The 72,089-nt window shown below is 36.7% G+C and overlaps 2 protein-coding genes and 1 pseudogene across 2 annotated transcripts; 2 read left to right on the top strand and 1 right to left on the bottom strand.

Annotated features, from left to right (window-relative positions):
* Positions 1-14,455: 14,455 nt before the first annotated feature.
* LOC125343201 (E3 ubiquitin-protein ligase RLIM-like) lies at positions 14,456-27,253 on the top strand. The gene is made up of 3 exons (XM_048335468.1): positions 14,456-14,684; positions 21,005-21,061; positions 25,236-27,253. The coding sequence occupies exons 1-3, from the start codon at positions 14,456-14,458 to the stop codon at positions 27,251-27,253; spliced, it is 2,304 nt and encodes a 767-aa protein (XP_048191425.1).
* Positions 27,254-45,670: 18,417 nt separating this feature from the next.
* On the top strand, positions 45,671-46,451 carry LOC125343200 (ferritin heavy polypeptide-like 17). The gene is made up of 2 exons (XM_048335467.1): positions 45,671-45,777; positions 45,860-46,451. The coding sequence occupies exons 1-2, from the start codon at positions 45,671-45,673 to the stop codon at positions 46,449-46,451; spliced, it is 699 nt and encodes a 232-aa protein (XP_048191424.1).
* A 13,561-nt stretch (positions 46,452-60,012) lies between these two features.
* LOC125344456 lies at positions 60,013-60,105 on the bottom strand (annotated as a pseudogene).
* Positions 60,106-72,089: the final 11,984 nt, after the last annotated feature.

Raw genomic sequence — 72,089 nt, 5'->3', positions numbered from 1 at the left:
GAACTAGAGTTGTGGCTCAAAGCAATAGAAGACTAGCCTTGAGCACAAAAGCTCAGGGACAGCAACCAAGCCCTGAGTTCAAGCTCAAGACCCACAAAAAAGGGGGAGGCATATTTCAGAATTGGAAAGACACATAGACACAGAAGATAGAAACCCATGAAACCAAGGCCATAGCTGGGAATATGGCCTAGTGGCAAGAATGTGTACAAGAATGTGTACATGAAGCCCTGGGTTCGATGCCCCAGCACCACATATATAGAAAATGGCCAGAAGTGGCGCTGTGGCTTAAGTGGCAGAGTGCTACCCTTGAGCAAAAAGAAGCCAGGGACAGTGGTGCTCAGGCCCTGAGTCTAAGCCAAGGACTGGCAAAAAAAAAAGTAAAGAAACCAGGGCCATATGAAGACAGAAACTGAAATTCAACCTATGTTGCCATAAGCAAAGAATGGAATGCTAAACATTTCTGGAAACCAGTGGAGGGTAATTTAGGGACATATAGGGGTTTCTCAAAGCCCCTAGAAGGAAACAACTTTGCTCATACCTTACCTTTTGGATTTGTGATATCATGAACTATGAGGAGTAAATTGCTCACATTTCAGCCAATGCAGTTTTTCGGTTATATAAATTTCCCATATATGAATATAAATCTGAGAGAAACTTTTTTATATTTATAGTATTTTGAAAAGTAAATTGCACTTAACCACTTTAAACTTCACAGCAAATTCATTTTAGAGACAGACTGCAAACTACATATCAATAGTTTCCTTATAACAAGTTAATAAAGCAGAACTTGACACAAGTAATTTTTGTAAGAGAAAATATATTTTAAAAGAGTAAAATGGATGAACACACATTTTATTCTGAATAAATAAGAATTCCTTCCAACTGCTTTCTTATGACTCCTCAAGGATTATAAAATAATTTCAATATGATGATCAAGAAATAGATACAAATGAATCTCAGTTCATAGTATGTAGGACTCAAGTATGGGAAAAAGTCTAGTCCTACCATAAACACAAGAGGGACATACAAGTTATTAAAAAATGAATTGTAAATGGCACTGAAATGTGAAGGCATATTGTTTTAAGGAATAACAATCATCTTCCTAATTTTCCATCTGGCAATATAGGATGATTCCATTCATAATGCAGCCTAGAGGTTTTTGGCAATATTGTTCTATAAAAGAAAGTCCAATTGGCATCAGAATTTTTCATTACGTGCCCTCTCCCTGCACTTGTTTTGATCTGACAAACTTAATATTATTTGATAGGATAAAAGCAGACCATTTTCTGTGAGTTGACCTCTTCAAGAGCACTCATCCTTTTTGTAAGAAATTTCTATCCCTTTCTAGTACTTCTGTTTTCTTTGCATAGGTAACAGAATAAAATTGAGGACATTATAAGGTCTGAGATCCTTAGAGGAAACAATTTAACTTATTCTTTAGCATCCTAAAAGGTAAACAGAGCTAAATAAATTCAAGACATTTTAATAAAAATCAAAATAACTATGGAGATGAATGTCAGGAAATGTAAAGAAGAGTTTTTTCCTTTGTTGTTGTTTTGCCTTTTCATTCTTCTTGTTTATTTACTATCTTGTTTATTTGTCTTGTTTAATTACTCTGATTTATTTATGTATCTTTGGGAGATTAAGTGGGCACAGAAATGGAAAGACAAAGGGTGAACAAATGGAGCAGTGGTACTCACTAGACACTATGTTGAACATGAACTATATAGCTTGTGGGGGAAGATAGGAGGGAAAAACTGGGAGAGAGCAAGGGAAGTGGTGACATTGCCCCAAGACAAATGTAGTCATTACCTAAATTAGGTAAGTGTTCATGATCTTTATAATAACAATTAAAATAATAATAAATAAATGTAACTACCATTTAAAAAGAATTCATTGTTGTGCATTGTGTTTAATAGACACAACTGTATATTAGTTACCAAATCATGATGTAAAGAAATGTGACAATATTCAGGTATGTGTTTTCTGAATGTTTCAAATTTAAACCTATAAGCACTGTCAACACCCACAGGAGAAAATAAAATTACCTGTGCAAAAGTGAAAAAAATAAAAAGAATTCAACCATATTCTAGTCATTTTAATGACATCTGCAAGGCTGTATTTCCATTAATTCTCACAATATTTAATAGTGTTTTATATGCAGGCCATAAATTGTCATCAAAGAGGCACTTTTATTCACCTTTACAGGAAATGGAAACAGAAATGTAAATTCATCAAAATTAAATGGTTATTTAATAAGTAAGCTTTGATTCCAATTCAGACCTGCTTGAATAACCTTTTGCTCCACAAATGTATATTTAAGTGAAACCTCTTCAGTATCATTTGGGAACATTGTAGAAATACAGGCTACCATGCCCCATCCCTACTGAATCTGAATCTATATTGAAAAGTCACCTGGGTGATTTTTTTTTCCTTCAGTAGGCATTGAGGCTGGAACAGCAGGGTCAAGGGCACTGTAACTAAATTTCTGCTCAAGACTAGAGTTCTACCACTTTGAGCCACACCTCCACTTTCAGGGTTTTTTGTTTTTGTTTTTGTTTGTTTGTTTGTTTGTTTTTGCCAGTCCTGGGGGCTTGGACTCAGGGCCTGAGCACTGCCCCTGGCTTCTTTTTGCTCAAGGCTAGCACTCTGCCACTTGAGCCACAGCGCCACTTCTGGCCGTTTTTTATATATGTGGTTCTGGGGAATTGAACCCAGGGCTTCATGTATACAGGGCAAGCACTCTTGCCACTAGGCCATATCCCAGCCCGACTTTCAGTTTTTGATGGTCTCTGGGATTTGTTTGCCTTGGGTGGCTTCAAGCTGGGATCCTCAGATCTCAGCCCCCTCAGTAGATAGTATTACAGATATAAGTCACCAGCACCCAGCAACCTGCCTGATTTTTAAGCACACTGAAGTTTGAGAAACTGTGGTCTAAAGGTTTAGAGTGATTGTTCTCTTTTAGAGCTCAGTGATTTATGTAGGATCCCATGCTTATCCACTGTGATACATTCTAAGGCACCTCCACACATACATGTGTCCTTCTGTAGCACCAACCCCCCAACACATACGCAGCTGTCTCTCAGCACCCACAATTGACTGGTTTCAAGATTCCCTGCAGTTATCCAAATCTTCTACTGTTTATGTCTCCTATAGTATAGTAAAGCTGGTACAGTATCTGTATGTAACCTACATAATTCTATTTACTTTTTAATCATCTTTAGTTGAAATATCTAGTTATCAAACAAAATGAAAATAATTGTTACAGTGTAGTATTTAGAAAATAAACAAATATATTGAAATTATATTCAGAACAGATATAGTTTTTGTCTAAATTCTTTAAATCCTTAGTTGGCTGAATCCACAGATATGGAAGTCACAGATGTTGGTGGATAAGTGTAGAATGTTTATTCATTTATATATATATATATATACAATAAAGATTTATTTAAATATATTTTTATAACAGTCATAGTAAGAGCTTACCAATAATACAATAAAACAAAATAATTATATACACTGTAGTAAAATTTATGTGAATATAGTCTCTCAAAATTTCATGTTGTGCTCTACTCAACCTTCTTATGTGATGGTGGATGTGAGATCATAAAATGCCTGCATTTAGAAAGAATGGGGTAAGTGATATAGGACTTGTGTTATAGCATTAGGCAATAAATCAAACAAGTATTAGGTGACTGACAGGAAGGTAGTATATATGATATGGTACACTGGACAAAGGAATGACTCAAGTCCTAGGCAGAACTGGGCAGTATGAAATTGTATCACACTTCTCAGAACAGCATGAAAGTCAAATCGTATGAATTATTTATTTCTGGAACTTTATATCTAACATTTGCAAGCTGCAATTATGACATATAAAAGAAATTTCAGAAAACAAACACTGATAAGGAAGAAGGGAATTATTAATTAACAAAAACTCTCCCCTTTGACCAAACTCTTTGGAGCCTTCTTTCTATTTTTTTTTTTGCCCTTTATGTTTTCCTTTGGCTCATTTACTCCAATTTTAGCAGGAATCTTTGTTGAATCCCTTAAGGAAAAGAATCCAATTACCTTTTATAACTATTCAAATTCCTACCCCACTACTCTTGGTATCTGACCATCTTTCATACCTTAAGAAATTCTTTATCTAGATGTCCTATATCTCATTGCTGTGGCCTGCTTTTGACAACATTATGATAAATACTTTGGTTTACCACAATGTCATAAAACATGTTGGTCCAGAATTTCTTCTTACATGTCATGAATAATTCTTTTTTTCAAAATTCAAGAAATATAAATTAACTAGTACCTTAAATATCATATTGTGCCTAAAATATGATTTTAAAGCAAGAATCATACCTTTTTATATCACCAGTTTGGTTTTAAATTAAGACAGGAAATATCTGCTAATATGTGACCACTATGCTTCCACTTTTCATCGTAATAAAATATCCAGAGAACTCTATTTGTATAATTTTACACTTAAGTCACTGCCTATAGAAACTGGTAAAGAGGAGCACAGGATTTCTAAAGGAGTCATTGATGAAGTCTTTACTTAAAGAAATAATAGTAAAATTACAGTTATCTTACTCTTCTTTCTCCTTTCACATGTCCCCCCTCCCCCCTCTCTTCCTCTGCATCTTACTTCCCTTAAATACTAAAATCTTTAAGATACTTCCTTAACAAAATAGACCTGGAGTTCCTGCAATATTGCCTAATGTCTCATTCATCCTTCATAGGATTGATTGAGAAAAAAAACTCATAGAGTTTGAAAGTTATCAAACTCATAAAATAATAAAGAGCTAACAGTCTTAATCCGTTTATTATAACTAATGCACTATAATAAATTCTCTAAGACAAAGGAAATATATTGGGCCAAGCATAGGTAGGTGACTCACACCTACAATCCAAGCTACTTAAGAGGCTGAGATTTGAGGATCAAGGTTCAAAGCTAGCCAGGCAGGAAAGTCTGAGACTTTTATCTCCAATTAACTATCAAAAAAGAAAAGGAAAAGGCAGAAATGGAGTTGTGACTCAAAGTGTTAGAACTGTAGTCTTGAGCAAAACAAGCCCAGGGCAGAGCCCAAGCTCTGAGTTCAAGCCTTAATATCAGAAAAAAATTATATATATGTAATGAAGATAGATAGAAAAATGCTTACAGTAGAAATGTTTCTGGACACTTTAGCATTTTACTTATTTAAGCCTTGTGTCAATTGGTAAAATTTACTTTATATAGTATTTTGCTGTTATTTGAATAATATTAGAATTTCTTGTAAACAAGATGAAAGGCTTCAATTTTCTTATTAACTAGATTTTTTAAATCAGCTTCCCTTTTTCTTTAGAATGCTCACTTGTTTGGTCTAAATGACAACAGATTATTAACATAATTTGTAGCTTATTTTGCCATTTCTTGTTGCTAGTCCAAAACTAATGATGGAGGGGACAGTCTTTATCACTTTCATCTTTAAAATTAAAACCTTAAGCAATTTAGTGTAAATTTAATGTACCTGTGTTGTTTAAATGTTTTTCTGAGCCTGGGGGTTGAGTTCAAGGAAAAAATAATTGATGTTTCAAAACAATTATTTCTCAAACCCAATTCTAATCTCTTATGTAACTTTGTGTAGCAGTTGAGTGATGGCTGCTAGCTGTTAAGATGTTTGTGTAGTGCAGACTGATTATTTATTTCATGTGTTTGCCTGGTTAACTCCTTTATGGATGAAATGCTATGCAGAAGCAAATGACTGCCCAGTTTATTTAAAATGTGACAACTGTGTACAGCGAAAGTACATAACATATGATGAATACATACTTTTATTTGTTCCCTTCTGACCTTCAAAATGATAAATCTACTCATCATCATTATAATTGTAATCAATTCACCACACACACACACACACACACACCACCACCACCACCACCACCACCACCACCAGAAGTGGAGCTGTGGCTTAAGTGGTAAAGTGCTTTCCTTGAGCAAAAATGGAAGGACTTGGGAAAAAATCATACTAAGTAAAGTGAGCCAGACCCAAAGAAACATAGACTCTATTGTTTCCCTCATTGGTGGTAATTAGTACACATCTAGGATAGTCCTAGCAGAAGATAACAATAGCTCAATAGCTATGTACGTATAAACACATATGATGATGCTAAGCAAAATGAACTCCAAGTTATGGAAATAAGTGGTTAACCATTGTTGTTATTTTCAATGTACCATCTGAAATTATGCCACTTTCTTTTGTCATTTTTCCCCAGGATTTTACCCCTGATGTTATTGATTTTGGTACCCTGGGTATTGTATTATAGTTATTGGAAAAGGGGAAGGGAAGGAGAACATCAAAATAGAGCGACAAAGGGTAAAAGGAGAGCCAATGCAACAGCAATACTTAGAAAACTATAGGCTGTAATCCACCTGTACAACTCATGGGGGGGGGGAGAAATGGGGGGAAGGAAGGAGAAAAATGAGAGAGGAGGTAACAAGTTTGATAAGAAATGTACTAACTGCTTAACATATGAAACTGTAACGGCTCTGTACATCACTTTGACAATAAATATTTTTTTAAAGCTAAGAACTGGCACATGGACAGGCGTGCATACACACATATGCACGCATGCACGTTTGTGCGTGCGCACACACACATTTTCTTGGTGTTAGGAAAAACATGAAAACTCAACATTCAGTATGGTTATATTCTTAATTGTGAAACTGAAACAAAGACTTTGAGGTCTCAAATATTGTCTTGCAAATAATAATTTATCAAGACAATGGATTAGCAGCATTCAGAGATCCAAGGCATAATCATTTTAATTTAGTAATTACAATAAGAGTCCCAAGGTTGTCATGAGATTGCCCTGGTTCACTCCTGACTTCTTGATATGTCTTCTATGGTGTCATTTCCACATACTGGCTTTCAATTAATTTCTGACAAGAGATTCTTTTCTAGCTTGCCTCTGGCATTCAGAACTACTCTCTGACCCTTCGGTTTCTCTTTTCAGTCAGTATTGCTGGCGCTCTAGCTCCACTCCAATTTTCCTGTTTTCCTCATCATGGCCAATTCATCACCCTGATTCATGTCCCACTGTGAGAAAAGCTTTTTTCTATCGAAGCAGTTTGCTTTCTTTTGTTACTCTTGTGAGAGGTTTTTGTTCTGGGAAGTTCCTGTTTGACCAGGTGGTTTGGCCCTTGTTAATTACATGTTCATTACCTCCTTTCCAAGCTGCCATTTTAAGACATCCTTGGATTTTAGTTACATTCTGTTAATTAAATCACATTGTTTTGCAGATTGTGGACCTGAGCTCAGCCAATGCAAGCAGAGCAATAGGGCCTGCTGCATTAAGTATAAATAGGGAGTAGCCTCCCTACAAGTGTGTTTGCTTGCCAGATTTTTGGCTGATGATGCACCCATCTGCAAATGTAAACTTTGCCTTGCTGAGTTCCTTTTGAGTTCTTATTCCTACATGATACCCCCAACATTCCAAGCCATTTCTAACACTACTGCCAAAGTACTTTTGGGCAACTGAATGAATAAAACTTTATAGAATGTTTTCAACCCTCCCAAACATTGTACTTTATGAAACTGAAGTCTGTAGAGATTAAATGGTTGGATAATTATTGGCAGGCCTCATCTTGAATTTCTTAATTCTCAACCCAACCGTGTGTGTATGCACGCACCCCTGTCCTGTGGCTTGAACTTAGGGCCTGGATGCTGTCTCTGAGCTTTGATTCTCAAGGCTAACATTCTAGCACTTGAGCTATATACAGCTGTACTACCAGCTTTTTTGGTGATTAATTGGAGATATGAGTTTCATGGACTTTCTTGCCCAGGATGACTTTGAAGCTCTGAATAGCTAGGGTTATAGTCATGAGCCACCATTTCCCAGTTGAAAACAAGACTTATTAAGTAGACAGTATCATTATACTGTCTTAATGTGTAGGGCCTCAAAATCTCAGAAAAGTCTACTATTACTGGTAGTCAGAAATTACATTGAGCATGGTATTTATTAATTCAACAAACATACATATATGCACACACTTGCTAACATACATCCCTTTATACCAATTAAAACTTTGCTAAACTTAGATACCTTAAATTTCTCACCAGGGAACTAATTGGTCACATAACATTATCTCACTCTTTATTAAGGTATCAGAGAAAGTCACTTGAGTTCCCACCAGGGCCATCTTCTTTCTTAATATAAACCAAATGTTCTGTGCAACTTTACTTCAGGATATTTTCACTTCAGTTGTAAATTAAATGAGTATTGCTAGGCCTAAGTATCAAAAGATATTGATTATATGTTAAACAAATACAAAAGACAAGAATAATTTGAAAGATCGCATGGTAAAGGGAAGAAATGCATTAAAATTATATGCCATGACCACATTTCATTCATAATCAAATAAAAACTCCAACTTAATGATACTCAATGGCAATGCTTAACAGTTTTAAACCAAGAGTGACAGAAAAGAAAACTTGTCTTCTTTTATGAAATCCAACACTCATTAAATACCTAAAATTTATCAACATGATAGCTTTACAGAATGGAAAATAACAAGTTTTACATGTCACACTTACTAAAATTCTTTTTGACAGCTTGTTAGATTATTTATCATATCACTCTCCTGTTGGAACCATAAGACCCTTGACTTTTTGTGACCAAAACTCTTCACAAGCTTCTATTATAAAGGAGAACATGTTGACTTACAGATCTATAAACCTAAGGCACATCTACCTAAAAGTACCTTTCTCTGCTTTCTAACTCTGCATTTGTTTTCTTCTCCCTGTGATGTTTTCCCTTGTTATCAGGTAAACAAGATGGATACAGGCATCTTTGGGTTATATACCATTACCAACCACAACGAAAAATATTTGTAATTTTCTCATTTAATAATTCCATCTATCAACCTCAGATTAAAGGCCTCAATTAGACTGCTTCAAATCACATGTTGTCATACTCAAGCTGAATACCATTAGCCAGCAATTTGAGACACCAATGTGGACATGATGACTGGATTCATATCTCTTTGTTTAGCCATGACAGTGAATTCGTTTGCACCTAAACAAGCTAGACTAAGACTAGAGGGGATTTTTTTCCCTTTGGAAAGTTAACATGCTATTTTAAGTATGCCAAGTATATGCTAAGCAGGCAAAAATAAAATTTACTGCTTGCTTTTATAAATATAATGAAATATCCTAATTCATATCTTATCCCTAGCAGGAATAAAAATCAAAATGTAACTTGTGCACTGTTTAAATTATTTCTCTAACAATTAATTTCACATCATTTTTAGTTCATCCTCCAAGTTATAGATAGCTATCCAAAAATCCCAAATCATATCAAGTCTGTTTTTCTTACATGTTTTTCTCTCCATAAGTACATGCTCAAGTGCTACTTTCTGCTTCCAGACAATCATAAATATACTTAAAGATTTATATTTAATTGTAATGTCTTCATAACTTTTCTCAACTCCCATTAACTGTCCAGTACCTCTCAGTTTTCTGTATTTGTACTTACACACAACATTACAAATGTTTTGTTTTGTTTTAGAGATAGAGTTTCAGATCATGGCTCCATGCTTGCTAGGCAAATAGATGCTCTAATGCTCCAGCTAAACCTCCAGCCATATTTTCTCTGTTGAGTTTTGAGATAGGACCTCATCCCCTTCTCCTTCTCCCTCTCCCTCTCTCCTCCTCCTCATCTCTCCTTCTCCTTCTCCTTCTCCCCCTCACCCCCTTCTCTCTCTGCCCAGGCTGGACTATATAGTCTTCCTATAGTCTTCCTATTCATGCTTCCCTTAGTGGCTAGGATAACAGACATGTTCTGCTGACGATTGCTGTTGTTTGAGATGTTTTAGATGAGGTGTTGTGAACATTTTGCACAGACTAACCTGGGAACACAATACACCCAATCTCTTCATCCTGAGTAGCTAGGATTACAGGTATAAGCAACCAAAATGGGCTAGAAATATGATTTTATAGCATGCAATAAATTTAGATATTTATATGTTAATCTTTTCTTGACATAAAATGGAAATTAGGAGTGCAGGCTATTGTAACATTTGAAAAGATCGCTAATATCCAGGGCAGTAACTGAGTCCATTTATGTGGGATAGAGTATATAAATAATTTTTTTGTGCCAGTCCTGGGGCTTGGGCTCAGGGCCTGAGCACTGTCCCTGGATTCATTTTTCTCAAGGCTAGCACTCTGCCACTTGAGCTACAGTTCCACTTCTGCCCTTTTCTATATATATATATGGTGCTGAGGAATCAACCCCAGGGCTTTATGTATACATGGCAATCACCTTACCACTAGGCCATAGTCCCAGCCCCTTAAATATTTGTTTTTTAAATTTAATTTTATTGTCAAGGTGACATACAGAGGGGTTATATGTAAAGCAGTGAGTACATTTCTTGTCAAACTTGTCACCCCCCCCATTTTTCTCCCACCTTCCTTCTCCCCAATACTTCCCCTGCCCTGAGTTACACAGTTAATTTCCAACATACTGTCCTGTGAGTATCACTGTAAATATTTATTTTTTTGCTAATCCAAGGGCTTGATCCCAGGGCCTAGGCACTTTTCCTGAGATATTTTACTCAAGGCTAGTGCTCTCCCATTGATTTGGGGGTAGTTACTCAGAGGTAATAATTTCACGAGTTTTCCTGTCCTGGGTGGCTTCAAACTGTGATTCTCAGATCTCAGCCTCCTGAGTAGCTTGGATTACCGACCTGAGCCACCAGCATCCAGCTGAATATTTTATTAATAAGTCAAACTGGGTCATGAGTTCTACACTTTGTAACCAGATGTTTTGACTATAGAAACAATTTAAATGAAGGACTCCAAAACAAGTAAGTGAGTTTCTTAATATAAAGCCAGAAAAATCTTAGATTATTTTAGAAGGCATTAAGAGTAAGCATTAAGTTTTACCCAAATCACAGTGGATACACAAAGATACATAGAACAAAATAAGAAAAATCACACTTATTACTGTGAAAAAAATAAATTCAAAATAAATGATGTGCTGGATGCTGGTGGCTCATGCCTATAATTCTAGCTACTCAGGAGACTGAGATCTGAGGATTGTGGTTTGAATCCAGCCTAGGCAGGAGTGTCTGTTAGACTCTCATCCCCAATTGACTACCAAAAAAAGCTAGAAGAGAAGATGTGGCTCAAGTGATACAGTGTTAGCCTTGAGCAAAAGAAGCTTAATGACTGTGCCCAAGCCCTGAATTCTATCTCTAGACCTGGCTAAATAAACTATTAAGCAAACAGTATGTTAAAGACTGAGTCTCATTTACCCTAGCCTAGCCTTGAACTTTACCAGTGATGCTGCTAAAAAATAACATAATAGCCACCAGTCCTAGCTCAGCTGTGGATCTGTCTTTAAAGTGCCTGTGATATTCTTGGTCATTTTGTTTCAAAATTTATTACATTTGAAAAAAAGTAAACATCAGACTGCATGCCTTTGTGATAGATAACCTTTTACTCCTGGGTTATCACCAGCAAACATAGTATAGGTTGTGTATGTGTGTGTGAGAGAGGGGGGGAGGGAGAGAGAGATTGAGAGAGAGAGAGAGACTAAGGCTCAAAAGAAGGCCTTCAGCTTGGCCATTGCCATGTGTTTTATCTCTGTATGGTACAGCTCCCCCTAAGCCTTAACAGTTTTTAGATTAGCTTGAAATCCTTTTTACAAACTTTAAGAGACTATAAAGCAAAGTGAAGCCATTAAAAGTAAAAATGAAAGGATCCAACTCAAGAGATTTAGAACTGTCTTTGGTGTCTTATCAACTGTTTAGATGTTTTAGTATACATCAACTGTATGAGGAATTCATGAGAAGTCAGAAGTTTCTGTGAGAAACTTCAGCAGTGAAACCCTTTTGAACAATTAACATACACTTAAAACACAAATGACCAGAATGTAAGAGGGTCCTGTTGGGGTATAGGTATTGCTAGCAAAAGGGGAAGGTCATGGAAAGGGTAAGGGAGGATGAATGTAGTCAAAATACTTGAAAACAAAAAAAGTTGATACTAGTTTAATTAGCTAGGAGGGTGATTAAGTTGGTTGTATGGATATATGGACAAGTCAAGATGCAACTTTTTTTTAACAGCTTGATTCATGTTTTTTCCATGTTCCTATTTTGTTATTTACAGTTCAAATGCCATAGAAACAAGAAAGTTAATGAACTATAAAGAGTTTTTAAACGGTATAATATATTCTTAAAACCTTATAAACTAGGGAGGAGCAAATGTCCTCTGTATTGGTCACAATGGCTGGATCTATTTTAAAATCAATGATAAAGTTAAATCAACTATGGAAGCTCTGAAAACTGCTTTAGCTATATTCACTGAAAGAAAGAAAGGGCCTTTGTCTAGGTTACTAACATTTGTATTCATTGCCTAGTAAGGGGCCTCATATATGTGAAGTTTGAATACATGCCTGTTGAATAGACTACTACGGGACACACATAGTTTCCTAGTAAAGTTCTTTTTCTTCATTTAACACTAGGGAAAACAAATACATGAATCTTCTGAAATAAATGGCTACTAATAAATAAGTTGGACTTTTTTTTCTAAATGCAGGTGCTGATGGCTTGAACTCAGGCCTGGGGGCTGTCCCTGAGCTTTTTTGGTCAAGGTTGGTGCTTCAGGTACAGCTCCACTTCTGGCTTTTTGGTATAGCTAATTGGAGGTAAGAGTCTCATAGACCTTCCTATCTGGACTGGCTTGGAACTGCAATCCTCAGATCTCAGCCTCCTGAGTGGCTAGGATTGTAGGTGTGAGCCATCAATGTCTGGCAGGACTTCTATTTTTACCATTTTGGTTACAGAAATGTTATAGAAAGAGCTTTATTAAATAAGTTTAAAAACTAAACAAAGAATAACACAAGCTAAAGGAGAATACCCATAGGGGAGGAACCCAAAGTATAACTTCTCTGAACACTTAAAGTACTAATTATCAAAACAAATTCCAGGAAATGGAAACAAGGGTGTTTTTGTTATTGTTCTTGTTGGTGGTGGGAGTGTTTGTTTTTGCTTTTGGGTCTTGTTTTTATTTCAGGCAGGGCAAAGAGGGGGCACAGAAAGGGAGGAAGGGTGAACAAAGGCAATCATACTATTCAGTAAACACGATGTGGAAAATGATCTATTTATGGGCAGAGATGGGAAGGGGAAACTGAGGGAAAACAAAAATGTCCAAAAATGTACTCATTACCTGATTTATGCAGTAGTAACTCTTCTGTACAACACCTTAGTAACAAAATTATATTAAAAAAAATTTTAAGTTACAGAAGAAATAAAGTAGGGTTTTTGTTTGGTTTGGCTTGGTTTTGGAGGTTGTTCTTTGGGGTTTTCCTTTAGTGAAAATTATAGGGAAATTTATTAGGTTAAGAATGCTCTTCCAATATACTGAAAGCTGCAATTCTTTTTTAAAGCAACAATTCACTGCTAACAAAAGGTGGGGGGCTGGAGGGGAGGAGAAAAGTTTGCCTAAAAAATAAAACACTTTTTTTTTGTTTCATTACTGGGACTTGAATTCAGGGCCTGACTGCTCTGAGTTTTGTTTTGTTTTTAAACTAAAGGCGGACATTCTAGCAAATGAACCGTAGCTCCACGTCTGCCTTTTTTGTGTGCCGGTCTTGGGGCTTGAACTCAGGGCATGGGCTCTGTCCCTGAACCTCTTTGTGCTCAAGGCGAGCCCTCTACCACTTAAACCACAGCACAACTTTCGTTTTTTTTCTTACTAGCTTATCATAGATAAGTCTTACGGACTTTCCTGCCCAGGCTGGTTTTGAACCATGATCCTCAAGAGGTCGGTCTGCTTAGTAACTAGGACTACAAGCTTCAGCCACTGGCTTCCAGCTCTACTTCTAACTTTGTACTGGTTAATTGGATCTAAGAGTCTCACGTATTTGTCTGCCTCCAACTGGCTTTCACCTTGGTCCTCAGATCTCAGCCTCACCAGAGCCTAGTTGTAAAGCAAATCAAAACAAAACAAAAAGAAGTTTTGGCATACCTAAAGATGGAGAAATGCAGCATTTTCTAGAATGACTTCGAAATGGACGGCAATCTACATGAAACTTATTTCCCTCGGGATGTGTAATTTATTTTGCAAATAACTGAACCATGAGACTAGATTCACGTAGAATGAAGGTGAACAGCACAATGGTTAGCATTTCGTAAATGCAGTAATGTCTAGAAATAAATGATATAACTAAGCAGAGTTTAGTCTCTTAGCAACGGGTGGAGGGGGGGAGAGGAAAATGGCCACCTAGGCAGCCACTTACAGAGAGCTACGTCAGAGTCACGTGGAGGCTGAGAGCCAATCAGATAAGAGGACTGGAAGAGAGCACGCCTATTAAAGAGAAATCAACGGACCTACTTGGATTGGTGCCGAGTGACCCTGAAAAACATAATGCCATTTCTTTGTAACTGTAACTGTTAATCTTCCACTTGTTTGGCAAGATGGAAGCGTCCGACTCTAGCGATAACGAAAATGATCCTTTGGTCAAACACAGACGCCAAAGGGAGAGGCTGGCTAGAGAAGAAGCTTTCTATCGCTTCGTGAACAGCTTGAGTAACGATGACTACAAACTTATGAGAGATAACCATTTGCTCGGTGCCATTGGTGAAAAAACGGAAGAAGAACTGCACAGAAGTCTACAACGCATTAAAAACGCAACACAAATGCCAGGTAAGGATCGGGACAGAGAACGCATTCTTCTTGCGCCTCTTCTGTTCGCATTTCGCGTGCTTGGTGGGAAAAATAGTGCGCCCAGCACTCCTATCGACCGTTGGTTTTACTGAGTGGTAATGGGGTTTGATGAATAATGGACTTCTTAACAATGAATACCAGGCATATATTATACAGTTTGGTCCAAAGTAACTTGTTGCGAAGTAACTGGTCCTAAGAATTACCATTTTGCAGTAGTTTTTAAGTTTATTCCTTTAATACCAGCGTTTGTGAGACTGAGGCAGGATGGTACTGTTGTGGATTTGCCTTAACTACATAAGGATTTTCAGGCTACCAGGACGCTAAGTTCTGAGACCCTGCATAACAAAATAAATAGATAAAAATAAGAAATAAGGGGCTGGGGATATGGCCTAGTGGCAAGAGTGCCTGCCTCGGATACACGAAGCCCTAGGTTCGATTCCCCAGCACCACATATACAGAAAAAACGCCAGAAGCGGTGCTGTGGCTCACGTGGCAGAGTGCTAGCCTTTAGCGGGAAGAAGCCAGGGACAGTGCTCAGGCCCTGAGTCCAAGGCCCAGGACTGGCCAAAAAAAAAAAATAAAAATAAATAAATAAATAAATAAATTGTTATTTATTTGCTCTTTGTTGGGAATATCTAGGTAATCTTTTTTTCTCCTGATTCACATTTACATAGCTTTTCCGGGGAGAAGCAAGAAATAGCCAGAATAGCCTTTTTAATTTTTATGTGGTTTTCTTTTGCTTTTCATTTTTCTTTCATTTTCTTTCTGGTAGTACTGGGGTTTCTACTTAAGGCTCATATTTGCTAGACAGGCTGGGTATCAGTGACTTAACACTTGTAATCCTAGTTATTCAGGAGGCTGAGATCTGAGGATCATGGTTCAAAGCCAACCCAGACAGAAATGTCCCCATGAGACTCTTGTCTCCCATTAACCACTGAAAAACCAGAAGTGGCGCTATGGCTCAAGTGGTAGAGTGCTAGCCTTGAGCAAAAGAGCTCAGGGACAGCACCCAGGCTCTTAGTTCAAGCCTCAAAGCCAACCTTCCCACACCCCCACAAAAAAAACAAACAAACAACTTTGCTAGGCATGCAATCTGCCACTAAAACAACCAGCTCATATATCTCCCTTGGGTTTTTTACTTATTTTTCCCATAGACTCTTGTATTTTTGCTGTAGGGCTGGCCTTAGACCCTAACCCTCCTAATCTTTGCCTCCCAAGTAGTTGTCCTTTCAGCAGTGAGCCATCACACCTACGTTTTTTTTTCATAGTTTTCAACCTTTCTTTGAAAGTTACTCCTATATCTGTATTACTCTTATACAGTCATGTGAACTTTTCCTTTTAGGTTAACATGTACTAATTATACATACTGAGTTCAATGTGATAGTGCTACATATGCATATTGCCTTCACTAATCAACTCTAACATTATTTCTTCCATTTTCCTCCCATACTAGTTTTCCCAACCTCTCCTAGCCACTATTACATGTTCAGGTCCACTGCCTTTTAGTGTACACATAGGAGAACATACATGCAGTATTTGTCTTTCCATATCTAGCTAAATTTACTTAGGATAATGTCCAACAAATGCAATTGTTTCATTGCAAATAATATTCCATTTATGGCTAAATAATACTCCCTTGTATGTGATGTGAAATACTGAAAATAGTTTTTGTTCTATTTCCTTAGTAGTTCCTCAAAGGTTTACAAAGTTAAAATCACTTTTCTTTATTTGGGGAGTATTTTATTTTAAATACAATTTTACTGCTATTATTACAGTGTTGTGTAGGGGATTTTCATTTCTTAAGTCAAATAATGAATACATTTCTTTGTTTGGACAATGTCACCCCTTCCCTTGCTTTCACCGAGGGTCCCCTTCCCATCCCTGCCCACAAATTATATAGTTTATTTTATACAGAAGATCAACATATTTTAATGGAATTAAACTGCCTTGTGTTTACTTATAAATTTTGGCTATATAGTTAAGACATTTTCTTTATACATGTATCTGTTTGTAGGTACTCAGGCTTATATTGTGGTTGTTATGAATAATCTTAGCAATAAATATGATTTTACAATTAATTCATTGGTATGCTAACTTAGTTTCCTTTTAATTTGTATCGAGACGTAGAATAGCTGCATCGTGGACCCTGTTTTAGCAGTTTATGAAAATAACTTATTACAATTTGTATTTATATCACTTATTATATTGAGGTATTTTCCTTCTATGTCATTTTAAGATTTTTTTTGGAGAGAGGGGATCTGGTGCTAGGATTTGCATTGCTTGAGTTCTGCTTCTGGACTGTTTTTTGCTGGTTATATTGCAGATGAATTGTCACTGATTTTTCTGTCTACGTTAACCTCAAACTGCAAGCTTTCAGGTCTTAGTCTCCTGAGTAGTTAGGATTACCAGAATAAGCTAGTAGATCTTGACTCTTCAGGGCTTATATCATGAAGGGATATTCTATTGTTTAAGTCTTTTTCTAAATCTATGAATATATTCATATAAATTTTGTCCCTTATTCTTTATATCCGTATTGCTTATTGAATTGACTATTTCAACCATCATTGTTTGTCTAGAAAGAAACTGATCATAGCAAATGTTATTTTTTTTTTTAGTTTTTAATTTTTTTGTCAATCATGGGACTTGAACTCAGGGCCTAGGAGCTGTGTCTGCGTTATTTTGCTCAAGGCTAACATTCTACCTCTTGAGCCACAGCTCCACTTACAGTTTTCCAGTGGTTAATTGGACATAGAGTCTCACAGACTCTTCCATGTGGGCTAGCTTTGAACCACAATCCTCAGATCTCAGTCTTGTGAGTAGCTATGATTACAAAGGTGAACCACAAGCACCTTGCTTTTTTTTCTATTTTAAAGATAAGCAAAAGTTTACTAGCATGAACTAATGGTACAGAGGAGTTTTGTTGCAATGTTTATAACTAGCATGTGATGTACTTTGACCAAATTAATTGCACTTATGTTACACTTTCTTTCTTACCATTTCTCCTTACTCTTCTCACATAAAAATTTGTGTTGAATTTCAGTGTTGAATTTCAGCAGAGGATCACAAGAGCCCAATAGCATTACCCTTATGATCACATAAGATGATGCTAAGTGAAATGAACTCCATTTTATGGAAATGATTGTTATATCACAGTTGTAACTACTTTCAACATCCCATGTGTATCTGTAGTTTATACTGTTGATGATGGTCTTGTATCACCTTCTTGGATTGTATCTACACTATCTCTGTAATCTTATCTGAGTATATTGGAAACCGTGTATACTGGTATTAGAATTAGGAAATTGAGAGGGAATACCAAAATTGAGAGACAAAGGGTAAATTAAGAGAAACAACAACAAAAGCAATACTTGCAAAACTGTATGGTGTAAGCGAACTGAACACCTGGGGGGGGGAAAGGGGGAGGGTGGAGGGGGGTATGAGGGACAAGGTAACAAACAGTACAAGAAATGTATCCAATGCCTAATATGAAACTGTAACCTCTCTGTACATCAGTTTTATAATAAAAACTTAAAAAAATATGTGTATGTATTTGTAAACACATATACATATATTATATATACATATGAATAAAGGCATATTATAAACAGACTATAAATTTATATAATTATATTTAATGTATTTCCATGTATTATATAATCTAATATCAATTATGTCACATAATAAATTATATAATATGTGAGCTTTATATATAGTGTATTATATATGAGATAATATAATATATAAAATGTGGTACATATACACAATGGAATTTTATGCCTCTATCAGAAAGAATGACATTGCCCCATTCGTAAGGAAATGGAAGACTTGGAAAAAATTATACTAAGTGAAGTGAGCCAGACCCAAAGAAACATGGACTCTATGGTCTCCCTCATAGGGAATATTTAGCACAGGTTTAGGCTAGTCATAGCAGAGGATCACAAGAGCCTAATAGCTATGCCCTTATGAACACATAAGATGATGCTAAGTGAAATGAACTCCATGTTATGGAAACAAGTGTTATATCACTGTTGTAATTACTTTCAACATGCATGTGAAACTGTAGCTTCTTTTGTTGATGTTCCTCTTGTTGGTTGTACTCGTGCTATCACTGTATCTCATCTGAATACACTGGATACTGTATATAGTGGTATTAGAACTAGGGACGTGAAAGGGAATATCAAAATTGAGAGACAAAGGATAAAAAGACAAATGACTCCAAAAGCAATACTTGGAAAACCTTTTGGTGTAAACCAACTGAACAAACAACTCATGGAGGGTGAGGGGAAAGGAGAGGAGGGGAGGGAGGAATGAGGGAGGAGGTAACAGTACAAGAAATGTAACCAAGGCCTAACATATGAAACTGTAAACCCTCTGTACATCAATTTGACAATAAAATGAAAATATGTAATATATATCTGGGTAATGGTGGCTGGCTGCTCAGGAGGCTGAGAACTGAAGATTGCAGCTCAAATCCAGCCCAATAAGGAAAGTCAGTGAAACTTTCATCTACATTAATGGTTCAAAAATGCTAGAAATGGAGCTGAGGCTCAAGTGGTAGAGTGATAGCCTTGAGCAAAATACTTCAGGGAAAGTGCCAGGTCCTGAGTTCAAGCCCTACAACGCCCCCCCATATATAGATAGATAGATAGATAGATAAGATAGATAGATAGATAGATAGATAGATAGATAGATAGATAGATATTGTACTCTGTAATTGAATGTGAGATACAAAATTATATAACACAAAGTATATGTATTTATATATAAAATATATCACATATATTATATACCATTATATAATACACAATTTATTATATGCTTTATATTATATCATAATATACAATAAATTATAGATTTGCAATATATAATAAATTTTATATATAATTATATATAATCATGTATCTATTCACATAGTGTGTAATTTATATATGATTAATTTATATTTGAATAATACATACATATTTCGACAATTATAACAGGTATTTTTAGATCTAGATACTACATATGAGGTAAAACATTTGACAGACTCTGAACACTACTTTTTATCTTTCAGTCCTGGAGCTTGAACTTAGGGCCTGGGCAAAGTCCTTGAGCTTCTTTTGCTCAAGGCTAGCACTCTACCACTTGAGCCACAGCACCACTTCCAGCTTTTTTTTCTGTTTATGTGGTACTGAGGAATTGAACCCAGGGCTTCATGCATGCTAGGCAAGCGCTCTACCACTAAGCCACATTCCCAGCCCCTGAACATTACTTTTATTGCAAAATAACATTATGTATTTTGTATATAATTACATATATGTATATGTAATAGAGAATTTAGATGGATTTAATTTATAAATTTATGTAAGGGGATTTACATATTATATGTATATAAATGCATGAATGTATACTTGTAACTATAATTCTATTATATAATTATGTCAAATATTAATAAGATAATGTATTAATTACACATAAATAATATTTCATATACATAATATATATGTATTCTCTAACATTTACAAACACCAACCTCTCTGTCACCTCTCCTACATACTGCTTCCCCTCTTCAAAGAGCCCCCTTTCAAAATTATGTCAGATTTTATTTTTATATCAAGATACCACATATGAGATAAAATGTGTGCTAGTCTTTCTGAGGATGTTTTATGTTGCTTAACAACACGATCCTTAGTTCTGTCCATTTCCTGTGAATGAGATAAATTTGTTCTTTTTGGCTATTATTACCAGTTGGAAAGATGTGACCCATTTTCTTTATCCAGTAATTGGTTTCATGGCTTCACTATTTTAAATATTGGTGATATGTATGTGAGTGAGTATCCCTCTTATATATTGATTTGACATTCCTTTGGATATATGCATGTTAGTGGATCATATGATAGCTTTATCTGTAGTTTCTTGAGGAACCTCAATACTTATTTGTGTACTGACAACTAATTACTATTACTGTGATCAGTGTATCAACAGTTTTCTACTTGCAAATCCTTGGTAATATTCATTGTTTGTTTTTTTAATGATAGCCATTCTGATTGGGACATGATGGAAATTCAGTATCATTTTTATTTGCATTTCCTTAATAGTAAGGGATGTTGACTATTACTCAAGTAGCTTTTTGAGAACTGTCTGTTTAATTTGATTTATTGGATTATTTTTCTTTATATGCTAAATTTTTAGCTCTTTATATAACATGCTTATTATTACTTTATCTGATGAGTAGCATGAAAATGTTTCTTCCATTCTTTGGGTTCTTTGTTTCTTTTCTTCTATATCTGGTTTACATAGGTGTCCTTTATCTTTTTCAGGATTCTATCCAGACTATTTCATGCCAACCATTGAACCCAGGACTTTTATCCCACTAGGTAAGTCTTCTACTTCTGAGCTATACTCTAAGCCCTATGCATTTTTTGTCTCACATTTTTATTAGCACCATTAATTTTACAGGAGGTTTCATTCTTAAGTGTCCATTTATGTATACAACATACCTTGATTAGACACACTCCCATCATCACTCTCCTTCCTTCCTCCATTCCTTTCCCAAAGTAATCTCAAAAGGCTTCCTTGTTCCATTTTCATACAGGTACATAAATCATTTTTCCATATTTGCTATCCTTCATCATTTCCATTTGCTCTCCACTCCTACCCCTAGTATACACATTCAGGTAGGAACTATTACTAATATTTTAAGTGTATCTTAATTGTTCTAAAGTGTTTTACCATGGTATTTCACACATGCATATAGGGTACTATAACCAAAGCTATGCTATTGTTGACTCCCACTTTCCCCTTCCCTCCTACTCATATTATTCAACAGCTTTCAGTGAGTATAGTTTTGTGATCATCATTTATAAAATTCAGTGTACTTCAGCATTGTTCACCATCTAGTATTCTCTTCTACTCCTTTCCTCCAGTTACCTAAAGAGTCACACAATTACATATGTGTGTATGTCTGTGTATCTCTATTATGTATAGATTGCTTTGTATGCATGTACATGTGAAACTTTTAGGACTCAAAATTTCTATGTAAGAGTAAACATGTAACCTCTTACTTCAGGTCTTGGCTTAGTTCACTTAACAGATAATCTCCAGCTCCACTCATTTCTCTGTGAACAACCTAATTTAATTTCATTTTTGTTTATGGCTGAATAACAGTCCATTTTGTGTATATACCATAATTTCTTGATCCATTCATCAGTTGTATTGAATCTGTTCTGTTTCCACGTCTTGGCTATTGTTATTGCTGTAATGACATGACTGTCCAAGTGCATCTATTATATATGTTCCTTTGGATAAATAAGAGGAGTGGTATTGCTTAATTGTATGGTAGTTCATTTTTTAATATTTTGAGGAACTGCTATACTGATTTAAACAATCGCATTTCACCCCATATTGCTTAAGGGTTCTTTTGTCCCTGCAACTTCCTCAGTTTTTATTTGTGTTTGTGATGATGGCCGTTATGATAGGAATGAAAACTCAGGGCTTGTGTGCTATGGCTGATATTTTTGCTCAAGGGTAACACTATGACTTCACACTCTCTGTAACTTCCCTTTTGCTTTTTCAGTGGTTAATTGGAGAATAGAGTCTCATTGACTTTTCTGTCAGGGCTGGCTTCAAATTGAGTGTCTTAGATCTCAGCATCCCGAGTAGCTAAGGTACAGTCATGAGCCACCAGCGCCTGGCTCAGTCATTTTTATTTGCATTTCCTTTGCTTGGTATATTGATCACTGCTTCTTCTATCTATTGTCCACGTGGACTTATTTTGAGATTTGTTTGCTCAGTTCATTTGCAGATATATTAAATTGTTTTTATTTACTGTGAGTTTAGTTTGAGCTTCCTATATATCCAAGTTATTAATTCCTTGTTAAATGTATAGCTAGAAAATATTTTCTCCTATTCTAGAGGCTGACATTTCAGGCTAATGACTTGATTCCTTTGAAGAGGGACACTAAGGTGACCTCACCGGGGTCAGGAGACATGTTACACAATCCATGGTGTGTGTAATGGGGGCAGAGGTGGAGGAATTTCAGTAGGGGAAATGGAGGATGCAGGGCTTCAGGAAGCAGGAAAGTTCAAAGAATTTTGTGAGTTTATGTTACAAGTCTGGCTCTGGGAGCCTACTGTTTGAGCAACTCTCCTGGCCCTTCTCTCAGTTGCCTATCACCTGAGTGGTGTGGGAGTGGGCTTTCATATTTAGAATAAGATACAAACTGGAGAATTTTGGGAAGATGCCCTGAGGAAAGGGTAGTCAGTGGGTCAACCCATGGGAGCAATATTGGTTATGAAAACAAAGCAGAGTCCCATCAAAATGTATAGCTAGCAAATACTTCTGTTCTGTAGGCCATCTTTTTGGGCTAGTGACTGCTTCCTTCGCTGTACACAAAACCTTTAATTTGATGCAATCCCATTTATTTGTGGAGGTGCTATAGCTCTATTCTGGAAGTTACAGCTATTTGCAAAATGATCCAGTGTTTTCCTTTTGTTTCTTGTAGTAGTGTCATATTTATAGTCATGCATTACAATTCTTCATCCACATTGAATTGATATTAACACAGGATGAGAGATAATGGCTTCTATATGTGGATATCCAATTTTCCCAGCACTATTTTTTGAAGAGCCTCTCGTTCTACATTAGTTTGGGGCTACTTTATAATGAAAAAAGTAAGATGGCTTTGGCTTTGTGGATTTATTTCTGGACGGATTTTTCTACCCTGTTTCTTTAGTTTTTGTGTCATTGCCATGTTGTTATTCTTACTATAGCTTTGTAGTATAATTTGCAGCCCATTGATTAATATCACACTGATTATTCGGATAAAATCTCTTATAGCTATTTGGAGTGTTTTGTGCTTCCAAACCAATTTTAGGTTTGGTTTTTTATATTTCTGTGAAGAATGAGATTAGATTTTGATAAAGACTTCATGAAATCTGTAAGATTATTTTCTATACTATAGGTATTTCACAATGCTAATCTGGTAATGAATGAGCATAGAAGATCTGATTCTCCAGTTTTATTCTCTTAGTTTTTATAGTTTTCAAGGTAGAGGTAATTCACCTACTTAGTTACATCTGTTCTCAAGTGTTTTTTTCTTCCTTTTGTTTTTTGAGGCTATTGTGAGTAGAATTGTTCTGATATCTTGTTCAGCCTTTTCATTGCTATTGTACAGGATATCTATTAACTTTTATATGTTGGTTTTGATCCTATATTCCTAATAGTTTCTATCAATCTAAGAAATTTGGGGCAAAATCTTTAGAGTCCTATAGGTATAGGATCATATTATCTGCAAATATGGACAGTTCAACTTCTTCCTTCCCTATGTATCCCTTCCATTTATTTCTCTTGTCTCATTAATATAGATAGGAATTTTAGTACCATATTGAATAAAAGTAGAGTGGACAACCCTCTCTTATTCCTGACTTTACAGAAATGATTTCAGTTTCCCTTTAGTATGATGCTAGCTATGTTTGTCATATATAGTCTTTATTATGTTGTAGTATATTCTTTCTATTCCTGCTTTCTCTGAATTATTATCATGAAAGGATATTGTGCTACTGGAATGAAACCAAATTTATGCTGTTTGATCTTTTTAATGTGCTGTTTAATTCATTTATTTGAGAATTGTTGCATGTTCATCAAGGAAACTTGTTTATTCTTTTTGGGTTTTGCCTATTATGGAAATACTGGTTTCATAGAGTACGTATGGTGAAAATTTTCCTTTTCTACTTTATGGGATAGATTGTGGAATATTGATGCTAGATAATCCTCAGGGATGTATTTGGCAAAAGCAGAATTTGGCAATGACTCTATTCTGTTCTAGGCTTTTCATATTAAGAGAATCTCCATTACAGCTTCCTCTTATTACTCATAAGAGTCAGATTAAGTGGTTGATAGACAATTCAGCATCACTGAGATAGGGAAAAATGAGCTACAATCTACTGTCTTCCTTATTTGTGGCTTGCTTTTATATGCAGATTGAAGATAGTATTGGTCAAGGTACTGATCTGCTTCTGTGGTACTTATACTGGAGCAGAAAGAAGTGTACCTCTTCTTTATTAATTAGAAGCCATTGCTGTTCACCCGGTGCTTTTTAGTGTATGGCCAAGGCAGTTTCCCCCTTAATTCACAGGTTCTCTTGCTTGTAACACCCTTATGGCAACACATGGACAACCTTTTTGGGGTATATCCAAAATATGCCTAACAGAAGGAGGGACCAACACAGCACTAAGTTCCACATTAGTAGTGGAGACATGAAGGAGTCATGTGTTCATGTCCCCATTCTTTCAGATCCCACAAAGCAGTTCATCACTCTATGAAGGTGAAGAGGCTGGTGGATATTGCATGAGTACCAGGTACTATGCTAGAGCTCTCAGCACTGTGGCTGCAAGACCAAACATTCAGCAGATAGCTCCTGCTGCTTTGCATGTCATTAATGTGGTTTCTGCAGTGATGTTACCATTGGTTTTGAAACAAAATTCCAGAGCACTATTAAGTGATGGTTCTCTTTTTTGAATTCCTTTTTTTACCTTATTTCCTTTTAACAGGTGGAAGTCCTTCTCTCCATGATGTATGCAATGCTGGTTCTACATCAAACCAGCTTACTTCTTCCTTTAGGCAACTTGAAAATATGATAGAACGAGAACAAAGAGTAAATCGATCTTGTATAGAAACAAGTAATTCAAACATTAGTGATGGTCAAGTAGGAGCAAACTCTAACTTAAGGATCCAGAGGCAAGCAGCAAGAACACAATCCCCCTCAGTATTTCCAAGGTCCTCTAGATCAGAAGTCAGTGCAACCGAAACATCAACAGGTCAATCTAGTGTAAGTCAAGAAAGAGAAAGAAATAGAAGCACAATCATTCAGAAAATTAGAGCAAGACCTGAGAGTAGTTCATCTTCAAATTCACAGAATGAAATTCTATGGAGAGTTCGTAATCCAGAAAACGTTCAGAGGCAAATAGGTACCCGAACTGAGTACACAGCTACACAAACATTTCCAGGTCCGTCTACATCAGAAGCAAGTGAAGCTGTATCACTGATGAATTCTCCAACTACTAGTAGTGAGAGAAGAGAAAAAAGTCACAGCCCAGAACTTGAATGCATTAGAGCCAGAATTGAGGAGAGCTCGCCCGTGCATTCACATACTCAAATACGAAGAAAAGTTCGTAATACAGGAAACACTTATAGGAGAGCTGCAAATTCACAATCTGAGCCAACATCTTTGTGGCCGACGTCTTCAGAAGTATCTGCAACTGAAACATCAATGGACATTCTACCTAGCAGAATCCAGAGAAGAACAAGAAACACAAGTCCAGTGCGTCGCAGAGTTAGACCAAGAATTGAAAGTAGCTCACCTCCTGATAATGCATCATTTGAGAACATTAGGGTAAATGAGGCTGAGATTTCACCTAGAATTCAGCAACATGAGGCAGTGACAGAGCAACCACCTAGAGCTGGATCGCATATTAAACGACTTTTTACAGATTTAACATCAACAAATGACTTTTCAACACAAACAGAGTCAAACAGAAGGATTAATAGTGAACCTTGTGTGACTAGACTGAGAAATCAAACCCCAGATTCTAATCTTGAAGTAAGTTTTAACTCTGAAAGAGAACCTTCAGTAAGAGACAACGTAGCTAATAGAAGTCAAGTAACACCTCCCACAACAAGCAATACTGTTACTATAGAAAATAGTCCAGAAAGCAGAACTAGGCTTTCAAATACTGAGCAGTCACATGACACTGCTTGTATTAGAACAACTATGTCTACAAAGGCAAAAGTTAATTTAAATAATGCCACATTAGTGATTACTCACAGAACATTATGCCAGATAATGGTAGAACTTGATCAACCAAATAATCTTACCAACAATGACAGTGGCACTGATAGTGACACTGGTGGTAATAATGATAATGACACTGATAGTGAGAATGAAAGCAGTAATAGAGATGACAGAGAGCTTTATTGTTACAGTGATTTTGAACATAGTGACTCATTCATACTTGAAAACACAGAAGGGGAAAACACAGAAAGTGAAAGAGATTATGGGACTGATGAGAGTGAAATTTATGCTTTGAATCCAAATCCTAGCTGGGATTCGTATTATCCTTCAGTAAATTCTGAATCTAGTTTTTTTGCCAGTTACAATTCCATCTATGGAAGTTCCGATATTAACTTGGCAATGTTTGAAAATAGTACTGAAAGAAGTTCACTATTTAACTCATCAATAGTGAACAGGGGGAGAAATCAAGCTATTACCCCATCTGATGATTTTGATTTTTGGCCGATTGAAGATCAGTTAGATATCAATGAAGACATCCCTCCTACAGGAGGACTCTCTAAGCAACAAATAGACATGTTAACAGTAAGAAATTTTAATGAAAACGATGCATCAAATTCATGTACCATCTGCCTTGAGGAATTCAGGGAGGGCAATAAGATCCGCACACTACCTTGCTCTCATACATATCATGTACACTGCATAGATGCATGGCTCGTTGATAACATGACTTGTCCTATTTGTCGTAGACGGGTCCGTCCTGATGGCAGAGGATTCTAGTTGAGTTTTGTACTGTGATTTATATAATTGTGATAGAAATACCAGTATCGGTTGCTTTTGACATACTTTTGAAATGACAGTTTATATACTGTAACTATCCAAGTTTAATTGTTGCCTCCAAAAGGAGTAAAGTATTTTACTGTTCTCTGCTTTATAATAAAAACAAATATTAAACAATAAAAATGAGTGTCTTACCTTACTTGATATTGAAGACCACACTATGACTATCCACTAAATGTGGAGAGAAACTCAGCAAGTTGGTTGGGATGTTTCTATTTTCATTTAAAAAAAGTTTTACTGTGATATAATAAGCTCTTGATAGACCCCAATATTCTTATCCAATCATGTACACCTATCCTGTGACCATGCAGAGAAATAGAAACCAAATCAAGATAATTAAGAAGCAATGAAAGGATTTATTACTCTGTCATTTAAAGGAGCATTGTTATAATCAGCAAGCTGTAAAATGTGTTAAAACTCCATCTTCATACTTGTCTCCACACAGTTCTCCCCACTCCTTCAGACAACATAAAAGATTCTTCAACTCACCAATGTAACCTCTACCCCAGTAGGGCTCCATGCAGATCCCCCCCACCTATTTAAATTGCCATCCAGTTACCTGGATAACCAGCATACCTGGAGGCAGTTACCTCCCCTTTTCCTGAGGTCACATCCCACTACCAATGTTTCAGTCAGGATCCTGGCTAAAATATATACCATACTTGAAAAAGGTGATGAAATAGCATTTAATTAAAGGATCATTTAATTAAAAGGGAATAGGAATTAGGAAAAAAATCAAGAAACTATGAGGTACCCTGAGGTTAGCAACTTTTAAGAAGTCAGTGTTGTTACCACTAGAATTGAAGGAACAAGAATGTCCAGTAATTGTAGTAGAGGGTGCTAAATTGTGAGTGTAGGTAGACAAGTGGCAGATATTGAGAAATTAAAACTTTAAAGTAAAAAGTTAGGAAATATAATACCCTGATCCTTCTTTCTAATATACTGCTGATAGTTTTCCCTTACTATGATCAAATATTTTAGATATTATTCATCTTTATCATTCCAGTCCATGACCAAATGGGTCTTGCTGCTATAGATCTGTGGCAGCAGCACATACTGGCAGAAGTATATGACTGGGAACACTGCTTAACTCATAGTAACCAGGAAATAAAACAGAGACAAGAATCCCAAATTTCTCCTCAAGACCATGCTCATCAGTGGTCAAACTTGCAACTATGTTCTACTTGCTAAAGTAGATACCATGTACTACCACTAAGCACTAGTACCACAGGATGAATGCAAAGCCTTGATTAAAATGTTGGGATAGTCAAAATACAGTCTAGCATTCCACCTCTTACTCTTAAAAATCTATGTCCATCTCATAATACAAGGTATTTAGTCTGTCTCCGAATGGCCAAAGTCTTAACTTCCAGAAACATTCAAAATTCTTAATTCCCAAGTCATCTCTAAGACTCAACACCACCAGCTGCCAGTTACCGTTGAGATCAGAAAACAAGTTACATACCAACAAAATAAAATGGTGTATAATGTTTAAAAAATCCATTCTAAGTGTCTGGGAATATGATTTAGCAGTAGAGTGCTTGCCTAGCATGCATGAAGCCCTGGGTTCGATTAGTACCACATAAACAGAAAAGGCTGGAAGTGGCGCTGTGGCTCAAGTGGTAGAGTGCTGTGCTAGCGTTGAGCAAAAGGAAGTGCAGGACAGTGCTCAGGCCCTGAGTTCATGCCCCAGAACTGGAAAAAAATCCATTCTGAAAGGGAGGAATAGGAACTTATTGAGGAAGAATTGGATCAAAAATAAGACTAAAACCCAACAGTGCAATATAAAATCCTTTGAAGATAAGCACCAAAGAGATTTGAGTATCCCTGTCCCAATGTCTTTGTTTTTCTGCAGCCCATATGGCCACTCTGGAGCTGTCTGCATCTCTCCTCAGCAGGAATTCCATGTTCATGTCATTTCTAGGTTCTGCTTTACTCACAGTTTCATAAATCACTAAGTCAAAGGCTTCTTGCAGAGACCCCAACCTTGCCATACCCTGGCCAACCAGGCTTTAGTTGGCAATTTCAGTCCATAACTCTTGTATTCTATATGACTGGAAATCCAGAATAACGTGGATTATACAAAGCTGCTGTTAGATGTACTGAAATGCCCTCAACCCTGGCTATAGGGACCTCAGAATGCCTTAATGGCTGAACATGGGGAAATGCTAAGTGAAATGAACTCCATGTTATGGAAATGACTGTTATATCACTGTTGTAATTACTTTCAGCATGCCATGTGAAACCGTAGCTTCTACTGTTGATGATCCTCTTGTATCCCCTTCCTGTGGTTGTCCCTGCGCTATCACTGTATCTCATCTGAGTACACTGGATACTGTATATACTGGTATTAGAACTAGGGAAGTGAAAGGGAATATCAAAAGCAAGAGACAAAGGATAAAAAGACAAACTATTCCAAAAGCAATACTTGCAAAACCATTTGGTGTAAACCAATGGAACAACTCATGGAGGGAAAGGGGAAAGGGGGGAGAGGGGAGGGGGAAATGAGGGAGGAGGTAACAAACAGTACAAGAAATATACCCATGGCCTAACGTACGAAACTGTAACCTCTCTGTATATCACTTTGACAATAAATAAGAAAAAAAAACTAACTGATTTAGTGAATGGCTAAAAAAAAAAAAAGAAAAAGAAATAGTTCCATAGACAGCTTTGTCCCGAGGGCTCTCTGCTCAAACGTAAGTAGAAATGAATGTATATCCTCATGCTTTTCAGCCTAGGATGGATCCAGCCCCTGCTTATGCCTTAAATGTACTTGAGGAGTCTTTCCTGTGGACCATGTACAAAGTACTCAGCTTCTTTGTATGACATTAATCCTTTGAACTACTGCAATCCAAATCTTCCTTTTCTGGTCACCAATAATATCACAGGGTAGGGCTATAATGCATTCAAATGCTTTACTAATGCGCAAAAAGGATGACCTGTAGCCCAAATTAGTTTGAACAACTTATTATGGAGTATCTCAAAAGTTATAAAAGTGGTAAGCATTCTACTTTAAAATGTTTATCAATGAATATTGAAAGAAATAGGGATATTGGGTAAAACCTCTTTGTTAGACATAAGAGCAAATTACTATATTCCAGAAAGTTTCAAACAAAAGCATTTTATTAAGTAAGTTACCTCTTTTTCCAAATAAACATTTCTGTAGTGAAACTGATGTTATATAACACTAAAGGAATCAACATATACAAGATAAAATTATCTTTATTGATGCATAATTTTATATAACTCATATGAGAGTCTATAATAATCTAACACACAAAGGCAATGTATTAATCTAAACATATTTTATAAAAGAATAAATGTACAATTGTTATAACAGGACAAATGCTATCAGAAATGGATGTGAAATAGTGGCCTACATTGTAATTATTATCTCACTGTGGGTAGTAAAATAATTCCTTGACATTAATTAAGTGACAGCATTTCTAGGCTTGATATATAGTCATAACTGGGAGCTCTCTAGGTTTGATATATGAAGTCATCTGTAGTTTTGAGTATCTAACTTAGACAAATACAGATAATCAAGAAAATCATAATCCTGCTAGTAACAATAATCATCTTCCTTAGGGCAAGAGAGATGATACAAAAGAAAAGAAAGAATACATAAATATAAATTGATAAATATTTTGCTCAAGGTTAGCACTCTTATCAATTGAGACACAATGCCACTTCTGGCTTTTTGGTGCTTAACTAAAGGTAAAAGTCTCACAAACTTTCCTGCCCAGACTGGCTTCAAACCGTGAACCTAAGATCTAAGCCTCCTGAGTAGCTAGGATTACATGTGTGAGCCACTGACACAAGGGTAATAAAGAGAAATTTTAATATGAGTGTAAAATGACTGGTTTAATGCTGTAAGCTAAACACACATTCTCAAATAAAAGATAATTGACTGTTTCTGAAGCTTACTGCCAATTGCAAAATATCAAGGAAATAATGACACCAAATATGTGTAATTATATATAATGGAAGTCGCTTCATTTTTTAAAAAAGCTATGTTGAGACTCATAAATATAATAGCAACCATGACTTATATTTGGCATGAATAGCTCTTGAAAACAGGATTGATGCTCATGGCAGGACACGTAGGTAGGCATGCAGATGGCACCTAAGTGCCCCAACTCAAGTTTCCATATATTAAATGTTCTGGCTATGTAGAGACAGAAGATAAACTGAGCACATATCTTATCTAATAAAGTAGCACATTTGTTTGATTCATACATATTAAAATAATTTTTAAAATATTTGTGGCTTGGTTACCTGGGTCTTTAAGGTCATATACCAAAAAAAAATATTATATTCTATGGCCTTTCACTATATTTTCTTCTGTAAATTTTACATTTCTAATCATACATTTGAATACCAAATCCATTTTGGGCTTTTTTTTTCTGCCAGTCCACGGACTTTAACTTAGGGCCTGGGTGCTGTCCCTGAGCTTTTTTTTTCCCCTCAAGGCCAGCACTCTACCACTTGAACCATAGCACCACTTCCAGCCTTCTGCTGAGTAGGTTATTGGAAATAAGAGTCTCAGACCTTTCATGCCCCAGCTGGCTTCGAAGTGCAATCCTCAAATCTTAGCCTCCTGAGTTGATAGGATTACAAGTGTGAGTCACCAATGTCCAGCTATGAAATGGTTTTGTATTTTGTGTGTGTTTTTGATTTTGGTGTTTTTTTGCTTGTTTGTATATGGCATAAGGGTTCAACTTCCTTCTTTTGTATAAGGATATCCAGCATTCTCAATAGCATTTGTGAAAGACTTTCCCTGTTGTCCATCCTAAGGATCCCTATAATAATTTCTATTTTGTCTACGAGACTTTCTTTCTAGGATCAGGAGGAAGTAACTAACATAAAAATGAACCAAACCCACTATATATCATATATTTACAATATTTTCATCATTTCCTTTTTATTAAAAATCATGACGTATTATACAATTCACAATAGAGTGCAATATATAGCTGCTATTGGTATTTAGTGGATCTGTACTCAGTTTTCTAAGTAACTATAAAATTATCATATATCATACTATTATTATCAGCTGCCAGGATACATCATTGTAATAGAAACACATGAACAAAATATTAGGTTTCTTAAGACACTCTTAAAATTAAATGTCAATTAAGGCAATAATAGAAAAAAGTTTACAAGCCATATAAATGTATACACTACTTTTCAAAAATAATTTTATTATTATTAATATGTGGTACAAAGGGGCCACATTTGATAAGTCAGGTAAGGAGTACATTTATTTCTTTTGTGGATTTCATTCCTTCTTTCATGTATAAGCTACTTCTGTAACCTTTTATAAACTACTTTTTGAAGTTGATTTTTTAAAGTAAACATTAAGACTTAATGATTCCAAAAGTTACTGATATTTGACACCAGTTTCTGACACTTTCAACAGAAATAAAGTTTCAGTGACTAATTGGAAAAGAAAAAGGTATGATAGTATAAAAGGGAAAAGAAAATTTGTGATTAGCTTTATTTGTTGCCTAGATTTAGAAGAGTTCAAATTTTTAAAAATTATAGTGAGCTCACATGTGTATGTGTGTGTGTGCACACACACACATATGCACCACACATGCAGGTCCTGGGGCTTGAACTCAATCTTTCAAGTCCAAGCTCCACTTCCATCTTTTAGGGTAGTTAATTGGAAATAAGGAGTCTAATAAACTTTCCTGACTGGGCTGGCTTCGAACTGCTGTCCTCAGATCTCAACCCCCTGAGTATATAGTATCGAACGTATGAGCCACCAACACCTGGTGCCTTTAAAAAAAATGTTGTTTTTGTGTTCTGGTCCTGGGAATGGAACTCAGGATGTGGGTGCTGTCCTGAGCCACAGCTCCATTAATGATTTGGTGCTTCACTGGAAATGAGTCTCATGGACTGCTGCCCAGGCTGGCTTCAAACCATGATCCTCAGATCTCACCCTCCTGAGTAGCTAGGATTGCAGGCGAGAGCTAGAAGCTCCAGCCAACCTTTTAAAATGATGGCTATCACATATTGATTGTGAACAATGAGCTAAGTGCAATATTAGCATCATCTTAATACATCACCCTAGTCTAACACTTTTGGCCATCTCATATTAACACTATCATTTTTGTCTGATGAGTAAATCAGTTCTTTTATGCTACTCCTCACAATTTGGAAGGAGTGGAGTCCTGCTTTCAACTAAGAACTGTTTGATATGGATTCCCAAGACTTTCATTGCCTCCTAAGGTGGGAAAAGCACATATTTATTAGCTCCCTTTGTTTCTATGTATGTTAAATGATAAACAACACACTGAGAATACAGAGTATGAATTATCTTGATTATAAAGGCTATTACTATATCATATTAATTTCTTTTCCCAATGTCTGGGATATTCATCATTAGAACTAAATTAACAAAAAAGACTTCAATTTCCAGATATATATGTTTATACAATGTGAGTATGTTTTGTCATTCTCAAATATAGGATTGGCTTTTATCACAAAAATGGTAGGACAAAAGGTGAACCAATTCAAAAGTGATATTTATTGGACACTATGTTGGAAATGAACTTTACAACTTGGTTGGGGGTAGGCGGGGGATGTGGTAGAAAAGAAAGAAGTGGATAATAGTATTCAAAAAGAAATGTACTCATTATCTTATTTCTGTAACTGTAACCTCTCTGTACATCACCTTTACAATGAAATTTAAATTAAAAAAATAATAATGTTTAAAATGACAGCATGCTGTTTGAAAGGTTTTGTTATAGGCTATTTGCAAGAAGAAAGTATCTTGGGACTATGTCTCATTTCGATGTTCCTTAGCATAATGTATCCCTTATGGCTCATTTTCTTAATGATCAACATCAGCAACATATCTTTTTAATGTGAATATGAAATTTGTGTTCAGCAAGTCAGAATGGGTGAAGATAACAGAAGTATTTCTTTTATGCATTTACTTGCCTTACATTTTAAAGTAGCCATCTTTCCAATATTTTTAAATTGTATTTACAATAATAAGCTTATTTACTTCTAGATAAAAAGATGGAGAAAATAATAGAATTCCATTTCTAATACACCAAAGATTGATGTACAAAGAAGCTGGAAAACACAATCATATGAGTTAAAGATATATTCAAAATATTTCAGAGAATATTTTGTCATTGTTGTTGGTAGGGGAAAAAATTAACTGCTGTACACAAACGTTTTTCACGGTTGCCACCAAACAGACATTAAACCAAATAACTCACTTTACTACAAAGTTATCAGAAGTTGATATGCATGTTGGCTGATTGACTCTACTTTTTGATTGTTTGTTTGTACTTGTCCTGAGGCTTGAATTCTGGGCCTGGGCACTGGTCTTGAACTTCTCTGCTCAATGCTAGCACTCTACTGGTAGAGTTACAGCTCCACTTGCACCTGACTTGGTGCTTAATTGGAGATAAAACTCTCGTGTTATTTCCTGCCCAGATTGGCATCCAGATGAGATCCTCAGATCTCAGCTTCCTGAGCAGTTGGGATTACAGGTGTGAGCCACCAAGTGCCTTGCTGATTCTAATTTTACAAAGTTGTCTGTGGCCCACTGTTATTATCTGATATAACAAATTTTATACAAGAAATAATCAGTGATGAATGTATGTCATTCCTTTTCTCTTGTGCTAAGAAGGCACTTTTTATTGAATTTATTATTAAATTTATTTGGTTAAAAATGTTAGAAATTTCTAGGAATATACCACATTAAATTTAGCTAGCTTTCATTGTAGAAAAACATGTTCTCAGTACATTAATTCTAAAGTCCATTAGTTTTTGTTTCTTGTTTTTCCTTGTACGCTGCTATATCCCTTAATATACAAGTATTGTAGTAAAACAAATTTGAGAAATCCCCAGTAAAATTACAGTTAGATATCTCAGTATCTAAGAATTTTTTTAATGCTGTTTACAATCAAGGGTTCAAGAAATGTGTTTTAATTATAACTCCTATTATATCACCTTTACAGTAACAATAGAAAAAAAATAAATAACTGTGTTTTGTATTTGTCAAGCCCAGTTTATCCTAAACTCATTTGCCACTGCAACAGATTTCGTTTTCACAAAATAGTATCAGATCTATTTTTTTTTTTTTTTTTTTTTTTGGCCAGTCCTGGGGCTTGGACTCAGGGCCTGAGCACTGTCCCTGGCTTCTTTTTGCTCAAGGCTAGCACTCTGCCACTTGACCCACAGCGCCCCCTCTGGCCATTTTCTGTATATGTGGTGCTGGGGAATTGAACCCAGGGCCTCATGTATAGGAGGCAAGCACTCTTGCCACTAGGCCATATCCCCAGCCCAATAGTATCAGATCTAGAAATGTCCTTGAGAAAAAATTGCATTCAAATTTTATTTAGCCAGGCTTATACCTATAATCTTAGCTACTCAGGAGGCTGAGATAGCACTTCAAAATCAGTGTGGACAGAAAAATCTGTGAGACCCTCATCTCCAAAAAGTAACCCACAAAAACTACATTAGAGGAAATGTTCAAGTAGTTCAATGTTAGTCAAGTGAGTGAAAAGTGGAGTGAGTAAATCTGAGGTCCTGAGCTCAAATCCTCCCAAAAGAATCTTATTAATTACAACTGAGGTTAAGAAAGTTATATTATATTATATATATATATATACACATATATATGGGTGTGTGTATGTGTATTATTATTACATGTTATATATTGTTATATGTATACAAATATTATATGGGTAGTATATATGTAGTATTTGTGTAATTTAAATTTTCAATACATCAAGTCCAATGAATTGGGACAAAAGGAAATTAAATCTAGAACTTATTACTTGATTTTGAGCTAAAGACAAGTTGATAATAGAATGAGTCATAATTAAACTTATGGCCTAAAACCAAATAGAAAGAAATTGTGTTAAAATCAGAGAATATAAGCAGATAGGAAATCATAGAAGAGATATTAGTAAAATAAAATACTTTGCTGGAAAAATTCAAATTTTGACAAATAGATCCATGAAATAAATTAGTGAGTTCAATACTTAAAAACAAATCAATACACCTATACACATACAGATAAAATCTCATAATGTTGACAATTAAGACTATTTTTCAGAGCAATATCGAAGTGCCTATAAAGGAATGAGAATCATACATGGACCCAATGCTTTCTAGAAACACTGACTAGTAAATGTTAACAGAATGGTGCCTAAACAAATTTGCATGTATAAGTAACTCACACCTGGTCAATTGGTCAATTCTGCAAAATAAAAGAAATAATGAAAGTGTGAACATAGTATCAAATTGTTTAAAACATCCTTCAGCAAAACTATTTTTTAAAATTTAAGGAATGTTGCATAGTAGTCGTGGTAAAACATGAGTTTTAAGAATGAAAGAAGCCAGGAACTGGTGCCTCTCACCTATAATCCTAAGAACTCAGTTGGCTGAGATTTGAGGATCCCAGTTCAAAGCCAGGGCAGGCAGGAAAGTCCGTGATATTCTTATTTCCAGTTAACACCAAAAACTGGAAGTGGCAAGTAGTGCTGTGGCTTAAAGTGGCAGAACCCTAGCCTTGAGCAAAAGGATCTCAGGGACAGTGCCCCAGGCCCTGAGTTCGAGCTCCACAACCTAAGGGGGAGAAAAAGGAAAGATAGTCCAAAGAAATAAAAATTAAGGCATATTCCTTTTAATCTGTAAGCAGTTAGTGTTGTGGCACTATAGAAACTATTTCAAACCTTGATTTTTCTCTTAAAGAAAACAAGTTTTTTATTTCTTTTATGGTGCTCACAGTAATGTGTATATATATATATATATATATATATATATATATGCCATTTTGTAAAAGTAGTAGATACACACAAATTCACCTTACATTATTATTTCATTGTATTGTTTTCCATAAAATAATAATTATTTTTGTAAAAATATTAATTTTTCAAAGGGAAATTTACAATTCCCCTTGCTGGTTATTGCTCAACAATGTTTTGAACCATTACTAGCAAGAATACGTTACTTATTACTTATAAATTGTGATAATTACCTCTCTTAAAAACTGACTTTAAGTTTTTCATGAAATCAAACAAACTGTGTGAAAGCAAGATAAATCTGTTGGGCATGGTGGTATATGCCAGCAATCCCAGATACTTGGATACCTGAGGAAGAATAATCAACAATTTAAGGCCTGGACTACACAGTGAGACTCCACTCAAAGAAAAGAAAACCCTATATATACAACATGCAATTTCCTGGAAACTAATATTGAATAAACACTCCATAAAATACTGCTATTTCATATTGTATTTCTATAACCAGAACATAAAAATAAGCTCTATTTGGTGCTTAAAACGGAGGTAAATTCATACAGATTTGTTAATATACTACAAATACTTTCTTTTATTCATTATCATAATGTACCTTAAAAGCACAATATATTTGACAGATTTCATAATGTGACGTTAAAGAGACAGAATTTGGACATTTATGTTTTTAATTCATTTGCTTAGAAAAATGTATGGAAGCTATGCCAAATCCACAAACCAACAGTTCTCTTTAAGTGTTCTAACAATAATCTAATTAGTAAGCTCATATGAATATTTACTCATCTAATATGAGTGATCATTTGGCAGTGAAAACTCTAGGTTCTATATGGTCAGATGCAAATATTTACTTTGGAAATACTAAATTTAATTGGGAATCTTCTAAATGTTTTACATTTTTATCCGGTGCAATTTTGCTCATTTTAAAACAGCGGATATTGTTTGAAAGAATCATACTTCCCTTTAGACTGAGGTGACAGTATTTCTGTTACTTTAATATTTTGAAGAACTTTGTGGGTCTCCCACATATGTCAGATGAATTTAATCCATTAGATCAAAGTCTCCTCTGCAGATATTTCTTTTTTTCTGAATAATTATTTTTTATTGTCCAAGTGATGTGCAGAGGGGTTACAGTTTCATATGTAAGGCAGTGGTACATTTCTTGTGCAATTTGTTACCACCTCCCTCATTTCCCCCTCCCTCCTCCCCCTTTCTCTCTCCCCCACATGAGTTGTTCAGTTGGTTTACACCAAATGGTTTTGTAAGTATTGCTTTTGTAGTTGTTTGTCTTTTTATCCTTTGTCTCTCGATTTTGATATTCCCTTTCCCTTCCCTGGTTCTAGCTGTCATTTGGATTAAAATGTCCTCCAAAGGCCCATATGTTAAAGATTAGGTCCCCATTTGATGACACTGTTGGGAGGTGGTAAAACTTTTAAGAGGTGTGGCAGGAGGTAGGGGCCTAGAGAGAAGTCTTACATCAGTGGGGCCCTTTCTTTAGAAGGGAATGAGGGGACCCTGTACTCTCATCCTATCTTTTTGTTGTTGTTGTTTCCTGGCTGCCATGAGGTGAACAGCTTGCTCTACCATTCAGTCTCCACCCTAATGTATTAGTCACCACAGACCTAACACAAAGCAAGGTCAACTGTGCATAATCTGAAAGCTTTGAAAAACTATGAGCCAAAACAAATATTGTCTCTTCATAAGCTGATTACCTTAGGTATTTATTGCAGTAACAGAGACAAAGAAAAAATGAAATGTAAAAGGACTGTCAGTATTCCAAATAACAGAGGCAGGAAAATTACTCATCTGCAAACACATGTTACCCTTCATGAAGAAAGAAACATTACCCTAAGGGCAGAGCCTCTATCCCAGGGGGCAGAGCTGCAAAGCACAGAAAATTATTCCAGGCTTTGAAAGTGGATGTTTGACCAGCTGGGTTTTGAAGTGGCTTGAGGATGATGATTCTTTCATTCCTTCCATTTCCTCCCCTTGAAAAAAAGAATCATACTTTCCAATTCATAAGAAACTCACACAATTAATTGGGAGAAAATAAACAACTCATAAAACAACTCATAAAACCAAAAATAGACACATATGCAATATTTAATCACTGGAAATTCATACAAATGATACAAAGATAGTTGTACTTCCTCATTATATGCATGAATATATTTTATATCTCTGCTGAAAGATTTCAAACAATGGTTATCCAAGTAGCAATCATGCATTCAATGTTTAGATCTTAGTTTGAAAAACAAAACAATGTGTTCTTGCTAAAGAATTGTTTCTAGAACTGAGGCAGATGAGCATGGGACTCAGTAAGCAAGTGAATGGTAGAAAATCAAACGGATGCAAAATCAAAGGGTGTCAAATTGAAAGAGAACCTAAAAGCCACAGTGGAATAGGTAGAACAAAATAATTAATGAAAATTCCTAAATTATAACACAATATGAAAATTCTCTGAGACGCTTATCTCCAATGAACTACCAAAAAAAAGCAAATGGAACTGTGGATCAACTGGTAGAGCGGTAGGCTTGAGCAAAAAAGCTACTTTTGTTAGAAAGATAGCCTCTTTAACAAATGGTGCTGGGAAAAGTGGTTCAACACATGCAACAAACTAAAGCTAGATCCTTATATATCACCCTGCACCAAAATCAATTCCAAATGGATCAAAGACCTCGAAATCAAAACAGGCACCCTGAAAACACTAAAGGAAGGAGTAGGAGAAACATTTGGGCTACTTGGCGCAGGACGGAACTTCCTTAACAAAGACCCAGAAAGGCTACAAATCAAAGAAAGGTTGGACAAATGGGACTGCATCAAACTGCAGAGCTTATGCAGGGCAAAGGACATAACACGCAAGATAAACAGAAAGCCCACAGATTGGGAGATCTTTCAATGGACAAAGGCCTCATATCTAAAATATATGCAGAACTAAAAAAATTACCTTCTTCCAAAACAAAACCACAAAGAACCAATAGCCCCCTCATCAAGTGGGCTAAAGACTTAAAAAGAGACTTCTCTGATGAGGAAATGAGAATGGCCAAGAGACATATGAAAAAGTGCTCTACATCACTGGCCATAAAAGAAATGCGAATCAAAACAACATTGAGATTCCATCTCACCCCACTAAGAATGTCATATATCAAGAAAACTAACAATAACAACTCTTGGAGGGGATGTGGCCAAAAGGGAACCCTACTTCGTTGCTGGTGGGAATGTAAACTGGTTCAGCCACTCTGGAAAGCGGTATGGAGATTCCTCAGAAGGCTAAACATAGAGCTCCCCTATGACCCAGCAGCTTTTGGGTATCTATCCAAAAGACCACAAACATAATCACACTAAAGCCACCAGCACAACAATGTTCATCGCAGCACAATTTGTAATAGCTAGAATCTGGAGCCTACCCAGATGCCCCTCAGTAGACAAATGGATCAGGAAAATGTAGTACATATACACAATGGAATTTTATGCCTCTATCAGAAAGAATGACATTGCCCTATTTGTAAGGAAATGGAAGGACTTGGAAAAAATTATACTAAGTGAAGGGAGCCAGACCCAAAGAAACATGGCCTCTATGGTCTCCCTTACAGGAAATAATTAGCACAGGTTTAGGCAAGTCACAGCAGAGGATCACAAGAGCCCAATAGCTATACCCTTATGAACACATAAGACGATGCTAAGTGAAATGCACTCCATGCTATGGAAACGATTGTTGTACCACAGTTGTAACTACTTTCAATGTGCCATGTGTAATTGTAGCTTCAATTATTGATGATCTTCTTGTATCACCCTCCTGTGGTTGTACCTACACTATCTCTGTATCTTATCTGAGTATATTGGAAACTGTGTATACTGGTATTAGAACTAGGAAATTGGAAGGGAATACCAAATTCCAAAGACACAGAGTAAAAAAAGACAGACAACTAGAAAAGCAGTACTTGCAAAACTGTTTGTTATAAATGAACTGAACAACTCATGGGGGGGAGGGGGGAAGGGAAAGGGGGAGGGGGGAGGAGGAATGAGGGACGAGGTAACAAACAGTACAAGAAATGTATCCAATGCCTAATGTATGGAACTGTAACCTCCCGGTAATTCAGTTTGATAATAAAAAAAAAAGCAAAATAAATAAATAAATAAATAAAGCTAAGGGACAGCACTCAACCCCAGAGTTCAAGTTCCAGGACCAATACAAAAACAAAACAAAATGGAAAATAAATCATAACTTAAAAGTACCATCTACTTAAATGAAAACGAAACAGTAGTAATTAATTCACATTAAAATAAATGAGGGCTTCTTATGGTGGTGACATAAAAATACAAAAACTGATTTTCCTAGAAATTTAAAACTCTCTAAATAAGTTTAACTGATTTCAACTATTCAGAAGTATACTTAGACAGTAGAAAAACCCTTCAAGAAAATAAGGTAGAAAAATTATTTTTCACATATGAGCAGGAGTTAAAAAATAAAATGAAAGGTAATAAATGTGAATTATGGAGAAAACAATTTTTTTATACTTTTTAAAATTGTGTTTTCCACTGTATTTTAACCTTGGCATACTACGGCTATTATCAAATTTTTATGAAGAATAAGCCAATAAACAATTGATTCAGTGGAAGAAAAGTTTTGAACATTAAAATAAGAAAACAGTGGCTGGGAATATAGCCTAGTGGCAAGAGTGCTTGCCTTCCATACATGAAGCCCTGGGTTCAATTCCCCAGCACCACATATATAGAAAACGGCCAGAAGTGGCGCTGTGGCTTAAGTGGCAGAGTGCTAGCCTTGAGCAAAAAGAAGCCAGGGACAGTGCTCAGGCCCTGAGTCCAAGGCCCAGGACTGGAAAAAAAAAAAAGAATAAAATAAGAAAACATTTACCATACCAAATTATGGAGAAAAATGCTCACATGAAATACAAACTTTCCTATTAATAGCTAGGCTTACACTGTGGCATGGAACCATAAGGAATATGTTAAGGATTGTGTTTTTTATTGCTAGCATGTTTTGAAAAATATACATTGAATTTTAGTGAAATTAAATACAGTTTAAAGGTATTCTAGATCTCTAGGCTAACTAACAATGTTTATTTCACATAGCCTCTCTTTATATTACTGCTATGTAAATTATTACTTCAGTAGTAATGTCTGTATTCGTAATAATGGTAGCAAAGATAACAGATACAACATATATTAGTATATATTTTATGATCAACTGATTAGTAACTTATTTCATGTTATTTATACACATAGTTTATACTGTACTGAAGAAGATGGCCAGGCTTATGAGATTCAAAGCAGTGTATGTTGCAGTTGTTTAGCACTTAATACAAAGCCTAACACACACACTAGGTCCTTAAGAAATGCTTATATAAATACACAGTTTGTTCATGCCCTTCTAACTCATATTTCTCTGTCTGTACTTTAGAATCCTACAAATACATTCTTGTCTTTATATTTAAATAAAAAATTATGAGCACCAGTGGCTTAAGCCTGTAATCCTAGCAATTCAAGAGGCTGAGATCTGAGGATCACAGTTCAAAGCCAGACTAGGCAGGAAAGTCTCTGAGACTTTTATGTCCAATTAACCACTAGAAAACCAGAAGTGGTTCTGTGATTCAAAATGGTAGATCATTTACTTTCTTTTTGTCTTTTCTTTCTTTCTTTCTTTCTTTCTTCCTTCCTTTCTTCTTTTTCCTTCCTTCCTTCCTTCCTTCCTTCCTTCCTTCCTTTCTTCCTTCCTTCCTTCCTTTCTTTCTTTCTTTCTTTCTTTCTTTCTTTCTTTCTTTCTTTCTTTCTTTCTTCTCTTTCTTTCTTTCTTTCTTTCTTTCTTTCTTTCTTTCTTCTTCTTTCTGTTTTTTTGGTCAGTCATAAGGCTTGAATTCAGGGCCTGGGCACTGTCCCTGAGCTTTTTCACTCTAGGCTAGTGCTCTGTCACTGTGAGCTACAGTGCTACTTCTGGTTTTCTCTGGTTAGTTGGAGATAAGAGTCTCACGGACATTCTTGCCTGGGCTGGTATCGAGCCATGAACATCAGTTCTCAGTCTCATGAGTAACCAGGATTATAGGCATGAGCTGCTGCCCGGCCCCTGTTACATTCCTTTACTCCAAAACTTGAAAAAGCTAAAACAGAGAATGAAAACACTTAAAATTGAAGAATTGCAAAAGGGCTTAGGGGTGACATTGTCCAAAAAGAACCCCTCTGTACATCACCTTTATAACAATAAATAAATAAATTACAAAAAGAAAAGCATTGTACCATATACAGACTTAAAATAGATGGTCATCTGTGCATAATTATGTAAAAAGCTAAGAAACTGTGGTTTTTTTTATTAATTAAATTTTGTTGACAATGTGTTGTGCAAAAGGGGTACAGTTACATAATAAGGCAGTGAGTGCATTTCTTGTGATATCTTACACCCTCGTTTTTCTTTCCCTTCCCCAGATCAGGTAGGCATATATACAATACCCAGTGTACCAAAATCATATACAGTAGCCATGTGGCTACTGTGGTTTTTAACCACTTAATTGTTTCTCTGCCTATGTAAAATTTTACCTGCTTTTCTATGTGTATGTATGCCTTCATGATATTCATTTAAGATAAGAATGTAGAAAAAAGGGCCATAGGCTAGGAATGTGGCTTAGTGGTAGAGTGTTTGCCTAACATGCACAAAGCCCTGGGTTCAATTCCACAATACCACATTAACAGAAAAAGCTGGAAGTGACAGCGAGGCTCAAGAGTGCTAGCCTTGAGCAATAGGTAGGCTGGAACAGTGCTCGGGCCCTGAGTGCAAACCCTAAGACTGGCAAAAAAAAAAAAGAGCCCAGGTTCATATGTGAGATTAAATAACCACTTTCCAAACAAGTGATTTGCCTGCCCCTTGCTTGTTATGACCCTGACCCAGTCGTACTTATAAGTACCAGTCAGGGGTATTGGAATCCCTTTCCTACCCAATAACTGCTTTCTAAAGACAATGGATCATTCAACCAAGAAAATAGCCAATATTATAACAGAAGTGGAGGCAACTACAAAACTTCACAGGGGAATTATAAAGCCAAAGCACATATTGCCTAGAAGAGAGATACTGACTTCTACTGTTGGATATGCTCAATATTAGCAACTGGGTGATCTCCATCCCATCTGCAAGTTGTATGCCATTTATATCTCATTCCCTAATTGATACATATTGTCCTCTAACTCAAGTCTACTAACAGAAGTCTACTAGTGAAGCTCAAAATGAAAAGGAAATTATGATCAATGAACAGAACTACCTATGAAAGAACGAAACACTAGCCGGGCATGGGTGGCTCACGAAACACTAGCCGGGCATGGGTGGTTCATGCCTTAATCCTAGCTACTCAGAAGGCTGAGATCTGAGGATCGCAGTTTGAAGCCAGCCTGGGTAGGCAAGTTTGCAAGACTCTTATCCCCAATAAACTACTTGGAAAAAGCTGGAAGTTACACTGTGGCTCAAGTGGTAGAGTGCTAGCCTTGAGCAAGCAAAACCAAAAGAACTTAGGGACAGTGCCCAGGCCCTGAGTTCAAGCTCCAAGATGGGCAAAAAGAACAAAAAGAACAATACATAAATGAATTTTTAAAAAAATTCAAATTCATATTGTCACAATTACAAGGTAGATAGTGAGTTCATGAAATGAAAACAGGCAATAGAAAGATCAGAAGAAATGAGAAACTGCTTGAATATTAATGTATCATTGCAAAATTTTAAAAATTAAGAATGACCAGTGCAGAGTCACACAGGACACTGATGGAACTCCTTAGGTCCAACTAATCAAGTGTACCTTCTTATCTTAAAGCCCCAGACCAGTGCCTTGATTTATGAACACTTTGACCTTATCCTCTGTTCCTGGCATGTTGTAACCCAGTGTCTGGTGCCAGACAAGGATTTATAGCTGCTTGGAATAAACTAGAGTTTAAACAGTCTTGCCTTGTTTTTCTCCCTTTCTCTGATTGTGGCCTATTCCACACATTATGTGTCTCACCATTAATTACATACCAATCCATGCAAACGAACTCTCAAATTATCTTGGACCAATAGGATATGTCCTATGTTGTATATGGTGGTAAGTCTCCAAACTTTAGCTGCAGCCTTTCCTCTGCAAGTTTTTCTCCGTAATAAACCCGTGGTCATGTTGAGCAGTCTCTGTCGATTCTTCCTGCCTTCTGAACCTATAAAGACTATCATACATGCTGCCTGCACTACTGACACTGACGTCGTATTATTAGCATAGACTTGGAAGTCAGCAATCTGAGTTACCAGCACTTTGATATTAAGTTAATTAACATTACCCTCAAAAAGACAACATTAAATGAAATAATCACATATAGGCAATATATAAATGATTTGCTTAATAAAACCATCACCATGATTACTTCAAAAAGTGTATGCTTTATTTAAAATTGTGTTTTCAAATATACGGATCAAATGTCCTTTAGAAACTCAGCGTTCCTACCCCAACCCTGATCTGACCACCCCCTGAAGGTCATTCAATTATCTCCCAAAAAGCTGTCAATGCTGTCAATTGCTAAGCAATTTTCGACTTCCAGTGACGTCTCAATGGGCAATTGTCTCAGTGACGTCTCAGTTGTTATAGATTCCTATAGACTCACTTCAGAACAACTTCTGGTTTATCTCGTAGGGGAGCTCGACCTCTACAACCTCGGGTTGGCACAAACCACGAGTGCTTAGGCACCCCCAGTGCCGCTAGTGTCTACTCTGCTGCATTACTACCCAATTTTCGTTCAGTTGGACTTTGCCTTACCGCTACTTTTGTGTTTGTTTGCCACCCACCACAGCGACCTCGGCAACAATGTTTCACAATTACCATCCTGATTGTCAGAGAGCAGTTAATAACCAGATCCAGCTACAGTTGTATGCGTCTTACATATATTTGTCGATGGCTTTCTACTGCAGCCGCGAGGATGTGGCTATGCAACATTTTACATCTTTCTTCCTGGGCCGATCGCATGAATGGAAGGTGAGTGCCGAAATACTCCTGCAGATGCTAAATAATCGTGGTGGCCGCATCACTACGAGAGAGATCACCAAGCCCGATGGCGACTACTGGCAAGACGCCTTCCAGACATTAGAATGTGCCTTTCACTTAGAAGTCATCATCACAGAGAGCCTCCTGAATTTGTACCAACTAGCCATCAGCAAGGGAGACCTACAACTCGGAAATTTCCTGAAGGATCATTGTCTGCACCGCCAACTGGAAACCCTGACCAAGATCAGTCGTTTTCTTACCAACATGAGGGATATGTGGTCAATAGAAGACACCTTAACCGAATACCTGTTTATCAAGTTTGCCCTTCACAACAGAATCCAGAAGAACTGAACTGGGACTGTCCTAAGACCACCAGGTCTTTCCCTAGGCCACCAGGCCAGCCAATCCTATTGCTTGGTGGTATATTCACCAGGTCTTCTGTGAGACTAATGTTTGCAATAAATTTGTTTTGGAGCAAGATCAGTTTCGTTTTGTGTATGAAAATCGCTCTCCTATAAAGAATGAAAGCAGGGGATTGGGAGGGAAAAGAAAAAGAAAGAATGAAAGCAGTCTCACAGATATCCAAGAGTCTCTCCACATCCATGTGCCATCCTCTTGTATTTCATGGTCTCCAGTCTGGGTGAGTGGGGAAGAAGGGAAATCATGGGCCTCTGGGAAATACCAAATTAACCCTCCCCTTCTTAACACCACAGGCATGGGTGGTGGTGTATGGTGGGGTGTAGGTGGTCACAATTTGAAGCCAGCCAGAGCAAGAAAGTCCGTGAGACTCTGATCTCCAATTAAACACTACAAAGCTGGAAAGAGAACTGTGCCTCAAGGGGTACAGTGCTAGTCTTGAGCACAAAAGCTCAGGAGAGCTCCCAGGCCTGGAGTTCAAGCCCCAGGACCAGTATCGAAGTATAAAAAAGTATAAAAGAGCTGGGTTACAGTGGCTTACACCTGTAATTCTAGCTACACAGGAGGCTTAGGTCTGAGGATAGAGGTTCAACACCAGCCTGGGGAGGAAGGTCCTTGAGATACTTATCTACAGTTAACCATCAAAAAGCCAGAAGTGGAACAAAAAAGATGAAAATATGGTGTCCGTGCCCTGAGTTCAAGTCCCTAGGACTCAGACAAAAAAGGTATAAAAGACCTGGTACCAAAATCAGGTGTGGTGGCTTATGCCTGTAATCTCAGCAATTCAGAGGCTGGAGTAGGAGAAAATGAGTTCTAGGCCAGCTGGCTTAAACTGTGAGAACAAAAACAGAAACAAAAATAATCCAGCACCAGCATATGAAATGATTATGCTGTTATGGCCAATCAACAGCAAATTTCTACTGATTAGTGGTTAAAGCAAGGATTCTTGTTTTTGTTAAGATGATTCAAGCACCACATCTTCACGCTGAGTTAGCATTTCATTCCCCAAACACTACTGACGCAGTTTCTCAGGAACATAAAATTCTATAGTGCTTGAGATTTTTAAAAATATAACTACATTTATTGAGCTAAATGAGTTCATTTTTGCATTGCAGTTATAGAATGCGTAAGTGTAAATGGCTGTAGTCAAAACATACCTGTGCATTTCATTCTATAGGAACTAAAACAATTAATAAAAAAATAAGTTAGCCCAAGCACTTATGTCTCAAACCCGTAATACTAGCTACACAGGATGCTGAGATCTGATGATGGTGGTTTGAAGCCAAATATAGGAAGGAAAGTCCATGAGACCATTATCTCCAATTAAGCACACATAAAAGCTGGAAATGAAGCTGTTGTTCAGGTGGTGGAGTGCTACCCTTGAGCAAGAAAGCACAAGGAGAGTGCTCAGGCCCTGAGTTCAAGTCCCGGGAGGTACTATATATAGCACTATATACATATATATATACATTTATATATGGTACTATATACATATATATAAAGTCCATCAAAGTAATTATATTATTAAAGCTGAAAGAATGGCATAATAATTATAAGGTTATCTGTTTATCACTTGGATATCTAAAGATGATTTTGGTGATCATGATTTAAGTGCATTTATTTTTTTCAAAATTAACCTCTATTAGCGAGTGTATATTATTTAACATTTCTTAAACAGGAAACTGCATAGGTTTTCCTAAGAAATATCATTTCCTTTGTTTGTTGTTTGAGAAAGAATTACTCAATGGCTCTCAAATTCTTATGTCCAGAGAGTGAACAAATATGAACTAGAAGTAAAATGTCACTTCCCCCAACCACGTTCTTGAAGATAAAACTGACAAATATTTTCCTTAAATCAGAAAACTACCAGGCCTTTATGAATGAAACTAGTTTTATGAGCCAGAGCATAATTCTTGAAAGATCTTTAAAGATTTTAATGATTTTCCTGTACCTTCCCTCTTTATAATCCCTCCAATTTGGTTTGACAAGCTGTACTTCTTTCAGACCACCTTTTCCTTTTTTCATATATGTGCTACTAATAGTAAAAATGATTGTTACATAAAAGTTCAGTGAAATACAAAGTGAATTATATTTTTTTCTTGCCTTAAATAGCAGTCCTAAAATGAAAACTGACTAGGTTTATTATGCCCAGCGGACATTTTTTATAAATGTACAGTATATCTTCCTATAGCCATTAATGTCAACAGCATACATTGTCTATATTTTAGAAAAAAATCCAAGCTGTGTAGGAAAGAATCGACATGATTGTGATCAATACTCAAGTTTATAGTCCTGTTCCTGGAGTTCTACACTATTACAGCCCTAGGAGTGTAATTTCATCTTGAGATCAATTCCTCACCTTTCTCAAAATAATCAGCTTTCCCTATCTGGTTGAATTTTCACACTTCAATAGCCTCTTTTCCTCTAGTTCCACGCTCAAACTTTATAGGACTTCCCACATACCTTGCAATGAAACCTGTGAAGAGCTATCTAACAAAGAAAGCTGAAATAGTCCATGATGGTTAACATTATCTTTTCCAACATCTGTGTGTGTGTGTGTCTGTCTGTCTGTCTCTGTCTGTGTCTCTCCCTCCCTCTCTCTCTCTTTCTCTCTCATTACATATTTTCTTCAAAACATTCCACAACATTTTATTGTCTCTGAAGCATAACTATTAAAATATCTGAAATCCACTAATCATAAGAAGCATAAAAATTGTCATATGCTGGTGGTTCATGCCTGTAATATTCCCTACTCAGGAGGCTAAGATCTGAGGATTGAAGTTCAAAACCAGCGTTGGAAGAAAAGTCCACACTACTCTTATCTCTAATTAACCACCACACAAAACCCAAAGTGGAGCTGTTGCTCAAGTGGTATAGCACCAGCCTTGAGTGAAACAAGCTAAATGACAGTGCCTAGGCATTGAATTGAAGTCCCAGTACCAGCACACACCTACACACAAAAAGAACTATAAAAATTAGTTAAATTTGTAAGTTCTTTAAAATATCTCATTTTAGCAGGGTTCCAGTGACTCAAACCTGTAGTCCTAGCTACTGAGGAGTCTGAGATTTGAGGATCATGGGTTGAAGCCAGCCTGAGCAGGAAAGTCTATGAGACTCTTATCTCTAATTGAACACCAAAACTATAAAGAAAGCCAGAAGTTGGAAATGGAGCTGTGCCTCAAGGAGTAGAGCATTAGCCTTGAGCAAAAAAGCTTCAAAGACAGTACCCAGGCCCCAGGACCAGCACACACAAAAAAGACTCACTTTTCCATATATAAATTTAGCATTAAAAGGTTAGCAACATTTTTGGTTAATCCAATTAGACATATTATCTATTTAAATGACTCATTAAAAGCTTGCCAAACAGGGCTGGGGATATGGCCTAGTGGCAAGAGTGCTTGCCTCCTATACATGAAGCCCTGGGTTCAATTCCCCAGCACCACATATTCAGAAAACGGCCAGAAGGGGCACTGTGGCTCAAGTGGTAGAGTGCTAGCCTTGAGCAAAAAGAAGCCAGGGACAGTGTTCAGTCCCTGAGTCCAAACCCCAGGACTGGCAAAAAAAAAAAAAAAAAAAAAAGCTTGCCAAATAGTTTAAACACTGCAAAAGAAAATGATTGTTTCATTATAATAACATGCAAATCAATAAGTTAACTATAGAGACAAAGAACCATCAGAATCTCAGAGAAGAAAAATAGAAGAACTTCTACTTCTTTCAACATCAAGTGATTTTTTTACAAATTAAACCCAAGTTGGCTTTGATTCATGTATCCAATTTGTGGTGGAACGTATTTTTATCTAGAAAAAATGAGGATCTTCTTTCAAGACAGAACATGATTTTAAAAAATCTCTGCTACTTTCTACCATGTATTTTCTTTTTGTGTGTGTGCTGGTCATGGTGTTTGAACTCAGTACATCTTGAGTTAGCTAGGATTGCAGGTGTGTGCCACTGGATCCTGGCTCCACCATGTGTTTTCTATATGATATTTCACAATCCTTTCTCCCACCCCATTATTTGCCTACTTATACTTTTGTAATGGTTTGAAGTAGCTATTTTATACAAACTGCATAGTAGTGTGCCAGCCATATGCAAAAGTAAACACTACTATTACTGTTATCATCTTACTAAACAATAATCATCGTATTTCTTTACCTTTTAACCTTTATTATAACCAAATTTGTATTAAATATCCAGAATTAAATGGCACTCAACATTTTGTCAAGAAATTTGTGTGAGGATAGTAAATATCTAACCTATCTCTGATTTTTGTCTGTTGCAAAAGGATACGTTGAGTTATGTAGAAAAGACAAATGAGAACATTAAACAGGTGCATTTTAAGTAGTTTATTATTTGACATACATTCAGAGCACAGGAAAATCTATTCTTTCATATGTATTTTTGTAACCTTTATCCCATGGAGCTTGTAGCATCATTCATCATTTCCTACTATGTCTACATCCATCACATCTTTCTCCTCTACTTTCTATATGACCTCCTTAGTTCTACTGATTATACTAGAAAGCAGAACTAATCATGAATAAATTCAGATTTAGGGCAAAGGAGAAACATAGCACCAGATGTAACCTCAGATCTTTCCAGCCCATAATCCCCAAAGCATTCTTATCTATCATGAGAAAAGACCTATTACATCCCAGCTGTGCACAAGGATGAGACAGACATTAGAGAAAGTCAATTGGGTATGATCTGTGAGCTCTAGCATGAATCATTAGCTGTGGATTATTTAGCATTCTTCAAATGTTCCTTGCACTGCCTTTGTTAAAACACATCAAGGGTTCTGCTTTGAAAAACCTTATATTGTAATAAATTCAAAAGATAATATATATACTAATAACAGTAATTGATATTTGCAGGAGATGTTTTGCATAAATTTATATATTTAATGTTAAGAAAGATATAAATGCAATATGATCCTTCCCTTTTCTAGTGCAGCAGCATGCTATTCGTATTTCTGAGTTAAAAGACCGAAGTTTGATAAAATGTTAAGACAGTATACTAGTCATTATTGCAAACACATTCCTGCCTCTCCTTGTATTTAGAAGGCTCCTTTATAGTGCTCAATTTTCTCCATGTTATAAAACTTTGTTAGTTCTGGGAACATGGCCTAGTGGTAGACTGCTCGCCTCATATACATGAAGCCCTGGGTTCGACTCCTCACCACCACATATATAGAAAAAGCCAGAAGTGGCACTGTGGCTCAAGTGGTAGAGCACTAGCCTTGTGCAAAAAGAATCCAGGGATAGTGCTCAGTCCCTGAGTTCAAGCCCCAAGACTGGAAAAATCAAAACAAAACAAAAACTGTGCTAAACATATTTAATGTTCCCAGTTTTATGCTCTCTTTTGGGAAGTGTGTCAAAATTTTATTCAAACTCTCCTTTCAAAAGGCTGAGATTTGTTCCCATTTACAGAAAATATTCATATACTTGAAACAATTACCAATAGTCAAAATTTAAAAATTACTCATCTCCGGGTGTTAGCAATTTCATACTAAATGCAGAAAATGACAGAAGGGATGACATTGAACAAGATGTATTTCACTCATCTGATTAATGGAAATGAAATCCCTTTGTACAACTACTTAATTAAAACAGAATTTAGGGGCTGGGGATATAGCCTAGTGGCAAGAGTGCCTGCCTCGGATACACGAGGCCCTAGGTTCGATTCCCCAGCATCACATATACAGAAAACCGCCAGAAGTGGCGCTGTGGCTCAAGTGGCAGAGTGCTAGCCTTGAGAGGGAAGAAGCCAGGGACAGTGCTCAGGCCCTGAGTCCAAGGCCCAGGACTGGCCAAAAAAAAAAAGAATTTAGCTCCAATTCGTAAAAACAAACAAAAAAAAACTATTAGGAGAAAAAAGCTGTGTGATTTTTTTTAAAGACAAGTGCTGCATAATCTTATTCATGTGGAATGCAAACAAGTTAATTTCATAGACTTTGAGAGTAGACTGCTGGTTATAGAAGCTGTAGACAGGCAATGTGGGACCAGGAAACATTGATATGGGTGCTAATTTCTGGTTATATGGGAGTAAGAAGCTTTGGAATACTGCTGCAGAGTGTTAATAATGATGTACTGTACATTTTTTAAAGTGATAAGAAGGAATTTTTAAAGTTTCTCTTTAAGAAATTACACATAGGGCTGGGAATGTGGTTTAGTGGTAGAGTGCTTCTGTAGCATACATGAAACTCTGCGTTCAATTCCTCAGTACCATATAAACAGAAAAAGCCAGAAGTGGCATTATGGCTCAAATGGTAGACTGCTAGCCTTGAGCAAAAGAAACTCAAGGACAGTGCCTAGGACCTTAGTTCAAGCTCTAGGACTGGCCAAAAAAAAAAAAAAAAGAAACATAGCTGGATATTAGGAGGCTCAATAAGGAGTATGGTTGGAACCCAGTCCAGGCAGGAAAATCCATGAGACTTTTATCTCTAATTAACAAACAAAAAGCAGGAAGTAGAGCTGTGGCTCAAGGGGTAGCGGGCTAGCCTAGAGTGAAAAAGATCAAGGACAATGCCTACGCTCTGAGTTCAAGCCCCAGGATGGGCACAAAAAATAATGACACGTGTTTAAGAAGGCAAAAATGGTTAAGCTATTTAAATTGCATAGCAAGCAATATAAATATATATTGACATTACATGGTACCTGTTAATATACAATTTATGTTTTATGTTTAAAAATAAATTGGTACACAATGCACAAGAAGTGGTACATTGCTGATAGACACCACTTCCCCATAAAACCATGAACAAGAAGTAAAATTGGTGGTATATGGCTAAAACAAATGATAAAAGATAACCAAGGACAAAGTAAAATGACAGATAGTAGCTAGAGAAATATGAATAGCATCAGGCAATAGATCTCTAAAAGAAAAGCTCCTATTCCCATGGAGATGTGCTCTACCTGATCCCTTATTTTTTTTGATCCTGACTTCTAGAAAGAGGCACCTACGTCAACCATACTACAAACAAAATATTGGTAGAGGACTGGATAGAGATTGATAAGCTTCAAACTGCCTCTGACTAGTGTCTGTGCCCCACTCCCAGGGAGGAAAAAAATGACAATAGTAAAGAAAACCTATGGTTCTAGCCATGAGAGCAGTCATACCAGCCAACTCATCTTTCAACTAAATAGGCTGATTAAAACCCCTATATCTAGCCCCAAGCAACAAATGGGTGTGGCCTAGTGAACTTCTGTGCAGCCAAAGGATGCTGTCCCTGAGGGATGCTGTCTAAGACCAGGACAGGTTTTACCCCATAAAAGCCAGAGCAAGCACTGTTCCCTGAGAAGAGCAAAAATGCAAGTTTTGAGAGTAGTATATTCTGACCCATGAGCTGTGTTCAGAGACTCTGCTACCCACTCTCTATTTCTACATGACATGCCTGAAAGTAACTCATTAAAGTATCCTAGCAAAATAAACCAGCTTCAGCAAGGTAGGTTCAACATATGTAAATCAATAAAAGTAATACAGTACATAAAAAGAGTTAGAGAGTATCACAATTGATGCAAAGAAAGCCTTTGACATAATACAGCATCCTTTGCTGAAACTCTGAGGAACCTAGGATTAAAAGGAATGTACCTTAGCATAATAAGGCTATATGTAATATATATTACACATATAGAAAATATATAAAATGGAGAAAAATTGTAATCATGTTTTCTAAAGTCAGTAATGAGACAGTAGTGTTCATTCTCTCCATGCTCATTCATTACAGTATTGAAATTCCTAGCCAGAGCAATAAGGCCATAGAAAGAAAGAAAAGGGATCTTAGTAGGGAAGGAAAAATTCAAATTATCCCTCTTTGTTTATAATATGACCATATACTTACGAGAACATTAGGATTTCACCTCACAACTAGTAGATCTAATAGATACCTTCAGAAATATAGCAAGATACAAAATCAACGTATAAAAATCAGTAGTTTTCCTGTATACAAACAACAGAGAAAGAAAAAATCAGGAGAAAATGCTGATCACCATAGCCTCTAAAAAGAATACTATGCGTAAACTTAATCAAGGACATGAAAGACATCTACAAGGGAAATTATAAAACCTTAAAGATGGAAATTGTAGAAGACATCTAAAGATGCATAGATATCCTGTGCACATGGATCTGCAGAATTAATACTGGGGAAATGGTGACACTACCAAAAGCAATCTATAAATTCAATGCAATTCCCATAAAAATCCCCATGCCATTCTTCACAGAAATTTAAAACAAAGCCAGTCTTAAAACCCACATGAAAACACAAAAGACCTCGAGTAGCAAAAGTAGTCTTGTGTAAAATAGCAATGCTGGAGGTATCATAATACTGAAGTTCAACTTAAAGTACAGAGCCATAGTAACAAAACTATCTCATGTACCAGGCACTGGTGACTCTCAACTATAAACCTAGTACTCTGGAAGCTGAGACTTGAGGGATCCCAGTTTCAAGCCAGCCCGGGCAAAAAAGTCCATAAAACTCGTATCTCCAAGTAAGCACTGAGAAAAAGAAAAGTGGAACAGAGGCTCACGTGGTAGAGCACTATCCTGGAGCAAAAATGTTCAGGAACAGCACCCAAGCCCTGAATTCAATCCACAGTATATATGCATATGCGCCTATACACACACTCACCAGACATAAAGAGTAATGAAAGCCACTAACAAATTACTCAAGCTACAACCTTTGGATTGAGGAAGATACTGGAGTTCCATATAAAATCAATAGTAAAATTCCATGTAATCAATAGTAAGTTTCCTTATAACTTAAAAAATGTTTATTGTCGAGGGATTACAGTTACATATATAAAGCAGTGAGTACATTTCTTGTCAAAAATTTTACTGCCTCCCTCATTTTCTACCACCTTCCTTCCTCCCCAGCTCCCTCCTCCCCACCCCCAGTTGTACATTTGGTTTATTTATCTGAACTAGGAAAGGGAAGGCGAACATCAAAATGATGAGACAAAGGGTAAAAGGTGAATCAGTGCAACAGCAATACTTACAAGACAATATGCTGTAATTCATATAATTTAAAAAATAAGTATACATATTCAGTACAGGTCTTATGTAAAAAAAATCTGATTTTTTAACACCATTTCCCAGTGGCCTAAGTCAGTTGCTAAATGTACACTGAAATAAGTATACAAATCACTGAAGTGATTTCATTAATATTCATAATATGACCTTTAGAAAATATCTACCCAAAACAATTTTTGGCAGACTTAGTATTATTTTATCATTTCTACAAGTAATTGGAAAATAGGATGTTATTTCTCCTGATAGTTCCTGGTTTGTAACATTAATACCAATTTGTTTGTATTCAGAATACCCATCTTCATCATATATAATTATGCCAAAGTCCTACCAGGCACCAGTGGCTCATGTGTGTAATCCTAGCTACACAAGAGGCTGAGATCTAAGGATCATGTCTCAAAGCCAGCCCAAGTAGGAAAGTCCATGATACTCTTATCACCAATTAACCATCCACAGCTGGAAGTGGAGCTGTGGCTCAAGTGTTAGAGCACTAGTTTTGAGCACAAAAGCTCAGGGACAGCATCCAGGTGCAGAGTTCAAGCCCCAGGACCTGCACAAAAGAAAAACAAAACATTCTTTTATATATAAATGTAACTCAGAGTAAAAGAAACCAAACATGGACACGTATTTTGTATTGTATGATAATAAAACTACACGCAATTACCCACATGAATTACTATATTATTTGGGCTGAATTACTATATTCTAGGATGAAGTTCAATTTTTAAAAAGTTAAAAATGTAAGCTGCGTATGGTTGTACAATCCTATAAGCTCAGCTACTAAGGAGAAGAGAAGATGACAAGTACAAGGCCAGTCCAGATAAAATTAGCCAAACTTTATTTCAAAAAAATAGCCTAAGGCATGGTTCAAGTGGTAGGTCATCTGCCTGGTAAGCATGAGGCCTTAGGCTCAATATACAACATAGAAAAATAGTTAAAATATGACTTACACAAAAATAAAGTAAGCATACAGCAAATATATTGTTCAGCTGATTAATTAAAATGGTAACGTTGGCTTCTAGAATATTAATGTATACAGCGAATCAGTAAGGACATCAAAATGTTTAAAGTATGATTGCCAAGTTAGATAGTAATCCTAAGACAAAACCAATAAGGTTATCTTTCCTTTCAGAAAGAAATGTATAAGTTAGCAAGTAATTTCTGTGTCTAGGATCTGACCAAAGACTAAATAGAAGGGTAAAACATAAGCATATTCCTCCTAAAATTATACAATTCTTAGATGGGCTTATCAAACAAATTCCCCAAATGACAGGATTGCTATGTTTTTTTCTTTTTCCCATTGTTAATTAATCTGATTAATAATATCTATTCAATAGTTAAGAATAATATCCAAACACTGACCAGAAAGAAATCTAGCTTCAATATAATTTAACTCTATTATTTTGAAAGATGCAACAGAGGTGTCAACCTTATAAACTTCCTTTATCATGTAGTATATAAAGAGCTGTATAAACAAAATATTTGTATTAAAATTTAATTTTAATTCAATAATTCAGGATTGACCGATCTATCTCCTTACAGAGAGTAAAAAGCCAAGGCCAAAGCCAGGCACTGGTGGCTTAGAATCTCACTTAGAATCCTAGCTACTCAGGAGGCTGAGACTTGAGGATCATAGCCTGAAGCCAGACCAAGCTGGAAAGTCTATGAGACTCTTATCCCCAAATGACCAAAAAGCTTGAAGTGGAGCTGTGGCTCAAGTGGTAGTTCAAAGATCTAGCCTTGAACAAAAAAGTTCAAGAACAGCACCTGGGCCTTGAGTTCAAGCCCCAAGACCAGCATGTGTGTGCGTGCGCACGCGCGCACGCACACACACACACACACACAGACACACACCCCAAGGGCAAAAAAAAATCTGTTACCAAGAACAAATTTTTGTGACAAAAATTTAAAAATTGAATATAAGCATTTATTAATGAATTGAGATCTTTCATCAAGAATTAAATTCTATTTAAAATAATGTGGAATTTTTATGTGCTGACCCTTGGGCGTGGGTCAGCAGCCCCTCAGACGAAGAGGAGCTCTGGAGGGGAGATCACAGCTCACAGGACAGTGGCATGACTTCAGTGGGAAGCATTACGCAAAGCTATGGGGTCATGATTGCATGAAGACTTCTAGAAGGTTCAAATTGGCTTTAGGAGCTGATTGCAGTGCTGAAAGGCCATCTTAACAATGCTGACTTTGAAATAAGGAACTAACTCCCATTACACTCCTGGAGGAGCCAAACATAGCAAAGTGTACAATAAAGCAAACAAAGGACTTCCGTGGATGGCTTGATAAAAAAAAAAAATCCCCTTTTAACAACAACACTCATTGAAGGCCCATTGAAGTCCCCAGGGCCTAGGGAAAGGAACTGGAAATATCTCATTTACAAATTGCAAACAAAAAAACCTTGCAAAATATGGGTATTATAGGAAATGTAAGCAGGTAAAGTGAGAAAAAAAAAAAAACTTGAGTGAGTAAGCGTTCCATAAGTCAGAAGGAAACCAGGGGAAGGTGTTCATGAAAGAGTATGCTCATTGGAGATGCTCCACATCCTGATTGAGGATGCTCACTGGAAATGCTCCATGTTCTACTCCATGAGGATGCTCACTGGAGATGTTCCACATCTCACTGAATGAAGATGCTCACACCAAAGAGCCTGTGCAAGGACCTCACACTGCTGCATCTGTGCAAGGACCTCACACCAGAGGGCCTGTAGAAGAAAGCTGTCCCTTTCATGGCTACCCATAAGCAGACCCAGAGTAGTGGTCTGGGGACAGGTACCCATTTCCTACAAATAGGTCTTGCCTCTGGATAGCCCACCCATCCATTGATGGTATGCCTGCTCTCGGAGGCATCTCCTCCCTAAGGAGTGCCAGCAGTGACCAGGCCTTCACTGCATGCTTCTGTAGTAGAACCCTGCAGATCCAAACCATGGCCATTATGATTTTATTAAGAAGTAATACTAAACTCACGTCACAAAATCCACAAGAAATAAATGAGCAATAACCAGACAATACACTCCAAGAGCTTTAAAATCCATACAGGCATATCTTTTTCTTTTTCTTTTTTTCGAGTCCTGGGTCGAACTCAGGGCCTGAGCACTGTCCCTGGCTTCTTTTTGCTCAAGGCTAGCACTCTGCCGCTTGAGCCACAGCGCCACCTCTGGCCGTTTTCTATATATGTGGTGCTGAGAAATTGAACCCAGGGCTTCATGTATATGAGGCAAGCACTCTTGCCACTAGGCCATATTACCAGCGCCAAGCATATCTTTTCATAGGATTTAGTTAGCAAAACACAGCATGCAGAGGTCACAAAGGTAAGAAAGACAGCACAGAGCATGCAAAGCTTCTTAAAGTGCTGAGTATTTTAAGTAACAGTTTTGGCTTGAATGGGTTTGAAGGGAATACTGGGACAGATTCCTTGCCTGCATCTTAATTACACTGAATCTTGACAGCACAGAGGTTGGACACATCTACCCTAGATGACACTCTGCACACTGATTTCTGCACACTGGCTCTGCACACTGGTCTCTGCACACTGGCTCTTCACACTGGCTCTGCACACTGGTCTCTGCATACTGGCTCTGCACACTGGTTTGTCAATGGCTTATCTGAAGTGGATAATTTTCACCAATATGACACAAAATATCTGCCTCTGTTCCTAGAAGTCCATTCAGATGATGTCTAAGCTCTCCTTGACTAAGACTCTGGTTACTCTTCCAAGCCCAGACTTACGGAGTCCATAACCTTTTCCCTGAAAAGATGGTGGAGATTTTAGGTTTCCTTCTCCAGACAGTTTCTTTTGTTGCTATTTGACTCTGCCATTGCATAAATAAGCATAGTGATGCTTGAATAAACCTTATGAACAAAAACATAAAATAAAATAATGTGATACATATATATTTATTCACACACATATATACAATATTATTTATTCTGTCTCAAAGAATAAAATCATGTCATTAAAAATGAATGAGAAATGAACACCAGGAAATAGAAACAAGAGTATTTTTCTTTCTTGCTATTTTTGTTTTCTTTTTGTTTTGTTTGTTACTTTATTGATCTTTGTGAGGACCAGAGTGGCACAGAAATGGAAGGAAGAAGGGTGAATAAATGTAGCAGTGATACCTATTACACACTATGTTAAAAATGAACTATACAACTTGTGGATGGAGATGGGAGGGAAAAACTGTGAGAGAGCTAGGAAAGGGGTAACATTGTCCAAAAAGAAATGTACTCATTATCTGAAGTATGTAACTGTAACCTCTTTGTATATTACTTCCTTAATAATAATAATAAAATATTAAGTTAAAAATTGAGTAAAACAGGAGAGTATCACGTTAAGCTAAATAATCTGTACTTAGACAAAGGCTGTGTTTTCATTTATAAGTAACAGCTAGAAAAAAAGGAGAATGAAGATTATAAGAGAAGAAGAAAGATATAAGGGAAAACAGGGAGGGGTATAAGAGAAAACAATGGGAGGAAGTAATTGATTAAAGTGCATTATATGCATGTATGAAAATATCACAACAAACTATAGAAATGATCCCTGAAAGTATAGTTTTAAAGCACTTAGCAGAGGATGGTATCCAATGCCTAACATATGAAACTGTAACCTCTCTGTACATCAGTTTGACAATAAAAATTAAAAAAATATAAAAACATAAAAGAAAATATCATAACAAAGTCCACTATTTCATGTAGTTGATGTGAATTGATGTGAATGAAATTACCAGTTGTTAAAAACCACTTCTAATAGAATTCTTTTTTGTTTCCATGTCATTCATAAAAAGCATACCATTTTAGACAAAAGCTGAGAAATCAAGAAAGTGCCTGGAGATGTGTCCCAAGTGGTAAATGCTTGCCTAGTAAGCACGAGATCCCAAGTTCAAACCACAGTACCACAAAATAGAAAACAAGATCAAGAAAGAGAAAAAAATAATTCTGTTTAATAATTAATAGAGCATTTAAACATCACAAATATATGGAAGACACAGAGATTCTTCTTCCTTTCTGTAACTTTAAGTTCTCACCTTTTAGCTTTTAAGCAAGGAATTGAAGAAAATGCAGTTCACTTATAAGAGTAACTTCACTATTTTATGATAATGAACAATAATAAAATGCAAGAGAGCTTATGTGTACAACATAAGATTTTAACTCATTTTCTTTGATGATAAACTAAATATTATGAAGAATAAAAAGTGAGAAATACATAGTGCCTTGTAGTAAAATATTTAAAACATATAATTCCCTGGCTATTTAGATCATAAACAGTTTAGAAGTAAACAGATCTCTTGGTAAGAATATGTTTGTTCTTAAGTTTTGGAATACACTTTTCATACATACTTTACAAAAGTGTTATACTAATTAATAAATATGTAACACACTAAAACTAAATATTTTTCCTAATACAGTAAAAAAACAAAAATTGTGATTTTCTAACAACTTCTGGAGAAATTTCAAGTATAGAGTAGTCTTCACTTATTTAAAAAAATGAGTCTGGTCTTGGGAAGACAAAAATCAAAACAGAGGTACTTGGTTAATATGTGATAAGGAAGACTTGAGAAGCAATATTTGGTCTACTTAATTGAAGTGCCAATGTGACATTTTTAAAACAAACATAGAAGGTTATGTGGTTATGAAAAAACCAAGCCTTTTGAAAACTGAAAACAGACTGTTCTTTTGATTTAAAAAATATTCTAGCACAAAGATCAGTAAACCACATCTCACAGGCCTAGAAATGAGTTCATGGGACATGAACATGAGCTAATGAGCTAAGACTGTTTTTCACATTTTTAAAGGGTTGGAGAAAAACAAAACTGGAATAATATTGTATAACATGTGAAAAATATTTGAAGTATCAGTGTTCCTAAAGTAAGTTGTATTTAACATAACCATGCATAATCATTTATAATCTATAATCATTTATATCTATGGCTGTTTGTGCCCTACAAAGACAGAGTCCCTTTGATAGGATGAATGGTTCAGAGACCTCTGGGTCATGCCTGTAATCCTAACTTCTCTCTCAGGAGGTTGAGATCTGAGCATTGACGTTCAAAGTCAGCCTGGACAGGAAAATCCAATAGACTCTTATCTCCAATATACTCAGGCAAAGCTAGATGTGGAACTGTGGCTCAAGTGGTAAAACACTAGCCTTGAGTAGAGAGAGGCTCATAACAGAGCTCAGCCCCCCAGTTCAAGCCCCAGGACCAGCAGAAAGAAAAAAAAAGAAAAGAATTAAAAGAAAATCAGGCTGGAGGCATCAGTCAATAGCATGTGGGAAAGCTTGAGGCCCTGAGACCAAATATGAGTATTAGTACAAGCAAAAAAGGAAAAGAAAAACCTACGGAAGGAAATATGTTTGCTTACCTAATCAAGAAATCAATATAAAAACTGTTGGAAACTCGGAATTACTTCTCTCCTTATAAGAAAAACTAATTTGAATATATAAAAGTAAAATGCATTTGTTGTCTTAAGTTTAACACTTAGAAAAAGGAAAGTCCTACAGCTGTTTTCAAATCAAATTTATATAGCTTCAATACATGAGTTTCATCTATTAGATAAGTATGCTTACAATTTCTATACAATACATGTAATTTTTCCTTAAAATGATGGTATATTTCAAGTATCAATTATTTTCCTTAGCAAATCTTTGGCTAGTAAGATACAGAAAAGTACTTTTTTGAGCAGGTCCTGGGGCTTGAACACAGGACTTGGGCTCCGTTCCTGAGTTTTCTTGCTCAAAGATCGTTTGAGCCGTAGCTCTACTTCTGTTTTATTTGGTGCTTAACTGGAGATAAGAATTTCACAAATGCAGCTGCAAATGTGGCTTAGTGGTAGAGGGCTTGCTTAGCATACATGAAGTTCTGGCTTCAATTCTCAGTACTACATAAACAGAAAAGGCATGAGTAATGTTATGGCTCAAGTGGTGGAGTACTAGCTTTGAGCAAAAGGTGCTAAGGGACAGTGCCCAGGCCTTGAGTTCAGTCCCCAGAACTGGCAAAAAATAAAAATTAAAAGAATGTCATGGACTGGACCTTCTACCCCAGCTGGCTTTGAACCTTAGGTTTCAGCCTTTTGAGTAGCTAGAATTATAGGCTTGAGCCACTGGCACTCAACTATAGTTTGATTATTAAATGTCCTGAAAAAGCCTATGTGTCAAAGGTTTGTCAACCAGTCCATAGTACTATATGGAAGTGACAGAAATTTTAGTATGTGTGGCCTCATAAGAGGTATTCTAGTCATGGAAAGCATGTACACCCTCAAATGGGATTGCAGACACCAGGTACTTTTTTCCTTCTATCTTTTTATCCTATCAAAGTGGTGAGGCCAGCTACTGGTGGCTCATGCCTAAAATCCTAGCTACTCAGGAGACTGAAATCTGAGTGGACCAGTTCGAAGACAGCCTGGGCAGGAAAGCCTGTGAGACTCTTTTCTCCAATAAACTACCTAAAAGCCAGAAGTGGAGCTGTGGTTCAAGTGGCCGCACAGTAGCCTTGAGCACAAAAGTTCAGCGACAGCACCGGGCCCAGAGTTCAAGCTCTAGGCCCAGAAAAAATGAAGAGGCATCTGTCACATATTACACTCTCAAACATAATTTACTACTATCTCACCATATACTTTAAAAGTACTAAGAACAATTGGCATGTTGAAATCTTCAAAATTGTGAGTTTAAGCAAACCTTTCTTCTGTATGAATTATGTCAGGTTTTTTTTTCAGATCCAAACTGTCCTTATTTCTATAGCAACATCTAGAAATAGAGAACATACCTCATATCTGGGGCAGCCCCTCCTGCCTCTGCGGGCCATCACTGGCCCTGGCAAGAAGTTTTGAGCAATGGGAGGCATGAAAATGGCTATACTAGAGGCACCCTGTGTGGTGTAAGGCCATACCTTTGCAAGAAGAACAGTGCATAAGATCAGGGCGCCTTGTCTGGTGGTGTGTGGATGGGCAAAGGCCCTCTGTCCTGGGAAGAGGGGCAAGGCAAGAGCACCTTTTGTGGAGGTGCTTCTGAAAAGAAACATTGAGCCTGGAAGATAACACCATGGAATGGGGGTTGATTAAGGTCCCAGGTGGTACCACTGGGAAGGACAGGGCTAATGGAATGCCTGAGAGAGAAGATAGTTCTTACACATACTTGCTTGAATATATTAAAGAAGATTCTAAGAAGGAAATGACTTTATAGTCCAAGAGAAAACACTGGTCCTGATTTATAGTCATAATGTTTGTCTTTTAAAATGGGGATAAGGGCTAGGCATCAGAGCCTCATACCTTTACTAGCTACTCAGAAAGCTAAGATCTCAGGATTGCAGATTGAAGCCAGACAAAGCAGGAAAGAAAGTTCATGAGACTCTTATTTCCAATTAATCCCCAAATAAGTCAGAAGTGAATCTGGGTTCAAGTAGCCCTGAGCAAAATAAGCTCAGGTATAACACCCAAGCCACGACGAGTTCAAGCCCCAAGACCGGCACGAAAAAATTTAAATCTATATGTATATATAATGAATTAATATATAAATTAATACAGATGGAAAGGTAAGTTAAGTTGACCTATTCCTTAATGATCTTTTTTTATTTGTTGTTCACACTTCAAAATCTAAAATAATTGTTCTTCCTAAATTGAATCTATAGGCACTTTTTATTTTTCCTCATAAATGTTTGACAAAAAATGTGACTTTTAAAAGTCACTCTTGCAGAGTGCTTGCCTCATATACATGAAGCCCTGGGTTCAATTCTCCAGCACCACATATATAGAAAATGGCGAGAGGTAGTGCTGTGGCTCAAGTGGCAGAGTGCTAGCCTTGAGGAAAAAGAAGCCAGGGACAGTGCTCAGGCCCTGAGTTCAAGCCCCAGGACTGGCCAAAAATAAAAAAGTCACTCTTGCAAATAAAATAAAGAAATTATTTAGAATCATTATACCATGTTTATCTGACTAAGGGAAAATAGGATACTCCTATTGCTTACACTAATAAAATATTTAGAAAGATCTTGAAAATGAATTATGGTTTTTCATCTGCAAATACTCTATAGTCCTTAGTAGAGTGCTGCTCACATAGGAAATGAATAATGCACATTTTTTGCCAATCCTGGGGCTTGAACTCAACCTGGGCACTGTCCCTAAGCTTCTTTTGCTCAAGGCTACCACTTGAGCCACTGCACTGCTTCTGGCTTTTTCTGTTTATGTGGTACTGAGAAATTGAACCCAGGACTTCATACATGCTAGGCAAGCATTGTACCTCTAAGCCAAATTCTCAGTCCCTGCATAATTCATTTTTGTACACAAGGAAAATACAAGGAAAGCAACACAAACTAAAATGATGCAAGAAAGATTAAATTTGCTTAAATACTACATATATAACTATTTCTCAATCTTTCAAAACATGATGAGTATAATAAAAGCTTCCTATCTTCTACCATCTACTCTTAAATGAAAAGCAAAAATATTGTTTCCATAGTAAGAACACCGTGCATTGGAAAATACCATGAAAGTTCTTTTGGTTGTGAGAGGATCTAGGGATTAAATTTAATCTACTGATTAAAGAAAACAAGTTGAATATGAAGTAGCAGGAAGTAACACACACAGACTATCTTGGATGAAGTTTCTACTGATTTGCATTCAACAGAAGTCCCTCTTACCATAAGACTTTCCAGAGGCTTCTAGTATAGGTCACTACTCAAAAGAAGAGGAAAGCACAGGTAATAATAGGAGAGGATGCTCGAAGAGGAAGTGTATATGTAGGTGATGTCACTTAGCGAGATGGAATCTTTGAGTCAGAGAACTCCAATGGGCAGCAGAAGTTTAGGATATTTTGGGAACAAGCAATACTGAATCTATGTTGGCCAGATGTTAGATGAGGTTTCATGAAATATGCAAAGCAGCCAGTCTCTGAATGGCCACAAATCTGCTGGCTTGTGCTATTTTAAAAGAAATGGAATGTGTAACTACTTGAGCTATGCTATAGCAAGCTTTTGGACTAGCAGTTCTTAGTCTACAATAAAAAATAAATGAGACAGAGAGGCCATTTATGACTCATTTATCTGCTACTGTAGTTATGCCTTGCTATAAGCAATGCTACACACAGCAGGTAGTTGATACCCCAAGTCTTAAAGGCCTTTTCATCTAATAAAATTGCATTAAGTCACCTTGAACTTATTCAAGTGTACCATGCTTTATATACTAGCTCATTTTTCAGTTCTTTATGAAGTGGAAAAAAATTATGACATGTCTATGATGATACTTAAATGAAAGTATGCATATATATATATATAATTTTATAAAATGAGAAGAGGAATGTATGTATTACCAAGTATAAGTGAGATCACTTTTGAAATGACAATGATTCTGGTGCATAAAATGTCTACAGCAACTTTGCCATTACTTATTCTCTTGTTTATGACTAAGTTCAATATTAGCTACATCATTTCAGTGAAATGTAATTTCATTTTAACTGAAATGTATTTGTAAAAAGTCAGTAATCCATTGACATTGTAATTTGCTAAATGGTATGTTAGTAACTTGAAAAGTCAACATTTTTCAAAGTTGCTAATAAAGCACAGAGGAGTACTTTTGTACCTGATAAAAGCAATCCAGTATTCCATATAGCATTTGCTTATGAAGTCAAATCAGTTTCTTGTAAAAAGTTCCTTTCACAAAGAAATCTGAATGTAAATCTCTCAAGTAAAAAGAGATATCTCCACTTTTTTGTGTGTGCTGGTCCTTGGGCTTGAACTTGGGGCCCGTTGATGTCCCTGACCTTCTTTGCTATGGGCTAGTTCTCTACCACTCGAGGTAACTCCACTTCCAGCTTTTTTGGTCCTTAATTGGAGATAAAAGTCTTATGGAACTAGGAAATTGAAAGGGAATACCAAAATTGAGAGACACATGTTAAAAAAAAAAAAGAGAAACAACTACAAAAGCAATGCTTGCAAAACTGTTTGGTGTAAGTGAACTGAACACCTCAGGGGGAAAAGGGTAAGGGGGAGGGGTGAGAGGGTATGAGGGACAAGGTAACAAACAGTACAAGAAATGTATCCAATGCCTAACGTATGAAACTGTAACCTCTCTGTACATCAGTTTGATAATAAAAATTTGAAAAAAAAAGTCTTATGGACTTTCCTGCCTGGGATGGCTTCAAACCACAATCCTACAATTTCAACCTCCTGAGTATCTAGGATTACAGGTGTAAGCCACCAGCACCCAGATAAAAATTCCTTCTTCTACTGAGGCAAGTTTGTTAGTGGAGTCCTAGTTAGTTGCAATACAGAAGCTAGTTGACACAAAGACCAAACCTTGATTAGACACTTAAATTTTCAGCCTTAACCCAGAATGACTGGATATTAAGTCAGTCACCAATGGTTACAATCATGCCTATGTAATGAAATCTAAATCTAAATTAAAATATCTAAATGAAGCTGGGTACCTCCTAGCTACTTAGAAGGCTGAGGACCACAGTTCGAGGCCAGCCAGGGCAGGAAAGTCTGCCTTCTATCAATATGTACATTTTACTATAATGCAGGTTTAATTACTTAATAACTACTTAAAAATAAACATATCAAAATCTGTGTCTTAAATATATGTCTTCATACAACAAATATACATCTTTTTCTATTCTTTCTTCTGAGATCCTATGAAATGCCATGAAAATGGAAAAAATTACAAATCCACAATAATGGAAAATACGGAGAAAAGACTACTTTCTAAGTTTGTTAGACAGAATTCCATAGAGTGATGAAACAAGGAAATGAGGCAGGAGGGAGGGAAGGACAGGAGGAGGGAGGGGGAGAAAGGGAATAGAGAATTATCACAATCAAGGGAATTTCTGCCTAGGCCCACTTCCTAAAATTTTCAGCAACTTCCAATAGCACCATCAGCTGGGATCCAAGCCTTCAACCCATGGGAGTTTGGGGTACAATGAAGACTTATTCCATAACTGTGGTGCATAAAATTTTAGACATTTTTGTATTCGTGGAGGTATATTCTTGCTGATTTATCCAATTCAATCTGATCTACAACATTGAGGTGACTGAGAAAATTTAAAGTGTAGCATCAAATGTAACATACACTAGAGGTCCATAAAAGATTCAGTCTCATTTACTATTAAGTTTCAGCCAACTGGTCAAATTTCCCCACAGGATATTCACAATGTAGGCTTTTCTGAGTCTGTGGATTTTCACTTTTTTTTCAGAAATTACCTTCTCTTCTAGGAAATCTGCATAATAGCTGAGAGTTAGAATAGATACCCATCTACCCTATGTCAATGCCAATTTAGTCAGCACTAAAATGGATAATCAGACATCAATTTTAGGCTTGAAATTATTCCTGTTGTTTAACCTGATCAATTATGAATGGATTAAATAAATATTTTAAAACTATAACTAAATGTTACTCAAACAAGTATGACAGTTGTCTAAGTAAATAAAGGTTAGCCTTAAAAGTATTGACAGCTCTTATGTCCAAAAGAACGTTTATCCTCCTCATTGCTAGGAAAGAAGAGGAAAAATACCAGGCTATGAATATGAGAGCAGTGGTGTAGAAGAGGTAGAAAATAAATAAGTAAATTCTGGCTAGTCTCCAGTAGCTATTGTAAGGTTAAATAGATTTGTCAAATGATCCAATTGTCAGAATGTCTTACATTTACTGACATATTTGAGAAATATGCACAAATACATGGTAGCAGCCTGCCTGTTATATCTTGTTCAAGCATCATTCCTAGGTTTTACAGAAAGAGGAGCTTTAGTTTTAAATTTCTTGGAGATAACTATTTGAATTTAACATAAAAATTTTGAGGAGCAAAAATTAAGTTGTAGCCAGGCGCTGGTGGTTCACATCTGTAATCATTACCTACTCAGAAGACTAAGATGTGGGGATTGCCATTCAAAGCCAGTCTAGGCAGGAAAATCCAAAAGACTCTTTACTACAATTAAACACCCTCAAAATACAGAAGTGGAGCTGTGACTCATGTAGTAGAGTGCTAGTTTTGAGCAGAAAAAGCTAAGAGACAGTGCCCAGGCACTGAGTTCAAGCTCCAGAATTGATATACGCCCCCACTCCCCACCAAGAAGCTGTATAATCCTTTTAAACAGTAACAGAAAGAAAGAGAAAGGGGAACTGAAAGTATGAGATTTGTTTATGAGGTAGCATTTGAATAAATTTCCTTATGGGAAATTTCATAGGTTAAAAACTTCATTTAAGCTGGGCACTGGTGGCTTCCATGTGTAAAGCTAGCTACTCAGCAGGCTGAGATATGAGATTGTGATACAAAACCAGCCTGGTCAGGAAAGTCTGTGAGACTCTTATCTCCCACGAAAAACACCAAAAAGCCAAAAGTAGAGCTTTGGCTCAAGTGGTAAAGTACTGAAGTACTAGCAAAAGTACCTCAGGGACACCACCCAGGGCCTGAGTTCAAGCCTGAGGTCTGGTACACACAACAACTATAAAATCATTTAAAACCATCCCACTATGAATGCAAGAAAATCCTCCCTGGTTTCTAAGAATTATTCTTTTCAGTGTCTAGACCAATGCATATAAATCAGTTTAAACCAATACTACAATAGTGACCTGTTTACAAATGTTTATAACTAATCACTCAGTTGAGAAATTTAGCTCATACATGATTTCCAAGTAACTGTGTATGAACAAACCTACAAAGTATTGTGTTCTGATGTCAGATTTTATTTAGATTACACTCTGTTATACAGACTGCAGCTATGTCACCGTAAGAGCTATCTTCTATTTCCTTCTCCCTCCTCAAAGAAAATCCAAACTAACTGAGCAAAGATTATTTTCTTTAGTCTCACTTGGAGGCACAAAATAAGAACATAAAATCATTAGCATTTAACTTCAACTTCCCTTCAATCTTTTAGCCTTATAGGAACAATAAAGCCACTAGAGGAAGGGTACAAGAGAAAGAAAAGAATGTTTCTCAGAAGGGGAATTATCAAGGTTACTGTGGCAACTATTTTTTAAAGCACTGCAGTACAATTTAACCTGAAAGAATATACTCAGGGAGCTAAAGTCTACTAATTGCTTTGGCGCTGTTATACTCTATGCCTTCTGGGTTGTTTCATATGATTGTAAAGTACTGTCTAAGAAAGCAGTGGTAACCCAAGATGCACATTTAAGTGAAGCATCCAGCAGTATAAGTACTATAATCCACTTATGGATGAAAGCTTGGAAAATTAAACTTAAGTTTTGAAATTAGATTTAAGGAATTAGTTTAAATACTGATGTAAATTTATATTAACTAATTCGTTTTGCTTTATATTCTCCAGTTTCTCTTAGTTGGTGGCAAAAACATTTATACTAAAAGTCACTTTTTCCTTTTCATTTTCCTAAGAATTGTGTTTAAGATAATAATTAAGCTAATCATGAGTGACTTTTGCGACAGATGGATTTTTTCTTCTATGTGGCTACCTTTATAACCTTAGAAAACTATTCAGTAACTTGTTTATTTGTCTAACATGCTAATGTGACTAGTTTCAGAAGCAATTGTAAAGAAAAACAGAACATTTGAAACATTTGAAGTAAATATAATAAAATACTATTTCGTTACATATCAGGGGACTCTGGAAATCTGAGGGGAGTTGTCTGAGGTATACAGAAATCAGATACTAAGATGAGGAATCTGAAACAGGATTTAGAGGCCATCAGAGAATCACTTTTACCCCTGTTGCCAGCCCAGGGAGGCCCCAGGCATGGTGGTAGTTATGACTTACCAAATGCTTTGACCTTTAAGTTGGAGAGCCTTGAAAGGCTTGAACTTGGAGAGTGGGATGTGAGGAATTCAAGTGAGAGCTGAGAGTAAACAGAGGGAACTCTCCACCCACAAGGGTTTTCAACTAATCTAGCCCTGCCATCTGTTGTCAGCCTTGCATTCTGGTGAATCTAAGACAAGTCAGTTTCCCCAACACTCCCCTCATCTCACTTTCTGCCACAGAGGAGTCCTGGAGTTTCATCTTAGGTCTGACATCTACTGAGAAGTCTAAGGTTTATAAAGGATAGATGAGAGCACAAGAAATGTACCCACTGCCTTTCGTATGAAACTGTAACCCCTCTGTACATCACTTTGACAATAAATAAGTAGTTATTTTTTTAAAAGGTGGTGAGAACAAACTCTCTTCCAAAACAGACCACAAGTGTCTTGCCACACCCCTACTGTCAGTTCTAAACCTGGAAGCATCCAGTAGGATCATATCCTACATCCCTCCCACCCCCTGTGCTTTGACCTTAAGTTACCATGAGAGTAACACACTTAGTCTGGGGACTTTAAAGGAAAGAGTGCATGCCCTTCAAATGGTTAAGGTAAGAACTAAAAGTAGGAAGAGGAGCCTCTAGCTCCAATAAAAGGTGCCACAATAATCCACTGCATCCAAGTTGACAGATCAGCACAGTTTGGCTTCTAATCAGAAGAAAGCTCTATTCGATCCCAGGAAAACTGGGGAACCAAAATCCTCTTCTGAGAAGTGGACATGTACGAGCTCTGTGAGCAGTGAAATTGAGACCCCAGAGCAGGTCCCTGTATTTCAGCTGTACAGGTTTTCATCTCCCCTAGGAACAACCTCACCCCTCTCTCACTCCCTACTTGAGCTTTATGTGAGCTTGGAGTCAAGACTTAGTGTTGATTACTTAGAGAGGAGAGGCCTTGTCTCTGTGAGGTGTTTGTATGATAACAGAAGATGAACTGAAGAAGCCTCATTCTCAATGTTCTCTATGGAGAATCTCCAAGTAATCCATCTGCACCCCAGCTGTCAACCCTGAACTAGAGAGGATCTAGCCAATTAATTGCCCTCACGCCTCCTCAACTCCCATCTTCTGCATTAGGGAACATTTTATGAGTCATATCCTTGGTCTGAGGTCCTGGGAGCAGAGAATCCCTGGAGGCACCATATCCCACTCAGGTAAGAGGAATCCATAGGAATCTAGCCACTTCCCTGATATCTACTTGGTGCAGGAAGCCTTCCACTCAGGAGAAAATCCATGCTAGCCCAGGAAATCCTAGGAGTATGAGCTTTGAAATGAGATCTGTAGTTTTGCAAGTGGTAAAAGTGAGTTATTGAAGATGGACTGAGGAAGCACATTCCTCCACAGAAGGTCCCAAAATATTCCAGCTGCATCTCTGCTGTCAACACTTTGGCTGTACCTTTGCATCTCTTGAGGCAAAAGCCCTCTTCATCCCCCATCCTTCCATATAACTCAAGTGACCAGGTGGGGATGAAAGCTAGTATTTATCTTGTTGTGAAAAACAATCCTGTCAGGAGGCTGGTGGTTCATACCTGTATTACGAACTACTCAAGAGGCTGAGGTCTGAGGGTCATGGTTTGAAGCCAGCTGGGGTAGAAAAGTTTATGAGATTCGTTTTTTGGAGGGAGGAGTGAGCACAATCCTAAGGCTTGAACTCAGGGCCTAGGCACTGATCCTACACATGTTTTGCTCAATGCTAGTGCCCAACCACTTAAGCCACAATTCTACTTCCAGATTTCTGGTGATTAATTGGAGATAAGAGTCTCACAGACATTCCTGCGAGGGCTGGCGTCAAACCCCAATCCTCAGA

Source organism: Perognathus longimembris, chromosome 28 (genome assembly GCF_023159225.1).
Source record: "Perognathus longimembris pacificus isolate PPM17 chromosome 28, ASM2315922v1, whole genome shotgun sequence".
In the NCBI taxonomy this organism is placed as follows: Eukaryota; Metazoa; Chordata; class Mammalia; order Rodentia; family Heteromyidae; genus Perognathus; species Perognathus longimembris.
Note: the sequence above shows the minus strand (reverse complement) of the source record. Positions and strands in the feature narration are given on the sequence as shown.

Bases quoted from the DNA above. Each gene is read 5' to 3' on its own strand.
- LOC125343201 (XM_048335468.1), top strand. From the start codon at position 14,456: ATGGAAGCGTCCGACTCTAGCGATAACGAAAATGATCCTTTGGTCAAA. The intron at 14,685-21,004 runs GTAAGGATCGGG...TATCTTTTTCAG, and splicing joins AAACGCAACACAAATGCCAG to GATTCTATCCAGACTATTTC. The intron at 21,062-25,235 runs GTAAGTCTTCTA...TCCTTTTAACAG, and splicing joins CAGGACTTTTATCCCACTAG to GTGGAAGTCCTTCTCTCCAT.
- LOC125343200 (XM_048335467.1), top strand. From the start codon at position 45,671: ATGGGCAATTGTCTCAGTGACGTCTCAGTTGTTATAGATTCCTATAGA. The intron at 45,778-45,859 runs GTTGGCACAAAC...ATTTTCGTTCAG, and splicing joins CTCGACCTCTACAACCTCGG to TTGGACTTTGCCTTACCGCT.